The sequence below is a fragment of the Botrytis porri genome, assembly GCF_014898465.1.
Source record: "Botrytis porri strain MUCL 3234 chromosome Unknown BPOR_011, whole genome shotgun sequence".
Lineage (NCBI taxonomy): Eukaryota > Fungi > Ascomycota > Leotiomycetes > Helotiales > Sclerotiniaceae > Botrytis > Botrytis porri.
The window spans coordinates 1,413,620-1,474,567 of record NW_024066085.1 but is presented as its reverse complement, the minus strand read 5'-3'; the positions used below and the strand labels follow the sequence as shown (position 1 = coordinate 1,474,567).

At 39.9% G+C, this 60,948-nt stretch overlaps 11 protein-coding genes across 11 annotated transcripts; 5 read left to right on the top strand and 6 right to left on the bottom strand.

The window, feature by feature from the left end:
• Nucleotides 1-1,370: 1,370 nt before the first annotated feature.
• EAF01_008475 (uncharacterized protein) lies at nt 1,371-2,801 on the bottom strand (the record flags this gene model as incomplete). Its single annotated transcript, XM_038916731.1, has 1 exon — nt 1,371-2,801. The coding sequence occupies one exon, from the start codon at nt 2,799-2,801 to the stop codon at nt 1,371-1,373; it is 1,431 nt and encodes a 476-aa protein (XP_038768093.1).
• A 6,982-nt stretch (nt 2,802-9,783) lies between these two features.
• On the bottom strand, nt 9,784-11,005 carry EAF01_008474 (uncharacterized protein; the record flags this gene model as incomplete). Its single annotated transcript, XM_038916730.1, has 4 exons — nt 9,784-10,115; nt 10,189-10,401; nt 10,461-10,530; nt 10,589-11,005. The coding sequence occupies 4 exons, from the start codon at nt 11,003-11,005 to the stop codon at nt 9,784-9,786; spliced, it is 1,032 nt and encodes a 343-aa protein (XP_038768092.1).
• A 2,292-nt stretch (nt 11,006-13,297) lies between these two features.
• EAF01_008473 (uncharacterized protein) lies at nt 13,298-14,094 on the top strand (the record flags this gene model as incomplete). The annotated part of the gene is made up of 4 exons (XM_038916729.1): nt 13,298-13,512; nt 13,632-13,677; nt 13,770-13,887; nt 13,976-14,094. 4 exons carry the CDS (start codon nt 13,298-13,300, stop codon nt 14,092-14,094), a joined length of 498 nt encoding a protein of 165 aa, XP_038768091.1.
• Nucleotides 14,095-14,307: 213 nt separating this feature from the next.
• On the top strand, nt 14,308-14,562 carry EAF01_008472 (uncharacterized protein; the record flags this gene model as incomplete). The annotated part of the gene is made up of 1 exon (XM_038916728.1): nt 14,308-14,562. The coding sequence occupies one exon, from the start codon at nt 14,308-14,310 to the stop codon at nt 14,560-14,562; it is 255 nt and encodes an 84-aa protein (XP_038768090.1).
• Nucleotides 14,563-15,713: 1,151 nt separating this feature from the next.
• On the top strand, nt 15,714-21,106 carry EAF01_008471 (uncharacterized protein; the record flags this gene model as incomplete). The annotated part of the gene is made up of 8 exons (XM_038916727.1): nt 15,714-16,331; nt 16,484-16,596; nt 16,664-16,738; nt 16,800-16,841; nt 16,905-16,956; nt 17,008-17,245; nt 17,405-18,287; nt 18,340-21,106. The coding sequence occupies 8 exons, from the start codon at nt 15,714-15,716 to the stop codon at nt 21,104-21,106; spliced, it is 4,788 nt and encodes a 1,595-aa protein (XP_038768089.1).
• Nucleotides 21,107-22,135: 1,029 nt separating this feature from the next.
• On the bottom strand, nt 22,136-26,346 carry EAF01_008470 (uncharacterized protein; the record flags this gene model as incomplete). The annotated part of the gene is made up of 4 exons (XM_038916726.1): nt 22,136-23,059; nt 23,113-24,871; nt 24,964-26,015; nt 26,083-26,346. The coding sequence occupies 4 exons, from the start codon at nt 26,344-26,346 to the stop codon at nt 22,136-22,138; spliced, it is 3,999 nt and encodes a 1,332-aa protein (XP_038768088.1).
• Nucleotides 26,347-29,142: 2,796 nt separating this feature from the next.
• EAF01_008469 (uncharacterized protein) lies at nt 29,143-30,741 on the bottom strand (the record flags this gene model as incomplete). Its single annotated transcript, XM_038916725.1, has 1 exon — nt 29,143-30,741. The coding sequence occupies one exon, from the start codon at nt 30,739-30,741 to the stop codon at nt 29,143-29,145; it is 1,599 nt and encodes a 532-aa protein (XP_038768087.1).
• A 12,226-nt stretch (nt 30,742-42,967) lies between these two features.
• EAF01_008468 (uncharacterized protein) lies at nt 42,968-44,258 on the bottom strand (the record flags this gene model as incomplete). The annotated part of the gene is made up of 7 exons (XM_038916724.1): nt 42,968-43,020; nt 43,098-43,235; nt 43,299-43,383; nt 43,433-43,755; nt 43,814-43,889; nt 43,944-43,970; nt 44,028-44,258. 7 exons carry the CDS (start codon nt 44,256-44,258, stop codon nt 42,968-42,970), a joined length of 933 nt encoding a protein of 310 aa, XP_038768086.1.
• Nucleotides 44,259-45,393: 1,135 nt separating this feature from the next.
• EAF01_008467 (uncharacterized protein) lies at nt 45,394-48,216 on the bottom strand (the record flags this gene model as incomplete). Its single annotated transcript, XM_038916723.1, has 6 exons — nt 45,394-45,903; nt 45,963-45,991; nt 46,048-46,371; nt 46,432-46,911; nt 47,092-48,052; nt 48,103-48,216. The coding sequence occupies 6 exons, from the start codon at nt 48,214-48,216 to the stop codon at nt 45,394-45,396; spliced, it is 2,418 nt and encodes an 805-aa protein (XP_038768085.1).
• A 1,368-nt stretch (nt 48,217-49,584) lies between these two features.
• EAF01_008466 (uncharacterized protein) lies at nt 49,585-51,252 on the top strand (the record flags this gene model as incomplete). Its single annotated transcript, XM_038916722.1, has 7 exons — nt 49,585-49,695; nt 49,867-49,986; nt 50,034-50,490; nt 50,544-50,583; nt 50,648-50,810; nt 50,889-51,090; nt 51,155-51,252. 7 exons carry the CDS (start codon nt 49,585-49,587, stop codon nt 51,250-51,252), a joined length of 1,191 nt encoding a protein of 396 aa, XP_038768084.1.
• Nucleotides 51,253-59,087: 7,835 nt separating this feature from the next.
• EAF01_008465 (uncharacterized protein) lies at nt 59,088-60,433 on the top strand (the record flags this gene model as incomplete). The annotated part of the gene is made up of 2 exons (XM_038916721.1): nt 59,088-59,306; nt 59,489-60,433. The coding sequence occupies exons 1-2, from the start codon at nt 59,163-59,165 to the stop codon at nt 60,431-60,433; spliced, it is 1,089 nt and encodes a 362-aa protein (XP_038768083.1). The 5' UTR covers nt 59,088-59,162.
• Between the last annotated feature and the right edge of the window lie 515 nt (nt 60,434-60,948).

The following is a 60,948-nucleotide window of genomic DNA, read 5'->3' as shown; positions in this document are numbered from 1 at the left end:
TGGAGAGATGAAGATGGAAGACGGAAGATGGGAGCTGGAGGACGAGTTAGGATTAGAATGCGATGAAAGGAGATGACAAGAGCTCCAACACCAAATACCGAATGGTTGGTTGGGTAAGGAGGCGTGGTTTTGAAGTACCTACATAGTACACACACACACAGCATGCACAGCATGCATAGAAGTATGTAACACTCGAATTCTGAGACACATGATGCAAAAGCGTTGAAGGGGGGTCGTACTACCTACGCACCCACATGGTTCTGAAAGAAAACTATAAAAAAACCCGTGTTGTGCCATCTTATACATATAATCACAGGAATGCATAGAGGAATATCTTCACCGTAGAAGAGAATTGCATGACATGGCATGGCATGATGTTGTATCGGTACATACATGCCAGCCAGCATATGTATAATGTACATAAATCCACAGACACAAAAGCAACACAACACGAGAACCAAATTCTCCGAGGATTTCGAGGAAAATCGGGTTGAATGTGCAGTTGCGGTTGCAGTTGCGGTTGCAGTATGCCTTGAGAGCGTGGGGTTGTGTTCGCCTTGGTGTGACTTTTGTTCCATGTTCCTCGAGCTGACCGATCGGATGTCCGAAGTTGCGGTCCGTATCTCCTTGGGTGATGATGGCGTCGTGATATTTTAAGCATGGATTATTGTAAATCTGTACCACGTAGACCGGAAGATCTCGTGGGATTTTCTCACATGCAAATGGATTAGGTCAAAGGAACGGTGATGATGGGTATTAAAAAAAAAACTTGCTCGATTCGATGATTGAATGGCAGTTGTAAATTTCATACTACTCCTTTGCTGTGCTGTGCTATGCTATGCTAATCCCATATCATCTCATCTCATCTCATCTCATCTCATATGTCTCTCTCCTTCCTTCCTTCCCAAAGTCTCTTGGACTCTATCCAACTCGAGTAAAAATTACACATTTCCATCTAGGATTTTGCCTCCCCAACACCAGAATCCATCCAAAAAAGATCAATCGATCAACTGTAATAAAATAAACAGTATGTAAACATATGCAATGCGCGCTGGCAGAGATAGTAAAGTAGTAAGAAGCAAAGGTATTTCCTTCCCAAAATCCCAACCTCAAAACGCCTTGCGGAAAACAAATAAAAAACAAATAGCAAGATAGTTAGATAGCCTCCGTAGCGGTCATTGTGTTGTACCGGCAATCCCATCCTAAAAACTCCTGTTGCCAAAAAAAGAGATCGTCCAACTTGGTGTTATGGACGAACGAGAGTACGAATGTGAAGATCGTATCGTAGAGTAGAGCGTGTCGTGGTGTCGAAAGGACAAATCAAATAATAACAAATAAAAAAAAGCTGTAGATTTGAGAAATCTGAGTGTCTATTTCTTAAGACTCTTTCTTCTGTTTCCCATCCCCATGCCCATCCAACCCTTTAAGCCCGGGCTACTTGTACCTTGTGCAGTAATTGGAGTCTTGGGCGGGGCCTCGCGGATGACATTCTTCATGATATCTTCATATCTGACAGGTGCCCTCTCATCGATTGCCGACTGTGTTCCCTGCGACTTCTTTGTCTTTTCCCTTTCTTCGTGCACATATAAAGGTGCTGTGGAGGATCTTTTCATACTTCCGAATTTGGTATCTTTGGGTGTTCGCTCTTCAACTGTGAGCAAGCTAGTTTTAGACGCATTGCTGTGGGTTAAGGATGATTTGGAGGTATTGCTGTGAGTGGGTGGCACGGAACTAGTAGTGTATGATAAGTTTAGTTTTGGCATACTGGGACGCTTCTTGGTAAAGGAGCGAGTGAGCCCTTGAAGCCCTTCCATGAGACTATTGGGTGTTTTGGGTCGTTCGTGATGCATTGATTTGGGGCGACGAGATTGGAAGCTTTGTTCTGGCTCGGGGAGGACTGGAAGAGTTTCGGTTCGTGGAGAGGGCCCGGGCGAGGGGAATGGATCGGAGGAGAGAAAGGCGTGCTGTGGAGAGGCATTCGAGGCATTCGAGGCAGCAGAGGTAGGTTGCAGGAAGGTTGAGCTGGAATTGAGTTTAGAGGGTTGTTGCGAAAGGGTTACGCTGGAGGCATTGGGATGATTTGTGTTGAGCTTGGAGAGGGAACCAAGCGAGGAGATGGATAAGCGACGGGCGGAGTTTCGTAGCGGTGAGTTCTGTCTAGAGCTTCGGCGTGGTGGGTGTGGTGAAGGGAGTGGTGCCAATGATGCGATATCTGCGACTGAATGACGAATTTGATAGTCTGCCACAGGGGAAACGTTACGAGACGTAGGATTCGAGTGAAAGCTTGCAGGACGGGGGATTTCGATAACTCGTGGCCTTGACACAAGAGTAAAGGAGACTACTCTCGCAGTAACTTGAGCAGACGCACGGGAGGAGCTTCGAGAACCATCATAATCAGATGGAGGAGTAGCTTCGAAATCGAGTAGCGAGTCTGTGTCCGAAAGTGAAGCATCTTCTTCGCTCGAAAGGTATAATTCGTGAGGATCTGATACTTCGGATTCTTTTTCTTCTACCACTTCTTGGGTAGCTTTAAACCCATCCAGACACTTCAATTCCGACATAACATTGTTCATGATCTTGGAAGTTCTTTTGCTGTTTCTCTGGGGTATAGTAGGTACTTTAGGCATGCTAGGCTTCTTCTTGGGCCTTGGCCTATTCATCACTGTAGCTTCCATCTCGCTTTCAAGATTGGAATCGTCGTCGTATTCGAAGTTTGCGAAATTTGAGGTTTTGGAAGCTCTCGAAGTTGGTCTTTCGATTTCCAATTCCCTAGATGGGAACAAGTTCTTCATAAGAGGCATGATGACTTTGGGAAAATAAAGGGATTAAATTATTAAAACGAATCAAACGTCGTTATTATTCGGCACGAAATATCCTCATCCGTCCAGGATATAAAGTGCTTCTGTGGGTCCTCGTCCCTGGTACTTTTGAATAGACGAGGTAGGGTAGATAGCTAGGTCGATGCGTTGAGGAGATATGAAAGGATAGGGATGGTTCAATGGTTCGTGACCTTCGAATACTTTAATACCATGCAAGCTTGATATAATAAAATTGGCAGGAGAGTCAAGTAAATTTAAGTAATTGGGATGTGTGAGTGTATGTATGTGTATACGTGTGAAACGTGTTGTAATATCGGAACAAAAGATATGCAAGTCTATCTATCTGGGGAATATGTCAAGCTATATATAAAAGTCCAGTTAGGCAAATGCTTCTCTTATCATTAAAATTGTGTTAGGAGGGAAGACCGGTGGTTATACCTGGTCTTGGGTGGTAGTTGAGAACGTACATCGTTTCAAGTTTATGTCCTTTCGCAAAAAGCGAAACCTCGATATGTAATTGGCGGCCAACGCGGGGGAGACCAAGAAAAAGAAGAAAAAAAAAAGGATAACTGGAAATTCTTTTTTGAAAATAAATGGGGCGGTAATGTCGAGGACCCGGAAAAAGTCTTTGGGTGAACTTCGATAATATAGTTCTATGGCGAGTATTTCATATTGTACGAAGTACTCTAATGAGGTTTGTCGAACGATGATGTATGTAGGTAGTATTTTTTAGGAGAGGCGTATGCTAGGTGTATAAAGAGGTGTATATATAGAGTATGCTTGAGTAGTTGAGCAGCATGGATTTTGCAATTGGAATATCTAACTAAGGTAGTACCGTAAAAAGAAGAGGAGGATAAGATAGATATAACTTCAAGAGCACAAAAAAAGGATTTTCTAAATTAAAATTTGTTCTCAAAGATGGGGTAATTGGATCTTTATAAAATTGGAGTCGATAGAGACGGAGAGCCGTGACAATGAGAATGTTGTGATAATGATAGGCAATGCAAGTAGCAACTAGGCTCTACTTAACATGCATGAAATACGTCTAACCCTAAGCAAGTCTTGAATTGATCTGCTGAGGTTATAATGAGGTGATATTTTGACTTCCTGCTTAGCTGCTGAAAAGTATTTGCACATCATATATATATAGACGCGGATGAGTGTTTAGATCTGTACCGTCCGTAATTTATCGCAGAACTGGATGATGAATGTTGGCAACCTGTAAGTCAAGGAAGAAGACCAATCTGGCTAGAAAAGAGGCAAGGAAAAAGCAAAAATAATAATATATTTCAAGTTTTTTTTAGATTGTATGTTGCGTGGTTGTTGTTCATGCAAGATGATAAAAGTAGATACCAAATCCAAATGTCAAATATGCCTGTCCTGTAGTCTGGGGGGGGGGGCAGGAACGGGGCGTTTGGTATTGCCAGTTGCGTGTGTTGTGTGCATGCTCATACTCGCGCTCATAGTCATCATAGTCATCATAGTCATCCTCATCCTCACCCTCATACTTTATCTACTACACAGAGTAGGCGGACATACTTTGCAAGGGGGTTTCTTGGATATCTACCTATACTCGCCTAGCTACCTTTCTTTCTGTCTCCTTTCTTTCTCCTGTCATCAAAGTTTTCCCATTTCATACTCCGTACACGCATATCAGCCAATCGAAATATCAATAATATCGAGAATTCCGATGATATCGACAATATCAAGAGAATAATTATTAATCCATTTGAATCAAAAGTCAAAGAATCCTCACTCGAGCGTTTGTAGGCTGTGAGCTGTGGGCTTATACTTCGCACACACAGACGTTTGCGGCACATCCATCCCACTATAATTTTATGCTTTAGATTTTAGATTTTGGAATCTACATTTTAGAATTTAGAATTTAGAATTTAGAATTTAGAATTTAGAACGAACTGCGAGTATTCCATCCATTCAGCCATCCAGCCATTCAGTCATCCAACCATCTAACCAACCGCCAGCCACCAAACCACAAAAAAAGAATCACAACTGGATATCACATACCTCCACATACACCCACATAACATCCCGCTCCACAGCATCTTACTCGATCCATCTCCCGCCTCCCTCCTTCCTGGTTCGACGATTCATGGAGTGTGATATCAATATTCGATTTCCTCTTTATGACTATTTATGAGATTTTGCAAGTATACTGACTATGAAGTATAACAAATAATACTCGAGCATATTTCTAGTTCCAAGTTGTGTCGGTATGTCGTATCCTCCCATATCACCAAGGGGTTCCAGCTTCCTTCAGGAAGCATCTTAGCCCCTTCCTCAAACTACCTCCTCACTACTCACCAGGTACTCAAGAGACTATGCTTGAATAAGCTTTGATTGGTGCATCTCAGATTTGGTGAATCTTCAGGCTGAGACCGGCGCTTTTTTGGACCACACCATTTTCTTCAATACTAGAGCAGCTTAGGAGTAGTTCTCTACATCTCACCATGCATTCAATAGTTTATATCCCACACCGCTTGAAGATAAGGCTAAACAGGCCGAACGGTTTTTGTTTTGCCATGTTCATTCGTCTGACTGTTTCGTGTTGATTCAAATTCACATTTGCATAGATATGCTCTCCACGATTTAGATCTCTACGTACCTCATACCCAGGTGTCTATACATGCAGAGTCAGTCTTGGTGTCTTGGTAGGTAGGATCCATTGATCATGATACTTCAATTTCTAGAGTAGTACAGACCAACTCCTGCTTCCTTGAGGAATCCACACATACAACCTCATCGTCATAAGTGATTAAATAACGCCGATCACCGTTTTCTCTGCTCTTTGCTTCATCAAATTGCACCGCACCTTTTAACGCACTTTTAACGCACTTTCAACGCACGTACATGCAGCACGCACACAATCGTGCTGTACTGGTGCATACAATACCAAACGAAACAAAACAAAACAGCAGGAGCAACAAGCTGACAGCAAATGCCTTTAGAGAAGTAAACGCCAATACCGATACGGGTTCTATTCCTAAACTTTCGCTACGAGAATTGTTTCTCTTTTTCGAATTGGGCCTCTGTAAAACTTCCACTCCCGTATCAAAGAATCCCATCATGAGACGTTCCAATGATTCCTCTCAGAGTCTCACACGCCCCAAAGTCTGTGGTCCTTGAGCCTTTCCGTTGCATTCAATCTGTGCACCCTTATCATTCAGATATCGCCATATGTACGTTTTGATGCTTGAGCGAACCTCAAAATCACGCTGACAGCTTTCTTTCCAACGCTTGGAAAAAGAAAAGAAGAAAAAGGTTACGGTTCTGACCATACGGAGCCACGAGACCCTACATAGATAGTATACTTCGTGGCACTAGGTGAATTTTGTTACGAGGCTAACTCTAGTAGTGCTTGACCCCTGGATCATAGCATAGACCTTGGGGGGGAGGGCTAAGCTTTATCCATGATAATCCATCCTTTCCTTCTCCTCCATCTTCTTCATCTTTTCACTCACACTCACACTCACTGGCTCCTTGACAAACAAATACGAACTCACGACTCACGAGTCACGGGATTATAGGAGAACAGACTCGATAGACTTGATGGTTTGTCATGAGATGGTGAGAAATCACTTTGAATTGTCTGTGTGCTATTAAATGATGCCGATGGATATCTATATATTCTCCACAGTCGATATTAAATGGTGATCGTCTTTTATAATTGCGATATTCGATTTGCTCCTCACTAGTACCTGACTAGACACCTCTTAGAGAGTTTAGTATTACATACTAAAGGCAATAGAGTCAATTTTATCATTTTTCTTTCTTAATGCTACGCAAACCGACTTCTCACACTCTGCCCACGAATATCTACTTCGCACCACAGCCAGAGTCCAACGTGTTGTGTCCACGTTGGAGGCTTGGAGCACCCATCTTGAAAATATATCCCGATACCATACCGGTACTCTATGCATTTACGACTTATCGCCTTGGCTTCGGCAATGCACTGTACCTACTCAGGGCCTGCCTCAACACACTCACCAATCACATTATGGAGCGTTGGGACGTGGAAGCAGAGTTTAAATCCAACATAATAATCCATGCAAGATGACGGGCGAGTTGCTTGATTGCTTGACTTTGATGAACCTGAGCCTGAATGATTTCTGTACAGAGTATGTAGTATCATTGGATATCATCACCTGTGGATTTCATGGATACAACGATTGAATTCCCTGGAATTTTCTTGCGCATGTGGTATCACATATTTATCACCTTAACCAGCCCACCTTGATGGGGAGGCACAAATTTACGAACAACAGGCTGAAAATCGGGGGATTTATGTAACTATACATAGATCTCGCATCTGAGACTTTCCAACAGTTTGAGGAAAATATGAAAGACATTGACGTGAACAGCTTCAGTCTGACGTCAACGTGTCTGAGAATACATATGGGGGGTAATTGGGATCCAACGCTCATCACAATTCAACAGAGACATTGTTGCTTCGTTTGTCACTCGTCGTTGTCATCATCTCCATGGACTCCAGTTTTTTCTTATCAGCGTTGTGAATATCTGACGAGGGGGAGGAACAGTTTGTTCTCTTCTGATCGTCGTATCCCCATGTATATCACTGCCTCCATGTCTTTCCTTACCATCACCAACCCCGACCTTGTCGTCCAACGTAACATAATATAACATCTAATTTCACATGACGATCTTTCTATCTTTAACATCACCAACCCAACATCTCAGAGTCTCTTTCCTTCCTTCGGACTCTTTATGTGAGTTGCTACCCCATCCCACCGACCTGAGCTGAACACACAAATCCTCTTCCGAGAATTACCTCTCCACACTCGATATGTCATTCATAATCACACCCTAGAACCAGAAGCTAAATCAGGATCTGAATGGCATCAGCCTCATTGTTATTGTTATTGTTATTCTTATTCTTATTCTTATCCTAAGTAAGCACACCTCGCCTATACCGCCACCATCTCTCCGCCATAAGCGGAGTTTAAACAAGACTCGAGACTCAAAGGTAAGATGGCAACATGATCTCCGTAGATGTAAAACATAAGCCGCCATTTCTCGAGCATAAGTTTACACACATACATGTACCTGAGCCACGGTACTGGGATGATAGATTGGGACTTGGACTTGGATCTTTATGTAAGATGTGCTTACTTGATGAGACACTGCGGAGGAAGTTGTTGGTAGCTTGAGTGAGATTTGGTAGGTTACACTCCTTTGGGATATATATCTTCTGTAGAGGACATGGTATCGAAGATGTTTGTGTAGGTAGAGTTTGTTATGTATGTATAAATATATGTAGGGCTTACAAGAGATGTTTCATATTCCATTCAGCATGGAACATTACATGTTGTCACTGACTCACTAAAATCCAAGCCTCGAATCCCAAATCTCAAACCCTAATTCCAACTCTTCCCCTTCCCGCTTTCACCCTCCCCCATACTACACACCCACACATTCATAGTTCATCAAACCAGCCGCTCAACCACTGCATATCATAACAACAACAACAACAACAACAACCAACATCCCGTAAAGTGCTTTGTCCTAACCCCTCTATCCTCCAATGCGAATCCCATCCAACCCAATCCCAAAACTTCCACATTCCATCAAGTTATTGCCCCTCTGAGGATACATCCGTAGATATTCTCCATGATCCCCTCTCCCACCCACTTTCCAATACTTTCCCAACCCCAAAGTCCATCTCCAGACAGTGTCTCCGGGCGAGATTTCGTGTTCTCTATCCTCTATCCTCTATCCTCCCTCCTTAGTTACATTCCAATTTCCAATTCCCAGATATCTACCTACCTATCTACCCATTCATACCAACATCCCCTCCAGCACACATTTATTTCCTAGATAGCCTATCGGGAGTCGCAACCTGCAATATCTGATCACCATGTCTGTCTTTCTGTCCATGAAATCTGGATGTATCTTATTTGAAGATTCGATTTTCCCAAATTCTCAGATATTCATTGGATTTTGATTGGTCGTCTCATCTCAATCATCAACCCTCAATTTGCCATGGCATCAAGATATCCAAATATTCAAATCCATCTCATTCACCCCCGCCCCTCCCCCCTTTTCTCACATCCAAAATACCACTCATCCCCATCTGTGTACATTGTACAAGTCCCATACGGCGCCCACTGACCAGCGAAAATTTTCACTCAAGCCATTCAAACCTTCTCAATCACTTCCATCCATAATCCATCACCATCTATATATCAAGTAAAGTGATATTAGAAACACCTAGTCAAGTGAGAATCCATTTCATCATACCGAGACAATAGATATAAAACCTACAGTTAGCTCTACAACTTTCCCACACCATGTACACAACACATACTGACCTCCTCCAAGTCAACCACCTTGAATCTCCTCCCCGTGTTCCAACACTCATCCATCAGCTTCAATGACCATCAAAAAATTCAAACTCACAAAATACAAATCATAAGCACACGCATACACAAGTAAATTGTTCATGAAATTTTCGTCTGTCTATTATGCTATCGTTCACTTCATGTTCCTAAATCACCACACCCACACGCCGATATCTTGACTCGTTGAATGACAACCAACAACCATATTGCCCTACAACATACAAGAAACGAATATTAAGGAAGTACTAAGTTTCAAAATAGGGTTGTTGAAATCTGAATTGTTCTTTTTCTAGGTCCGCCCAAGCCACCCATCCTTTCATTTGTTTGGCAATGGCATTCATTACTTATGTGTATTTCTGTCCATAACACGGATAAAAAGTTGTGGAAACGATGCCACGTCTCACTCTGTGTCGTGCCACTCCAAAAAAAAAAAAACCATTATACAAGGAGAATTCTTATTTCTCAAGAAGTTTGTGTACTCGCTTCGAAAGAGGCTGCGAGTTGACTATCCATTATCATTTATCGCATAATCGGATCGACTGTCGCGGTCGTACCGATTGTGTAGAGTCGTATCCCGAGGTGCAGATTTATGCCTTGCGGGAGCGGGTCGCTGGTCGAGCTGGGCTTACACCTGTTGCACGAGCATTTACAGGGCTTGCATTGATCTTTCCATGTGTAAGTGTGGCGACATCCGGAACTTTGGCATCGACCAAGGAACGAGCAGCCTTGCGACCCGTGGGACGCTTTCCATCCTTCTTGTAGGTTGCGAAGTAGAAGGAGATGAAGAGCAAAAGGTAAGAGCTGAGAATACCCATACCAGCGAAAGCTGCAAATTCTTCACCAGCACAGTGACCTGCGCTTGGCATGTTGGGGAAGTAAGTTGACGTAAAGTAGGTGTAGGATGCAAAGTAAACGAAGCCTGTAAAGTGAAGAGTCTGTTAGCAAGCTGAAAAATATAATATGTGGCTGATTGGGGATTTGTGCAGCCTTACCAAGATCAATGACAAACTGAATAATCTGGAGTCTGGTGATCCATTCCTTCCACCAAATGCGAATTCCACGCGCGCTCTGGAAATAGTACCAGTACATAACAACGTGGACCATGAGGTTGAGGGTAATTGGGACCCATGACACGGAAGTCAATCCAATAAGTTGAGTGTAACACAAGAGAGCAGTGGCACCGTGGTGGTAGCAATGAAGGAAAGCTGTGCATAAAATATTAGCATATATACCAGGAATGGATCGCAACGCTGCGGCTACGTACTCAATGGCTTTTTCTTCAAGACGAGGAAGACGGTATCAATCAATTCGAGGTATTTTGTAAGGTAATTGAGCTAATCCGTGTTAGCCGCACAATCATATTGATCCCATCTCATCCCTAGTAGAACTTACATAGTAGAGAATAACCAAGGGAGAAGTCCAACCACCTCTGACATCGCAGATGGCGTAGAAAAGACCATGGTTGTAAACTGTGGGTACCAATTGCTCAACGAAGAGTGCCAAAAGGATGGCGCTGATAGCTGTAAGGTAAAAGTTGTGAATCATGAAAGGACCATTGAGTTTGAAGGCTGGTCGATTTCGCATCAACTCCCTTCCACCGAATATTATTACATAGTATGCCAGAATTGTGAAGCCGCTCTCCTTCAATGTTGACATGGGCGTAACTCGTGGTTGGAAATCGAAGTCTTGAGGGTGGTAGCCTTTCACCGCGGTGAATACTTTATCGAAGATTGGCCATAATTCCACACCGAATGGCTTGTCAATTGATGGAAAGGGGAATGCCCTCATATCTAATCCACTTGACGACATAACGACAAAACTGCGATTGTGATGGATGGATTGTTGACCTTAATATTGAATGTGCGACAATGCTCTTGAGATGTCGCGTGTTCTTTTCGAAGAAGTGGAAATTCGCTAGGGCGAGAAGTTATTTACAACGCGAAAATGCAACTTATAAACAACAATCTCTTCTGCAATAAGATGACGACAACGAAAGATCGAGTCTGAGTCTCTCGGTATGAATTCAAGACATAAAAGTATTGAAAAACCCAATGGATGAATGAATGAATGACGAGTGAAGGGAATGGAAGTGAATAGATTAATATCCTTTAGGACAACCCCCCGGTAGTCTAATGAGAAGAATAACGATGCACAAGAATTTTGGGGGAAAAGGTTAAAAGGATCTGGAGAAACAATTCTAGAAAAGTCGCTTCTTGATGAGAAATGTGAACTGTCTTAAGATTGAAGAGAAGGGAAGTGAAGTGAAGGGAAGGGAAGGGGAGGGAAAAAAAAATTTCCTTTTTGATGTGTTCCTACCAAAACAGATGAAGAACTGTCAACTAGTTCACTTTTTTCCTTAAAGGGGTCGGGAACGGGGAGACATTACCGAGATTGGATTCTGGAAGAATTTCACATGCTACATGCTTTTTCCTACGTATCATCCCATCACCGACTTTTCCAAGCATTTGGCTGTAACCAATGGTTCTTGGAGCATTGTCAAAAGCTACATAGGTGGGAATATATAACCAATTGTGACTGGTTGATGAATTCCCATTCATGTTAGCAACGGCGTTTTGGTAATTTCATACTTGGATTTTGAAACTTTGACAGTTGACCTCAATTCTCCAGGAATAGGGGTGGACCCTTGGTTTACTCTGTAGAGAGACTCCGTCTGTCATAAGGCATTTTGATGATGTTGCGTGCTTGAGTGAGGAGGATACATGGTTGCAGCTACTGGATAGACCAACAGTGACATTATGCTGATATTAGTTGGCTGGCTAGAGAGTCGATATACATAGCGAGTAGCTAGAGCAACATTCTGGAGTAGACAGTTCAAAAATGCAATCATCTGGGTTACCCTGTGTTCACAACCACCAAAGCAAAGAAATCTAATAGATTCTTTCCTGTCTACTTATATGTAATCTTGTAAACATCGTGCATATCTGGCGGTTGATGAGGCTCAAGCAAACCTTAATATCCCCAACCCTTTTTCTAGCGAGTCAACTGGCTCCTAGAAACCCTGATAGAGTTGGGCTAATAACATGCAACATTGAAATTTGAAATTAGCAGAAAGCCATCGCGAGTATTTGTTCTAACCTGTTAGTCTCTGTCACCTGGGAAGGACGTGGGCTGAGAAACTTCATAGAATCTACTTCAGATAGCCTAAGAGCTCAGTCACTACCTACCACACACTTCAATTATTCACCGATATAGACTCCATGCTAATCGGTCAAGCCGCCTTGCTGTCCGTCGCGTGGATGCTCGGAGTGCTATGGAGCTTGAGCTCGGAAGCGATATTCGCACTCTTGGCATCTAAAAAAGCTGTACAGAATGTGTCGCTATGCTGTATGCTGAGATGATGACCTCGGTTCGTCCTGAAGTTCATCTACTGTTGATCATAATGGCCGGTTGAAAGCATTAACATTTTGTCAATGGAGGAGATTAAGTAGTCGGGATTGAAAGATCACATGTTTATATTGTTCTAGATGGGAGACGCTGCGGGAAACGCGGGGAATAGTCTCGACATTTGAGAATATGTTTTACAAATGCCATTGAAGGAAGTGCTGGGTACTGGTTTGAGAAACGAAAAGAGCCGTACTGTGACATGACTAAAAAGAAGACGACGACCTTTATTCTGACTGGCAATCCAGCCATGAACCCCAGGATATCAAGATACCTAGTCAATCTGTCAAATCTGTCAAGATGGATAACCATAAGTTAGTCGGATCTGTCACGCATGCGATGACATCCTAAAAAGTGCTTCCAAGTCATGTATCAAACGAATGATGGTTTTTATGAATCCGAATTAACAACTTTGAAAATCAAATTGCCATGTAAGATGGATCTGGATCTGAGAAAGAGCAACATGGTAGACATACGAAGTACAGGTAAGCAGAGGTGGGATACTCGAAAGATGAAATGACCTGACATCAATATTATTCAAGGCCTCGGGTGCTGAGGCTATGACTAAGCGATGTTTATAACCAATCATAGCACATGGATTGACTTGGTCTGGAAATTGTCGAAACTGTGCAATTTTGACTTCCAACCCGTCGAAAGTTCACGAAATACCCAATAACCTCACCACAACAGCTTTTCCTAATGTCGTCAACCAGATTTCTGCGTATTGCTACGCGCGCGCAGCCATCGGCTATTTTCAGATCCAATGGACTCCGAAGCTTCACTCCCCGTGCTGCCCCAACAATGAGCGCAACTTCTGTTAGCTCTTTCAGCACCACCAGCCGCAGTTTGTCTGCCGATAAGGACGGGCAAGAAGCTGGTCACCACGAGGAGAGTTTCGAGGAATTCACAGCTAGGTATGTCGGTCTTCAATTGGAGGGGCATATTGCTCGCATTTGAGCATGTTTCCCACACAACCGAAACGAGCCGAAGGGAGATCAACATGCGGTACCAAGGTTGGCTAACGACCGGATAGATATGAGAAGGAATTCGAGCAAGTTCAAGATGTTTTCGAGCTTCAGGTATGTGTAGTCCTCATTACTTTCTTTCTTCCCCACGTTCTCTACATGTGTATCTACACAGTGCTAATTATCGTATAATCTTCCTTGTATAGAGAAACCTCAACAACGCTTTTGCCTACGATCTCGTACCTTCCCCATCCGTCGTCGTTGCCGCATTGAAAGCCGCAAGAAGAGTCAACGATTACCCTACAGCCGTACGAATCTTCGAGGGTATGTAGTGTTTGTTTTGCATTTCGCAAGTGGGGTGGATACTAGGCATAGTTGAGGAGGGGTATAGGGCTGACATCATCATACATAGGTATCAAAGCAAAGGTCGAGAACCGTGGCCAATATGACCAATATTTGGAGGAACTTAAGCCTCTCCGTGAGGAATTAGGTGTGAGCTTGAAGGAGGACCTCTACCCAGAGTCCAAATAGATGATGACGACGGTGAACGAGGGAAGAGCTTTTGTAGATGAAGGAGAAATGATACTGAGGATAGATGGACAGAGTGCTTCATGGCTCTGAATTGCGACTTTTCTTATCTGTACAGCTGTATTAAGAATCACAATCCACAACCCACCAGTTTGGAAAAGACCTGTCAATTGCCATCGTATTCAGTGATAAGGAGGATTTTAATATTTGTTACTAATGCCAGCCTACAGTCCTACAGAAACAAGTCTCGATTGGATGGAAAATATGGCGACTGAGAATTGGAGGAGAGGATTAGGGAGCTTCGATGTCAGGGCTGTCAAAAAACTGACAAGTCATATATCATTGTGCAGAACCAGTTTCGGCTCGGGTCAGGTTAAGACAGCCTTAAACTTATGGAAGGCTGGACCTCAAGCTCAAGATGGTCTCAAACTCCTCGAAGCTGAAATATGTTCAGGTTATATTTCTATTTGAAGTAGTTAAATTTCAAAGATGTTCTACGGACGTTCACGGGGAACTTGATTTAGGGTTGGCGTGGAGACATTGTTAGACAGGTCAAGCACGAGGATATAAAGGCTTGATACATGAATATTCTTATGTATCATGACTTATTGCATAGTTCTTATATTTAAGCTCGAGGATCCGATCCAAATCCGCTATTATTGGTTAGTGGCTATATATCGAGACCAACCAGTTCTTGCTTGCTGACTTGGATGCTCTCAACACACATTCCGTGAGATTGTATTGACCTATGGTGTGTTGTTTCTGATCTTTTCCCTTCCGGGCAATGTGTGTATGATATAAGAAATGCAATTAGATTTGAACCCAGTTACAGTACTGCAAAATTCCTCAGTAGATTGTGTAGCTTGGTGATTTCTACTGATTACCGGGAACTGTGTTTGGCTGCTCTACTGTAGACTCTGTGTAAACAGACAAAGTATCTTTTTAAAGTGAAAATCAGATTGAAGCTAAGAAGTGCTCGATTACGTTTCCATCTTCCCATCTAGACTGTTTACTCGAAAAGCGGTCCGTGGTTGGTCGAGGGACAGCAAGTATTCACTGTGAATATTCCATTACCCGAAGGGTTTGCTGCCATTCTTAATTGCCTGATCTTCAAATTCACAAACTTCAGAAATATTGTGGTCTGCGACGACCCAAAATTTCCAGCTGTTTTCCCTCTCAAGTACCTTTTGACGGTGCCGGAAAACTACGCATCCGCAAGCTATCTGGTTTCTAGAATAGAAAATATTCTCAAGAAACTGGCCGTAAGTTCTTCATTTCAACTTTCTGTCTATCTCGGGAGGGTCGGGTCTTTTGCGACAGAGTGTGTTGTTCTCACCTTCCTTACAACCTTTCACTTCAAAGGATTGCAAGAACAAAAACTGCACTTTCCAGCCCAAAAGTCCCTAGAAAGACAAGTCACTGGAGAGAACATCATTGTCAAGTCAAGACCTTGAGTGACATTCAATTCTATTTTTGCAATATATGCAAAAGGAAAAGGTGCATCTCCTTCGAACATCAAAGAGCATGGGCTAACCGCTAACCAATTTCCTTCAGGGAGAACAACTTGTCCCAGGAATTCAAGAGAAAACCAACAAATAGGAAGTGAATGGCCATTGAGCAATATGGATTCTATTCTCACGCCGCTGATCTGGAGGAAATTCCAAGATGGTAACGGATCAAGAAGTTCTGAAGAATCAAACAACAGCACCATCTCAACTCCAAACTCAAATACGGATGTGATAGATGGCATTCTTCAACAGTACGAAGCGCGGCTGTCCAAGAATAAGGCGTTAAATCTTGTGGTCATGGATAATTCGGAATCTGATGACGCCGAAGTAACTTCAGAAGCAACCACTCAGAAGCGAGCCTTGATTATTGCCAGAACCTCATTAATTTATGAGGATGTTCAACCTCTCGAAACAAACTCAAAAGTCTTCACTACCAATAACCACCACCACCAGACAAGTCAGCAACGGTGTATCTATGAAAGGCGCAACAGCGAAGGAGCCCAGATATCACTTCCTAGACCATTATTCATCGATGCTATTGAATCTATCAGCTCGAAATCCACGGGTTCAAAAATCCATCACCCCCGAATGAATCTTCAACATGTTTCCGAGACAGATGGACACTATGAAGTTAGGATAGACAAAGGGTTTCAGCGAAAAGGTGTCGAGCCAAAATTGGTGTCAGATACATCCATCTCCCATATAGAAGACTTGGAAGAGCCAGAGACAAGTGTAAGTTTTCTTCTTTCTCATGTCGTCTTCTTTTTGCTGTAATCTTATCGCATTTCGGCCACAAGGCTATGTGTGCTATCTGACTATCATTGAAATCTCTCGGCTAGCCCCACTGCTTTGAGCTAACATTTGATGCGCGCGCCCGCCTGCAGAACATCCACTTCCAAAAAGTTTCCAAACTTGCGTACATCGACATATGTAATGCAAATAACGAGAAGCCAATAATTCAAAACATAAATGATTTCGATGGCCTAGATGATCACAGGTATGCTCACTCTGAAAAATTCACAAGCCACACACTTTTTGGTTTGGCGCATAACTAATCCTTGAAGTCCAATAACTTTGGTGGATGATGCGCCAAAGGAAGGGGATACGGACTCAAGCAAGATTGTGCAGCCGGTCGAGTGGTATGATGAGTTTGGCAGACGAATGTACTTCGAATTGAGTATGTACTAACCAAATATATAGGATGTTTGCACATCGCTACTGGAAAAATACCAGCACCCGAATGTAGAATACTCCCTCTGCAGTCCGTCTAGTGTTCGTTCTTGTACTAACGGAGCAATTCTGCAGTTCTCCAACGGCGCAATCTTCCAAAGCATTCAAAGAGACCGGTGCAAAGATGGTACGTCCTGGCACACTGTCAATACAATGCCCTCTAGCTGACATTTAAAAGACCAGACCTGCTTTACATGGAGGCAAAAAACCTGTGAACCGGCTGAGAAATGCACAAAATACTCCTTCATATTCGCACACCCGGTCATTCGAGCCCTTCAATCTTCAAGCTGAACGACCCAACAAGAAGCAAAAAACAGAGCAAGCACTTTTAAGCAATGGAACAGGCAGCGGGCCAAATCATTTTGAGCATGAAGCAAATCAGGGTCAGGGACCTATGAGCCAGATGCCTATACAGAGTCAGTACAATAGCTCGCCTCACCAAGAAAATGGCATTCGCTCAAAAGTCAAGTCTTTTGAAGCGTACACCGTAGCTGAATACCAAGCGGTCAATGACTTAGTGAAGCCGCGAAAGGACAAGCGTAAGAGGCATAAAGTTAACTCTGACCACTATTCAGAAAGCCAGGGTCACACTCACGGAAATGCTGGTTTTAAGGCACAACAGACCGCCAACGCTAAGAGACTTACAAATGGTTCACAACTGGAGGATATTAGAGACCCTATATCCAATGAAGAAGATGAGCTGCAGGCTCCACACTCTGCCTCGAAATCCGTTCCTCGCGTTGTAATTCCGTTTGGTAGCAACTTACACCTAGCAGCTGCACACCAAGCTCCACGTTCGAGAGCAAGCGAAATCCAGAAATCGTCGCGCGTCTCAAATTCGCAACTCGAAAGGCGCATTTCATTCAATTCTGTACAAAAGAGACGTGTATTGGGAGAGTTGCGACTAGAGGACGGCAGTGAGGATGAGTTATCGCAGGGAAACCCACCCGAGGTATTGCATGTAAAGCGGGCCAATAAATCACGACAGAACCCAGAAGCCAACTACAACGACGGCGAGGATGATATTGATATAGAATCGAGCCTTGATAGAAGGGGTGACATGACGAAATGGGGCAGCGATAGATCTCACGACCAAAAATTACAAGAACGGGACTACAGGAAATCTTTCAGGGTTGAAAGCCTCTTTTCACCAACTTTTTATTGGCATCGACCAGGTACAATGCAGAAGCAGTGCGTGGTTCTGGACAAGTCCGGGACATTGGGACTTATGGGTGATGATAAGAAAATCATTGGAGGGTTCTTTATCAACGCAAATGCCATCCTTAAAATGACGGTTGGACGTGACTCCTGTAAACTGACTATCCGAAAGTCTCAAGGGATTGGTCCCATGAAGGATCATGACATGCTCATGGAATTTTCCGGGTTGTTCGAGATTGAAAATTTCCTCAAGTCGATCAAGCCATTCCTGAAAGATGCTGAAGTTAAATGGGTGGAATCGTTCGTAATCTTGATCCTTATTTTTGATTCCCCAAGCTGATAAACAATTTAGTTCTGAAATCGATCAAAGGTTTCATCATACCCGCGAAGAACTCGACAAGAGAGCTGACCAAGCAGCCAAGAAACGAAGCAGAGCCGAAAGCCAGCCTGAAGACGTTCAACTCTTGACGTTAAATCAAGACAGACGAACGGCGCAGCGAACCCAATTGCTTGGGCATGACGGTCAGCAAGCACAACATTACAATCTCTCAAGAGCAAAGAGGCAAAAAATTCATGAAAAGATGCAGATGCCGCTCTCTCAACAAAACAAGAATGATAATTCCGATCCAATCGAACCCGCCGAGTTTTACACATCATCCAGCAAAACCAATGGAACTCGTGCTTCATTACGAAGCGCTGAGAGACCCAAGTCGTTCAAACCGACCTCCGAGGCAAGAAGTCCCAGCCCGGAACGTTGGTCTGAGGTCAATAGGGACTGGGAAAAGAATTGGGAGAAATCTGTGGTATATCCTAAGAGCGGTAAGAAGACCGCTACCGTTGATAAGCAAGATATCTACAGGCTTGATAATGGAGAGTTTCTGAACGACAATCTTATTATGTTCTATCTCCTCTGGCTCGAGCAGCAGCATCCCGAGCTGGCTAATCGCGTTTATGTTCATAACACGTTTTTTTACGCAAGCTTAACCAAGGCTGCGAAGGGCAAGAAAGGGATCAACTATGAGGCTGTTGAGAGATGGACAGCGAAAGTTGATCTTCTGTCTTATGATTATATTATTGTTCCCGTCAATGAGAATACTCATTGGTATGTGGCAATCATATGCAATGCGCCCAAGCTTCTCAACCTAGAGATCAAACAGTCGTCACAACCTATCGAGAATGGTGCGCAATCTGAACAGAATAGAGAAATAGAGTCTTGCAGCGCAAGCAAGCTCACCACACCCTCTAAATCACCACCGTCTGGTCCCGTGAGATCTGTAAATGATAAAGACGAGACTGGTGTCAACAATAGCTTTGGAGAGTTGTCATTGGCACATGGCGAGGAAAGCGGAGCTCCAATAGATCTCGAGCTTGCAAAGAGTTTCCCTCCCAGTCACCACGGATTGCTATCTACTTCATTGGAAATGGATCCGGACGATACCGGGGTAGACAAGTCTGCAACAAATGTGATTGATCTAGCACAATCGAGCTCGCCACCGACAAAGTCAAACTCCACGGCAAAGGGCAAAAGAATTCCGCCAATTCGCACCTATGACCCAAAGCAGCCTAGAATCATCACTTTTGATTCACTTGCTTTGAAACACTCCAATACTTGTAGCAATCTCAAAGATTACATGGTCGCCGAAATTAAAGCGAAGAAAAACATGTCAATCACACCCCCTAAACCCATTGGTATGGCGGCAAAAACACAGGACAAAGATAGTGCCACAGGAAGATATTTAGGTAAAGGTCTCCCTGTACAAGGCAATTATTGCGACTGTGGCGTGTACCTGCTAAGCTACATTGAGGAATTCTTTGAACGCCCTGATAGTTTCATAGAAGATATCATGGAGAACAAGTACGAAGTTGATGGCGATCGGAATGATACACCTGCATTTCGTACTAAGATCCGCAATATTCTTCTCAAGCTTCAGAAGGAGCAAGTTCAAGAAGCATATGCAGCCAAAATGGCCAAAATGGCGAAAAAGGCTAAAAGGGGGAAAGATGTTCCTTTCATGACTGCTAACCAGACTGACTTGGCAAAGTCGCAAACAGCGTCTGGCCCCGGGTCAAACATTGCCCAACAAAAGTCTGTTGCTAACACCTTCACTCTCAATGAACGTCGTAATTACGATGATACCTCGACAGAGTCGACAGAGGCGAGGAATTCTCTAAAATCGATGCCAAAATCCAAGGAAGTTATCAATATCAGTGATAGCCAGGACAATCTTCAAGAACAATCCCAAGAAGGCCCTACATCAACTTCCGTTAATGTTATAGACGATAAGCCAGTTGAAGAGCAACCAAAATCAAGAGTTCATGATAGGGACGCTCGCCAAAGTGCGCATACTGTGGCCAATACTTCCAAGCCTCCTATACACCTTGAGATTCGTGATTCCCAAGAAGATGAAGAAACAACACAGGAAGGTGCGGATCAACAATTGTTAGCCCAAAACCGACGGAGGGAGCCCTCTGTCATTGATCTCGAGAATGACGAGCCTCACAAAGGCGAGGAAACAACTGAACAAGAATCTCGAGGTGGTAAAAGTTTGATCGGCAATGCTGTTGGTGTTTTCTGCAATATGTTCGGCAAATCGACAGGCCAGGCAACCTTACTAGGCGAAGTTTCAGGACTTTTACCTGCACACGAATGCCAGGGAGAGGATCATACCCAAGGTTTAGAAAGTCCATCGCGTTCTGGTATGAATTCACCTCGACAACTGGAAAGTGATATAAAACTGAGAAGGAACGGAACAGTTTTACGTTCCCCGTCGCCAGAGCAGCGTGGCTCGAATTTGGCAAAATGGACAGGGTCAAAATTCAACGAGGACGCGGTGGATCTGACTAGCGATGACCCAATGCTTTTGGATGAGCCTGATGATAGTTTCTCAAAGCTTCAACAATTTCCGCCTTCCCCTCCGGTAGCTAGTTCGCGAAAGCATGATCGTCCAGAAATCAAAACACCTGCTGTGACACGATTCGCGCGGCAAGATACTAGCTCAAGAACAAAGGCTCCTGCAGAACGCTTCCGTGATCATGCCATGGAAGGGTTTGTAAACAAAAAACCGTTGTCTGGGCGAGATTCTGCGGAGGCCAAGATGATTGCTCAGTGTAAGCCGTGAAATATTATCGATTCCACCGACACTAACAAAACATTTCTTTTCTCGGGAACCAACGGCGTTCTAGATTATTTTTTTATGGCATACCCAAAGAGTCTTTTTTGCATGTTAACTTTCGGCTCATCTCATACTACAATTGCTTAGGGTTGTATTGCTCCATCACTTTATGTTTTGATAGATAGGCGTTTCTTTTGGCGCTGTGGGTCAAGGATAGCATTGTGCTGGTCGGAGTTGGCACAGCGGATACATAGGGAGCGAGATGGACATTTTCGAAAGAGAGTTAATCGGGACTGGGATAATTTGCTGGATGGTAAGTTCTTCGTTACAGGATTAGAGGAGAGTATCATTTCTCTGCAGCTTGCTGGGGGCGAACGAGCGTGGCTAGATAGACATTCGGGGCAAATAATAAGCATTTGCGATGGTAGATAGAAAGAATAAATAATGTATACGGAGTTTGTTCTAGTCTCAAGAACGTGCCATGTAAACTGGGGTGGGAGCTCGCACATGCTGAAATTTTCCACGGCACCAGCATATATTTCTCCTCTTTGAAAATTTAAGTCGAGTATATAATAAGTAAGTAACTTATTGTGATTATGAAAGGTACTCATTATATCCAGTCCTCCCAACTATCTTATTGACTAGCCAACCCCAACGATGAAGTATTGGCATACGTCTCTAGCTACCGATACACGCAACGCAAACGCAAATGCGAAAAGAATATTTCCTCCCGCTCCATCGAAAAACCGCAAGCAAATTCGAAACACGAAATGAAATAGAATCACATATCCGGAAAAACGCAGAAGACGCCATGTGTAAATATCCTTTAAACATGCTCCCTCCAGCCCATTTGTATTTTCAGATCGAAATTCAGAGTTCATCGCCGCGCTGCAAATTATCCACCCATCCTAGTATTCTCCATGTGCAGAAATTTGATTGAGTACCTAGTATATCTTAATCATCAACCGTAAACCTCATCCTCGAAATACAAAAGTAGACTCTAAGACCTATTCTCGATCAAATCATCCATCCACCTTATTGCAAATGTGCGCCAAATCTTCTCCCCGTATCACCGCCCTGAAACAGATCACCAGCAAAAATACCCGGCGCTGGGCTATTTCCCCTGCTCGCTGTATTGCTCCCCGGTGCCATGCTGCCTATCACTCTCGGTCTCGGACTCATATTATTCATTCTCGGACTTCTTGGGACACTCGTACCACGCGTTGTTCTGCGTCCGTTCTGGTATGATTCCAACTGTCTACTGACGCTTTCTAGCATTCGTTCTCGTTCGGCAAGTTCTCTCTTGAGCTCGTTGATAGAATCAAGTTGTTGCTGTATGACTCCGTCGTGATTGACCTTTTGGATCTCGACACGGGCAGCAGAGGCCTCGCTTTGAAGGCCCTTGCGTTCGGATTGGAGGGCTTCAAGTTTATTGCGCATTTCGTGGGTTTGTTGAGAGTGCTCTTGATAGAGAGACGCTGCATAATCAGCTCGTTTTTCTGCACTCGCGTGATTCTTCTTGAGACGTTCGATTTCAGCCTGTGCATCGCGAAGTTCGTCTTTTGTTTTCTGAAATTCAGCTATGGAGGGAACAGCAGAGGTGGCAAGAGATTTTTGAGCAGCGGCAAGCTCAATTTTCAACGCAGCGTTCTCTTCACGAAATTTTGCGGCTACACTGGCTTGTATTTCCAATTTCCTCTCGTACTCGGATAGACGTTTCACGGCTTGGGCGTTTTCGTGCTCGAATCGGGCTCTCTCGTCTAGGGCTCGCTGGAATTTTGGTTGAATTCGCTTGATACTTCCTTCGTAATCTTCGCATCGACTACGCAGCATTTTTAGTTCCTTGTTGAGCTCCACCAAGTTCCCGTTCGTCGTGTTCAAATCAAGCTCTCTACCCTGTCTTGTGGGTGTAAGTCGCTGGCGCTTAAACGCAGTATCTTCGTCTACAGCATCAAAATCCTAAAAGAGTCATTGTCATGCTATGAGATGAAGCAAAGCAAGAATGTACTTACAGACGGCCGCTTGAAACCGGTTTGCATTCTTGGTTCAGTTGGAGAAAACAAAGATTGAGTCAGTGAATCCGATCGACAGTTGAAAGCTCCATAGCCAGGCAAGGGAATGTCGATATCTGGCATAGGCACTATGGGCCAGGCAACTTCCATCGGGTCCTCAAGAATGTACTCCGCAGCTGCTCTGGCGGCCTGCTGTGGCTCAGGATAGATAGTCGTATCTAAACGACCGACAACCTTTCGAGTTTGAGTGATGTATTGGACTAATTTATCTTTGCGTCTTGATGATACTCTGGTGGGAATGCATAGTTCAATATGTTCAACAGAGTTTGTGGTGATAAGCCATATTAAAGGTACGCGCTTTTCTGGGCTTTTAGGGTCGAGAGGCAGAATCTGATGATATTCATCTCTTACTTCAGAGGTCGGGAATGACGAATCAAATGCCAAAACCACTGAAGCGGGAGCGACAAGGCAATCACGAACATCTATCCACGTAGGAAGTAGCGTGATCTGCATTGAATCCTTTGTAGACTTTTCCGGTGTACCGGATATATCGGGGCGACTGTAATTGTACTCCCTATATCTGAAGAGTGCTTCAAGAATAGGTAGGATCATCTCTCGTGCTAATATCACCACGTGAACCTTAGTTGATCGAAGCGAGTCCAGAAACTGCTGAACAAACAAGAACTTGGTGCTGATAGTTACAGCGTATCTAGCTTGGGTACTGTCATCCAGGCTCTGAGTCGAAGACTCTTCCACAATCAAATCTTGATGATCACATATCAATTTCAATTCCTCGATCATCAAATCCATGCTTTCTGAATCTGCTGCTGTTGGCGACCCCCCTAGGAAAGATAGAATGTCATTTTTCCTATCTCTGATGGTAGTATCGTATACTTCACGGACTTGGTTCATCATTGGCAGCGGAATGATAAATTCATTTCGTCCCAGTTTGCGGACAGTCAAAACGTTGGGACTTGTGCTTGGAGATTCGATTGAAGCTCTTGGCATGGACGTTGCTCTATTGCGCGGCTTCGATACATCAGCAATGTTATCCCGCATGGGCAATGGAAGATTGGTTGAGGATGCTGGCGGTGCAGTTGCTACTCTTGGAGGCAAGGTCGATGGAGATCTAGACTTTGTTGACCTCGCTCTCCTCTCACCAACGGCAAGGTGAGAAGCAGCTGACATCTTAGTGGGAGACGAAGCTATTGCCGCTAAGTCACCACTGCTAGGCCAAGCTAAGTCTGCCGATTCTTGCGAGAATAGCGGTTCTTGAGACTGTAATTGGGCGTTGTGGAGACCCGCCTCGAACTCGATACTCTCTATTACTTGTGCTCCTGCGGAAGGCTCGGAGCCTGAGGGTTGCGTTTCAGGATCTTCAAAGCGGGCAACGCAGTTACTGTTATCGGGCTGATCTTCTGATACAGAGTTTGATTTTGAAAGATCGTGGTGGTTAAGTTCCGGACTTGTGGGTGCAAGATTCGAGACTTGGGAATTGTCAACCTGCACGTGGTCTTTAGAGCCTTGTGACTGGGAATTCCCACCAAAAAGGTCTTGAGATAAAGTTCTAGGAACTTGAGTAACGATTTGTGCAGCTTGCCAAGTCTCTTCTGAGCTTGAGTTATTGATTGTGGCCGAGGGAAGTGATTGAGAACGTTGAGAATCGGAAAGTACAATTTCGGGTTGAGATTGACCAGTGGGCAAAGAAGAAGCACGGTCTTGACTACTGATGTGCGCGTCCACGCCTTGGGTTTGAGAACTAAAAATGATGTTGTAAGTTTTGATCGCATAAAAGTGTCATGAAGAATAATGTGAAACAAAATTCTACAAAACAAGGAATGATAAACTAACCTTTTGGTAGGTGTATCGCTCACAAGAAACGAATCAGGTATCTCCAACGACAATTGTGATTGCTTCTGAGTCTCGGCTTGGTCTGTTTCGCGCTCCTCTTCTTCTTCTTCTCTTTCCTCTCCTTTCCCCTCCTCCTCTTCTTCTAATGATTGATCAAGAGTGTTTGGAGAGTTACGAATTGAAGAATTTACCGCTGGAGAGAGATCCGTGACGGGGGGCTGTTGAGATGGTTCCTCACTGGCTGCAGGATCTAAGGGGGGTTGCGGTCTTGGATGTTGATGTGGTGTCAAGGATACCGGTGGGGCGGAAATCTGATCAATTGATGAAGATAAATTGTCAATGAGAAAACTGTCCGGGATTGAAGATTTTAAAGACGACTCGTTTTGATTTAAATTATTACTAGAACCTTTTTGCTGCTCCTTAACGTTATGTTGTGTGATTCCAAGAATACTACGGCTAATACCTTTCCGGGTTCGGTCCGAAATCTCGGGTCGTACCGATTGAAGGTCTTCACTGTCACTTACGCTCCTCGGAATGGACCGATGGTATGGGGTAGAACAAGATAATAAATATTGAGAGTCTGCTTCAATATCCTCGTCCCATATAAACGCCGGAGCTGATCTTCTACGTGGCAATACTTTTTGAGAATCTGGTGAATCTTGACTTTGCAAAGGAGAGGATGCTTGCAATTGTCCCGGAGAGTTTGAGTAATCTGATAGCTGAGATGACCTGATGACAGTATATTCGTTTGGATTTATATCTTTATTGAGAGCTATCACAATTGAAAGACCATTTCCAGGGCCCGAATCTTGGTCCTCGTAAGTATCCTTGATCTCCTGGATCTTGTTCTTCGTTCCGACCCTCTTTCCAACAGCTCTATTGAAATGATGTCCCTGTCTCTTCTGTGGTAAGACGGAAGCTTCGGTGTTGTTCGTTCTTCGTTTCGCCGGCCGTATAGGTTCGCTATCTTGTGGTTGAGAACTGTGACTTTGGACGACTGGCCGATTTTCCCATTCATAAATTGCGGTTTCTGTAACATGGGCATAAGGTTCCTAAAATTATTCGCTGGTCAGTTTCGAACGCTTTGATATATGTTGGTATAAGTTTCATCAATCATACCCAAGTCGGTTCGTAGGATTCCCCCGTTTCTAGATTGTCTTTCCAGTCTATCAGAAACTCCGTAATATTGCCAGATTTTCGTTCATCCAATATGCCATTTATATCATATAAGGGGGGAGTATCCTCTTTCTTCTTCGGTCGTTTTTGAGAAGGCTTCGATGATCGTACTGGAGATTCTGCGAGGTTCTTACGCTTTAAGCGTCTTTGTCGTGATATCTTTGGAGTTTTCGATTCACCGGCACGATCAGTGTTTGATAGATCCATTAGTACGCAGAGTGGCTCTTGAATTTTGCAGTTCCATTGTCAAGTAAGATTAGAAGTGAAAACATGCAAAGAGAGGGGGGTCTTGTTTCCGAAAAGAATGACAAGAAGAGACAGGAACGAATGACTTTGCTTGCTCTGCTCTGCTCTGCAGTAGAACATAAGTTATCTAAAATGTGAATCTTGGAGAAGTCAGCCTTGCAGGTGGACAGTTTTGATATTTGTTATCTATTGGTTGACATGCGTTTGCTCAATTCCCATATGGATCGGGTAATCTAGGCTCCGAGGTATGATAAGAAGGATCGATGGTGCAGCCTCGCGGATTAGTAAGATCTCACAAGCATCTTTCTACAATATCCGGACCTCGTTCAATATTCAATGCAAAAAAATGGCAGGTAGCTAGCTATATATGTCCTCAAGCAAGAGCAATTCCTACGGGGCCTTTACTTCTCTCTCAAAGAGTTTAGATTTTGCTAATACGTTTTCCATTTACACACGAGCATCGAAGGATAGATGGGATTCATGAAGCTCCGAGCCCAATATAATGAAATCGGAGACTTCAAGATAGAGTGGGTGGAGGAACCCCAATTTTGATATATTTTATGTGAAGCATTCTTGAGTAGGCTGCTCTTTGTTTCTTCTATTCGTATCTTTTGATTTACTATATTCAAGTCGTGCTATCTTCTGGTTCGAAGTATAGGAAAACATTCGATGTCTTCCAAGAAACTTGATGATCGGAAGTTCCTAGATATCCCTGGAAGATTTTGATACAATGAAATACCCTCACGCTTACAGCTTTCTGTGTGGGTTTATACTTGATATACACATCGTCAAAGATATCAGGAATATCAGTATGGCTTTCATCATGGCTTTAATCATGAGCAACGCCGTTCCTCCTATCTTTATCTTTCATCACATGAAGCTTTCCTCTTCCATAAAAGGACCCTAACACTTTTCTATTTGTGAGTCAATCTCGAACATCCAAGTCCTTGAGTCGCAGATTATCTAAATGTAAAGTTTGGGGTTGTTCATAAGGAGGTTTCCTCGGCTCGACGACGCTCTTCCGTGTTGAGCGATCATTGGACTAGGTATGTATCGTAAGTATGATCATTGCTAGGCCAATTTGGAGGTATTCATTTTCGTGCATCTCCTTATATCTGTGAGGGTTTTCAGCGGGCGTGATCCGATTGAAGATGGGAAAGTGAAGTAAAATTGAAGTGAAAGTGCTCTAATTTCGAAGAATGACATTTTTGAGGAAAGTCTTCAGTACTATTCTATTTATTCACCTTATCTACCTGCGCAACTTAAATAAGAACTCTTAATTTCGTTGCAGTAGTTGCAGTAGAGCTTTTGAAAGAGTGTCTAGTGATCCTAAATCTATAGGGAGAAACAATATTTTTCGTTGAATAAAGCGAGCTTTAGTGAAGCGAACTTACCAAAGTGAAGTTCGAAATAACTACAAAACATTATTTTCCATATACTGGAAAAAAATAAAAGAGGAAAGACAAGATTGGAATTCTTATTCTCTTCATCAAGTTCAAATTCAAATTCAAAATATGAAGCTTTTCATTTTGGTGTGAGAGGTTATTTTCAAGAGGTATCGTGAGATCTATATTTTGTAGATATGCAACAAAAGTTTTGATATCTGGAAGACGCGATTTGATTGGGAAACTAGGGAGCATAAGAGGAAGCGAGTTTGAAGTGAATATAGAGTGAAGCGAAGTTGGGATGGAGTGAAGCTAGACTGAAGTCGCTAAAGTGAAACATTGCACAGAAGGAAACTTCAGCTATATCATTCGATTGAAAGCGCGTGTAGGTTTGATGCATTCTATCTATGTATCCTGTGGTAGTTCCAAGGTGTCAATTGTGAGAGAGGGGAAGAGTAGAAGATTAGATGAGAGGTGATGCAATAGTGAATATAGGAGATAGGTATCAGATTCGTTTGGTGCAACCAGATAAAAAAGTTGCTGCTAAATACGTAGATGAAGTTGACTGACCGTCCTGGAGAGTCTTAAAATGGGAAAGGGGCGGATTGAGAATGTATGTTGATCAGGGAAGCTTGTACAAGATAATTGAAGAGGATGGATCTGATCAGGTCAAGGTATTGTAACACAGATGTTTGCAAATTGCAGCTGCCCACCTAAATATTCAAGTAGGAAGTTATGAGCACGCTTAGAGTGACGAGCCTCCTTCCTTTCACTTCAGCCATTGTAGTCATGTACCCTCCTTCTTCAAAAACTTCTTGAAAAGACTTTCCTTCTCTATACTCCACCACCACCATCGAAATTTCTTCTTGGGTTGCAAAACGTGTAATTTCACGCTATGATACAAAGCTACACCCACCGTTAGGAGAATCTGATTACTTTAATGCGATACTCATCATTAGACGATTTCCAGCCACCCAAATTCCACACTGGTAACACGCACACACACTAGTTTAACTCCAAAGCCATTATTCAGGGAGTTCAGCTCAACCCACAGAAATGAATATTGCAAGTCTTCTGAACCCCTAACAGGAGAAAAACATCGAGACCCCATTACAAGCTAGTCAAGGGTCAAGTACTCCAATGAACTCAGCCTCTACTCAAATCAATCAATGGGCCAGCAACACGAACTCATCTGTCCTCAAATCTGCCAACAAATCTGATGCAGTTTTGGAAAGAATTGAATCCATAAATAAACTGTTTGCTCAATCCTCATCGAATAAGTCAACTACCCCCCCACTTTCCGACCACCCCCTGTTTCCGACCACCTAAAAAATTCATATTATCTACACTTAAAACTTTAATAACTCAATAACTATTGAACTTCAATGAAATCGCCTGTAGAATCACTTTCTATAGCACTAGAGCTATCATCTACCTCATCTTCACGATCTCCAGCTTCAATTTGTGTACGCCTTATAGCTCTAATCCCTGCGAACTTCGAATTTGGAGATACCACAACCTTTCGCCTTTTTCTAGGTAATGCTTCATCTAATTGATATTCTAGCTTTCTAATCTTATTCTCTGCCTCTAAGAGTTCATAATCCTTAGCATCGAATCCTTTTATAATCTTGCGAAATAGTAATCTTCGTGTTGGCAAATCGATCTCCTTCTCTTGAATCATTATATCTCTATATTTTCTGATATCGGCTCCTTTTTGAGGGGTTTTCCATTGAATAAACGATGAATATATATTCCATTGAAGAATAGGATCATCATCAGATTCAGGATTAAGTGATAAAACCTCTCTATTGCTATTTTCAAGCAAAAGTCGACTCATAAGAGGTTTAGCCATATTTTTGGGCCAAAGACCACTAGCTTGCCACCCAGACTTGATATTTTGAATAGTTAAACCTTCTATTCTAGCCTTCTGATAGCAAGAAAGGAAATTGCGCTTTCCAATTGGTGAGGAATCGGATAATAGACTTAATTTATTAAGTTCGATTCGATATGCACTTTTTAGGGGTGAGAACACAGATAAATCGAGTGGTTGTAGTACGTGTGACGTATGTGGTGGGAGAAGTAAGAGATATATGTTGTTATTAAAGCATTCTAACATAAATGCTGTAGTTTCATGGCTTCCGTGTCCGTCCAAAATGAGGAGTCTTGAATTTTCCGGCTGAATAGGGGTAGTTTGAGGGATATAGATCTTTTTCAGCCATTCTAAAGCTGTAGCATCTGTAGTCCATCCATTTTCTGTAGCGGTAAAGTTCCAACCCTTGAATAGAGTCAAATCTGTTGGAAACCATTGTTGTTGAACTGATTTTCCCTTATATATTACAAGGGGAGTAATGCTTTTTCCATTGGCTGAAATGCATTCTATAAAAGAGGTCCAAATTCGAGATCCAGGTTGCTTTTTTTGAATAAATCTTCGATCAGTGCTTCCTACTACTAGTCCATTAAGACCCTGACCCTCCATTATACCTGCTTCATCCATATTCCATCTGTTGGCCGGCTTAATAGCCTTGATTTCAGGGATTGCGAGGTTCCGGAACCACTTCTTAATAATATCAGATGTAGCACCTGAAACTCGTGCAGAATCGATTTGATGTTGCTTCTTAGTTCCAATATTAGGATGCCTTCGAAAAAAGCTATGTATCCATTTCTTTCCAAGTGAGGGATCCTCCCCTCGTACAATAAGGAGGTGCTCTGCCATCTCTCTGATTTGACGATGTGTAGGGCTAGTACCAAGAGCTTCCTGTACTAATATCCATTCTGCTAGTCGATTCTCCTGAATTGGAGATAACTTTTGAAGTATTTGGGCGCCTTTTTGATGCGAAACTCCACCATATATTCGATCGTGAAGTGTGGTACGTGGAACACCATAATCCAAGCTAGCTCTTCGTATGCTTGCTCCATTTGTAATCGCTCTAAGAGCCTCTGCGATATCTTCTTCAGTATATCTATTCTTCATATCACAATTATAATAATATCAAAATTTCAAATCAATTGATTAAAGCATTGTTGAGTTATTCAAAGTATAAATTTTATAATTACTCAAAGCGGTGTGGTTTTTGAGGTGGTCGAAAAGAGGGGGTGGTCGGAAAGTGGGGTAGTTGACTTAGTATATACAACAAGTATTCAAGTATTGTAATAATATATTGTTTATAAGTCTTATAAAAGTAGCTAGTATATTAGTTAGTCCAAACGATATAACTTAGTACTTGTATAGTCTATATCTTGTTTTGAAAGTGGTTTTCTATTCCTTGTCTTTTTTTATTCTAATCAAATAGTACTTGTTATATAGATTTATTTTGGTGAATATTGTAGTTCCGCCTAATTGATCTTTTAATTCCATAGCTAATGAAAATGAATATTGATCCTTTTTAATAAGCGTATTAAGCTTTCTATAATCTATAACTAGTCTTTTAGTATTATCCTTCTTGGGTACTCATATAGTTGAACTTACTACTTAGAATATGGATTCTCTAATCCATCCCTTAGCCAAATTATTATCGATATATTCCCTAAGCGTTTTCAGCTCATTGGCTGATATTGAATAAATTGGAATATGCATAGGCATCTTGCCTTCCTTCAATATTATCTTATAATCTTATAGCTTGTGTTCTAGCAAAGCCTCATGAATCTCTAATTCCTTAAACACATATTCGTATTTTTTATACTGTTCTAGTATTATAGGCTCTTCTGCCTTGATTACGATTTCCTGTTGTATCGTTAGCTTTTATATTTGTAAAGGAAGTGTATTAGCCTTTACTCTTAATAAAGGATTCTAGACTAGATATTCTATATTACTAGTATTGTTCATATTCAATTCTTCTTAACGCATGTTATGTTTCACAAATACCTTGAATATATTGTCGTAATTGTTCTTGTATTAATCAAATATTATTGTTTCTTATGATTAATTTATTCTAGAATTGTATACTTTCAATTATGGTATCCCTAAGATGATCTATTATTGACTTAATAGTATAATGTCAAACTATATAATCTTTGAGTATTAGGTTATATTCATTTATATTAATTATATTTTTTGTAAAATGTTTCTATTAGATTTTACTAGTTGTTTATCAACTTACTACAATTGGTAGGGTTTTTGTTTCTTTTGAAATAAAACTTTCAAGTATTTTATAGTTTTTAATATAATAAAGTTTCTTATAGTTTTTGAATCTATTATAACTTGTTATATTTGTTCATTTATTTTGATCTTACAATATATTTATTCTGTTTATCCTATAACATTCAATTATTGAATAACTTATCTTTTATTTGTTTTATTGAATTATTGATTCCTTATCTTTCTTTTCTTAAAGAACCATTTGGTTACCTTTTTATCTAATCAATGGATTTCATAGAATTCCTTATAACAAATAGTCCAGTTTATCATTATATAATCTACTGATATCTTTTTCTTATAACATTCTTCTATTACCAAAGGTAATAAGGTTTAGTAATACTTTTGTTTCTATAAGTCTACTATATTCATACCCTCTTGGTTTTGTAATAGCTTATCTAATAATTTCCGGAATTCTTTATCAATAAAGGTTTTAATTTTTTTTAATTTCAATTGGATATTCCTGGAATACAAAGGTAATATTAAATTGGCTTTAACTATACTTAGGTTTAAAGTTGCTCTTTCTTCCCCCTGCCTTCTTACTTCAACAATCCGCTACCCAATACCCTGCTTTTCCATATTCAAAGTATAAATTGTTTTCCCATCTTCGTTTCTTTTCTGGATTATCATTCCCTTTTTTATAGTATATAACATCTAGTTTTATAAGATCCTTATAACTCTGTGTACTATAACGTGGTCTGTTCTTATTCTTATGGTAGCGCTCTTGCCTATAATTTGTTTAAGGTTTGTATGATCGTTAGGTTTGTTTGTACCTGTATAGGCGATTATTAGCATTGATGAAGCTTTTGATTAGTCCGTTCAAGTCATTGTTCTCCTCTTCCTTATCAAATTCTAAACATACTTCTGATTTGAGTCCTTTATAATAATGACTTATAATAACAACCTCATTCCATTTAATTGTCTCTACATATCTTTAGAACTCTATAGCATACCTCAATACCAATCCTATCTGTTTGAGATTGAAGATCTTTTCTTCTGCTACTTCTAACTCATTAGAGTTTCCGAGGATCCTATGGATTTCTGTCTTGAATCCTTCGAAACTGTCGAAAATGATTCTTGTGGGTTGTATACATTCCCTATCGTTATACTCGAAATAGTCGTGTAGGTATGGCTGAATTCATTTACCTGTCTTACCTCTAAGGTATGATACAGCCCAAATACTCTTAGATTCCTTTTCAATGAACTTATCTTAATTGAATCTAAAATAGATTTCGAATTGTAATAGGAAGGTATCGAGTTCCTATCGACTTCCTTGATATTTGTTTGGTAAAGTAATCTTGAGTGTTTCATTAATAGTAATCTTTTTGGGAGTATTAGTTATTTCGACATTATCGAAATTACTTGTTAAGGTCTGTTGGCTTTTGAAAGAATTATTGGTTGTTATATTAATGGTTGATATTGAATTAATATTTGAAACAGAAAGGGTATTCAAAGTGTTATAGGAACTACTTTTAAGGTCATATGGAAATAGTTAGAGATCTCTTGAAATGGTTTAAACTAGACTTCAAGTAGGAATTCAATAAGGTTATAATTGGTTGTAATTCTTATAATTATAATAATGAAACTAATAATTGTTCTTGAGCATAAAGCTTTATATGTAAAGAAACCCTTTCCTTTATATAGACCTTTACACTCTGTTGTCTTATTGATCCTATTTATTGAGAGTAGTAGGAATAATGGGATCCTATTGATCTTATTGATAATAATCGGTAGGACTGATGGAATGGTTCATCACGTGATACTAGTCCTGTGAGTCTTATCGTTCTATCTTATTTCCTGTCCTAGGGCTAATCCCTTGGGAGCTTACTAATCCTAGCAAGACCTCTCTTACTTACTGTGCTCTGTATTGCTTATTCTTTCTAGGACTCTATTGTCCTAGGAACTATGTCCTATAATTCAGTGTATTCTATGACTAATACTATATACATGCCTGAGGCGTCCTTAGGTGCTTAGTGTCCCCCGGTATACTGCAGTTGAATCACCGAGGCCTATAATACCATTATAGCCTATAAGTTGGTGATTCTACAGCCTGTTACTTGATCCATCGTAACATTTATATACCCTAATTAGATAATGAAATCGCCTAATTAGATATATAGAGCACACAAATGATTGAGTACTTTAGAGGAGTACTAGGATTAGTTCTATAGGGTTATACTATACGGTGAATTTCGTAACAAATAGCTTATAACTTTATAAATAAAATATTTAAAAATAAACTAGCTTTTTTTATGTATAATTAAATTAATTTTAAATCGATTTTAAATTATTTTAATTATTTTATATAAAGTTTTAATAAAGAAACAGGGATCTTAAAAGCTGAAAAATCAATGATTTTAGCGGGGAAATCGAAATCTGTACGGTGAGGAGGTGTTACGGAGGTACCCGCACCGCAACATGGATTATGAGATAAACCTAAGGCCTTGGTGTTGGGACCTACGAAAACAGCACTGTAGGGACAGTTGAATTAAAGGGTAACTAAAGATAGCGGTAACCGAATAAATAAGCAGTGATTAAAAGATAGGTACCTATCTTTTATTGGCACCTACCCCACAGTAGGCACAGGTTGCACAAAGGTTACAGATTAGCTAGTAAGCACAGGTTAAATAAGCGGTAGCCTTACCAGGTCACGAGGACAAGTGTCACGTGAAGGAAAGTCGATTCGACTTGTCGACTCGAGTAGTCGAGTAGACTTGACGATTCGATCAAAGTACGAAGGTCTATATAAGGGAATGGGTTTCATTACAATGTAGAGCTTCGTGCTCAAGAACAATCATTAGTTTCATTACTATAGTTACGAGAATTGCAACCAGTTACAACCTTATTGAATTCCTACTTGAAGTCTAGTCTAAACCACCTCGAGAGAACTCTAGACACTTCCACGTGACCCTAGAGGCAGCTCCCGTAACACTTTGAGCACCCTTTCTGCTTTAAGTACCGATTCAATACCAACCGCCAGTATGGCAGCCAACAGTTCTTCCAGAAGCCAACAGGCCCCAGCAAGCAACTTCGATGATGTCGAAATGACTGATGCTCCCAAGGAGATCACCATCAACGAAACACTCAAGATTGCCTTACCAGACAAGTACCAAGGAAGTCGACAGGAACTCGACACCTTCCTATTACAACTTGAAATCTATTTTAGATTCAACCAAGACAAGTTCACCGAAAAGGAATCTAAGAGTATTTGGGCCGTGTCATACCTCAGAGGCGAGGCAGGCAAATGGATTCAGCCATACCTGCGCGACTATTTCGAGCATGACGACAGGGAACGCATGCAACCCACAAGAACCATCTTCGACAGTTTCGAAGGATTCAAGACAGAAATCCGTAGGATCTTCGGAAACTCCAATGAGTTAGAGGTAGCGGAAGAGAAGATCTTCAACCTCAAACAGACAGGATCGGCATTGAAGTATGCTACGGAGTTCCGAAGATATGCGGGGACAACTAAATGGGATAAGGTCGCCATCATGAGTCATTACCGTAAAGGACTCAAACCAGAAGTACGTTTGGAACTTGATAGGGAAGGGGAGGACGATGACTTGAACGGACTAATCAAAAGCTCCATCGATGCCGATGACCGCCTATACAGGTACAAACAAACCCAACGATCATACAAGCCTCAGACAAATCATAGGCAAGGGCGCTACCGCAAGAATGAGGGTAGACCACGTTACAGTACACAGAGTTACGGGGACCCCATGGAACTAGACGCCACGCACCACAGGAACGGGAATGATGATCCAGAGAAAAGACGAAGGCGAGAAAACAACTTATGCTTTGAATGTGGAAAAGCAGGGCACCGGGCAGCGGATTGCCGAAGTAAGAAGACAGGAGGAAAGAAAGGCAACTTCAAACCCAAGTTCGGCAAAGGCCAACTTAACGCTACCTTTGTATCCCAGGAACATCCAGCTAAGACCGAAGAAACTGAGACCTTCACCAGTGAAGAATTCCGGAAATTATTGGATGAGTTACCGCGAAACCAAGAGGGTATGAATGCAGTAGACTTGTGGGAACAGGAGTACTACCGAACCCCATCACCGTCGGTAACGGAAGAATGTATTAAGGAAGAGATACCAGCAGATCACGCGATGATGAGCTGGACTGCTTGCTATGATGAATTCTGCGGAATCCATCGATCAGATAAAGAAGCAACCGGATGGTTCCCCAAGAAAAGAAAGACAAGAAACCAACAATCCAACGAAACAGACAAAAAACAAGTTACCCAGCAATTGAATGCTACAGGACAAGCAGGACAGATATACTGCAAGGTCAAAATAAACGGACAAATACAGCAAGCCATGATAGATTCAGGGGCTACAGGAAACTTTATTGCACCAGAAGCTGCAAAGTACTTGGGAGTTCCACTCCAGAAGAAACAAAAACCCTACCAATTGCAGTTAGTTGACGGACAACTAGCAGGATCTGACGGGAACGTTTCACAGGAGACACGACCAGTACAAATGAACATAACCCAACATTCAGAGGTTATACAGCTTGACGTTGTGCCATTGGGCCAACAACAGATCATCTTAGGGATGCCATGGTTGAAGGCACACAATCCTAAGATAGATTGGTCACAAGAGACAGTGACATTCGATCAGTGCAAGAACGGTCACAAGGACACGTTCAAGGCGTCCGCGAGACGGAACACGCGCCAAGGGGAGTTGAACGCGAACAATCCCGGCGACGTAGGACACCCAGTCCAGGGTCCTCCATTAAGAGCGAAGGCCAGTACACCTCCTCTACAAATGCAGAAGCCAACGACACGGCAGGAAATCGCAATCAAGGCAGAAGAGCCTATGATACCAGAACAGTACAAGAAATACGAACATGTGTTCAAGGAACCAGAGAACCATGAGGCTTTACCAGAACACAAGCCATGGGATCACGAGATAATATTGGAGGAAGGCAAGATGCCTGTGCACACCCCAATTTACTCAATGTCAGCCGATGAGCTAAAGACGCTCAGGGAATATATCGATGACAATTTGGCCAAGGGATGGATCAGGGAATCCACGTCCCAAGTGGCAAGTCCAACTATGTGGGTACCCAAGAAGGATGGTACTAAGAGACTAGTTGTGGACTACAGAAAGCTCAACACGCTTACCAAGAAGGATCGATATCCACTTCCATTAGCTACGGAATTAAGAGATCGATTAGGCGGAGCTACCATATTCACCAAGATGGACCTGCGCAACGGGTACCATTTGATCAGAATGAAGGAAGGCGAGGAATGGAAAACCGCTTTTAAGACAAGATACGGGCTATACGAATATCAAGTTATGCCCTTCGGGCTAACTAACGCACCAGCTACTTTCATGAGACTTATGAACAATGTACTGTCGCAATATTTGGACACCTGTTGTATATGCTACTTGGACGACATCCTAGTATATTCAAACAACGAGGTCCAACACATCAAAGATGTCAGCAACATTCTTGAAAGTTTAGCCAAAGCCGATTTGCTATGTAAACCAAGCAAATGTGAATTCCACGTTACGGAAACAGAGTTCCTAGGATTCACCGTATCAAGCCAAGGGCTCAAGATGAGCAAGGATAAGGTCAAGGCAGTACTTGAGTGGAAGCAGCCAAATACAATTAAAGAATTACAGTCCTTTCTAGGATTTGTCAACTTTTACCGAAGGTTTATTAGAGGATATTCAGGGATTACAACATCCTTAACCAACCTAACCAAGAAGGATCAAGGAAGTTTCGAATGGACCACCAAGGCACAGGAGTCATTCGATACACTCAAACAAGCAGTAGCAAAAGAACCAATACTGTTAACATTCGATCCTGAGAAGCCAATCATAGTGGAAACGGATTCCTCAGATTTCGCTATAGGCGCAGTTTTGAGCCAACCAGGCCAGAATGAGAAATGACAACCAATCGCATTCTACTCTCGAAAACTGTCACCAGCCGAATTAAATTATGAAATATACGACAAAGAATTACTGGCAATAGTCGATGCATTTAGAGAATGGCGAGTTTATTTGGAAGGATCAAAATACCCAGTACAAGTGTACACAGATCATAAGAACTTGGTTTACTTCACCACAACGAAGCAGTTAAACAGACGACAGGTCAGATGGTCGGAGACCATGGCCAATTACAATTTCAAGATTTCATATGTTAAAGGATCAGAAAATGCTAGAGCCGACGCTCTTAGCCGAAAACCAGAATACCAAGAAAATAAGTCGTACGAATCATACGCAATATTCAAGAAAGAAGGCGAATCACTGGTTTACAATGCACCACAGCTTGCAGCTACTCATATATTGGAAGACAACCATCTAAAAAACCAAATACAATCACATTACGACAAGGATGCTACAGCTATACGCATACGCAAGGCAATAGAACCAGGATTCACAATAGAAAACGAAACCATATACTTTCATGGGAAAGTATACATTCCGAGTCAAATGACCAAGGAATTTGTGACGGAACAACATGGGTTACCGGCACACGGACATCAAGGAATTGCAAGGACGTTTGCAAGAATCCGGGAAATCAGTTATTTCCCACGAATGAGAACAATAGTTGAAGAAGTTGTTGGAAGTTGCGACACCTGCATACGAAACAAGTCATCACGACATGCTCCGTATGGTCAGCTCCAGACCCCAGACATGCCTTCTCAGCCATGGAAGTCCATTACATGGGACTTTGTGGTTAAACTACCACTCTCAAAAGATCCTACTACAGGCATTGAGTACGACGCAATACTCAATATAGTAGACAGGCTAACGAAATTTGCATATATGATACCATTCAAGGAAACATGGGATGTTGAGCAACTAGCATATGTGTTCCTTAGGATCATAGTAAGCATACACGGAGTACCAGATGAGATAATCTCGGACAGAGACAAGCTCTTTACCTCGAAATTCTGGGCTACCTTATTAGCACTCATGGGTATTAAGAGAAAGCTATCAACAGCCTTCCACCCACAGACAGATGGTCAGACAGAAAGGACCAATCAGACAATGGAAGCATATCTTAGATGCTATGTAAATTATCGACAAGACAATTGGGTAGAACTATTACCTATGGCTCAGTTCGCATATAACACATCGGAAACGGAAACCACAAAGATAACACCAGCACGCGCTAACTTTGGATTCAATCCTAAAGCATACCAAACACCGATACCACAAGAAGTTAATGCCGAATCAGCAATAATACAAGTCGAACAACTAAAAGATTTACAAGAGCAGTTCGCTCTTGATCTAAGATTCATATCATCCAGAACGGCAGCGTACTACAATACGAAACGTAGTATGGAACCTACGCTTAAAGAGGGGGATAAAGTTTATTTGCTACGACGAAACATCAAAACCAAAAGACCAAGCAATAAACTCGACCACAGGAAACTAGGACCATTCAAGATTGATAAGGTAATAGGAACAGTTAATTATCAATTGAAATTACCAGACACGATGAATATTCACCCAGTATTCCACATATCCTTGCTCGAACCAGCACCACCAGGAGCGCCTAATGCGCCATTTACGGAAATCGAACCAGTTAACCCAGAAGCCATATACGACGTTGAAACAATACTAGATTGCAAATATGTCAGAAGCAAGGTCAAGTATTTGATCAAATGGTTGGATTACCCACACTCAGAAAACACATGGGAACTTAAGAAGGATCTCAGCTGCCCTGAGAAACTACAGGCATTCCACCTGAAGTACCCACATCTGCCAACAAAGCCTCGAGCTCAGCGTCAGACAACGGAGGCAACGAAGGGTCGAAGAAGTCGAAGGAAGAAGAACCACTAGGAACAGGCGCGCCTGCCTTTTCCTTTTCCAGTTTTTCATTTTCGACTTTCTCTTTCTCCAACCTTTCATTCTCCTCAGCCAGGTCAAGTTCCTCCAGCGTACGAAGATCGCGGCGAATCATTTCTTTTTCACGCTTGCGAAGGAATTCCTGTTGACGACGTAAACGAAGAATGCGAGCCGTCAATTCTTGAGATTTAGCAGACAGAACTTGCGACTCAGCAAAAGCCTTCTCCTCCTCCAGGCGAAGTTGCTCTTGCTGTCGCTCCAGAGCATCATATTGAGAGGGCATTGCGGGCCCAGGATGACAACGACCTTTCTTGAAACGAATACACGCGGAACAACGTTTCGACAGATCCTCGTCCACGAAACAATCACGACCAGTTTGAAGGCACAAAGCACAAGGTTCACGTTTGCTACCAGAACGGGCGACACGATTAGATAAAAAAGCGGGATCATGAATAGAGGTTGTTCGTGTAGGAGGCATAATGAAGAAAGAATAACACTCATTTAAAATGTATAGTTAGGTGGGGAGACCCCGCTATATAGACGCTTGGGACAAGCGCTAGTCTAGGAAGGGGATAGTGTTACGGAGGTACCCGCACCGCAACATGGATTATGAGATAAACCTAAGGCCTTGGTGTTGGGACCTACGAAAACAGCACTGTAGGGACAGTTGAATTAAAGGGTAACTAAAGATAGCGGTAACCGAATAAATAAGCAGTGATTAAAAGATAGGTACCTATCTTTTATTGGCACCTACCCCACAGTAGGCACAGGTTGCACAAAGGTTACAGATTAGCTAGTAAGCACAGGTTAAATAAGCGGTAGCCTTACCAGGTCACGAGGACAAGTGTCACGTGAAGGAAAGTCGATTCGACTTGTCGACTCGAGTAGTCGAGTAGACTTGACGATTCGATCAAAGTACGAAGGTCTATATAAGGGAATGGGTTTCATTACAATGTAGAGCTTCGTGCTCAAGAACAATCATTAGTTTCATTACTATAGTTACGAGAATTGCAACCAGTTACAACCTTATTGAATTCCTACTTGAAGTCTAGTCTAAACCACCTCGAGAGAACTCTAGACACTTCCACGTGACCCTAGAGGCAGCTCCCGTAACAGGAGGTTCTAGAACTCTTACTTTTGTAATATTATTTATCTATACAAGAATTAAATAAAACTAATCCGTTGTATATCTCTCATTCTAAAGTTTGAATTATATATTAATATATAATATTGAAACTCTCCACTTGATATTATATCAGCTTAATATTAGTATATAAACTATATATTATAGCCTTAGGTATATAATATTACCAGTTAAGCTTTCCTTATAAATTAGATATAACAAAAGTATAAATAAGCCTTTTATAAATTAAGATATAAAGTTCCTCAAATTATATTAGAAAATTCAAATACAAATTATAGATTATAATAGCTTATATCTAAGTACAACAATTTAAGTATTTAAAATAATAACTTTGAATGTAGTTTTATATAGATATAATTACTAATTAAATAGCTTATATTACAAAAAGCTATATTACAAAATAATCTATATCAAATCAATTATATAGAAATTATTACAACTAATAAATTAATAATCAATTCGCATACAAACTGTTAAGGTATAGGTAAAGACTTACATTATATCATAAGAATAGAAGGACTATAGGAGGGTGAGGCCCCACTTATAGAAAGTAGGGCATGCTAGTGGTCAATGCCTGAGGCACGAAGGCAACTACAGATCATGTAGTTGGCGCCGTGACAAACAGATTTACATAATTTAATATAATATATTAGAATATTACAATAAAATATAAATAAGTTCGAAGTCGTTCTATTATTATACTCGATTATATATATATATAAAACTTCCTATAGAATCATAATTTTATAATTATAAATTCTAAGAATGAATTAAACCCTATTAATTCAGTTTTTTAAGACATTTCGATTACAAGCTGTCATCTAGATTATATACAAGTGCTTTCGAAATAACTAATAATTAGATATTAAAGTATTTATAAAGAGCTGTTATAAAAGAATTCAATTCTACCTTAAAATCTAAAGCTGAAAGGAAAGAAAGAAATAGAAAGAGAAATGTAGAAGCTCTGACTATATACATAAAGATATGATCAAGTGATATACTCCTTTAACATGTCTTGATGAAGAGATGAAAAAAGAGAATTCGAAAAGGGATCGAATCGCTAAACAATTGAGCTACAGTCAAGCCACCAGAAGTGAGTCATTCTGTTGAATACCTAGGTATTCATAATTCAAAAACTTTCTGACCATCACAAAGCCAGTCTTCGTGGAGATTAACTGAAGTAAAAGCAGGCACGTAATACTTCTCATATGTATATATATAGTTTGAGGCTCTCTCCTTCTCCCCATTCTTTACCTTTTCTCTCTATTATCCCTGTCTTCTTAGCTTTAGATTCTAAGGGTGCGTTCGAATCGATTTATTTCGGCTTATTTCAATTATTAGACCTTATTTATTTATCAAATAATACTTACTAAACATAAATAAAAGGTTTATCGAATGTTTAAGATTATGAAATAAATTAAAATGATAAATGCTTTCAAGATTACTATACATTGACTATAAAGCAGCTTTTTAAAGCTTTATAAGTAATTCTTCAACAAATCTTCATTATTATCTACCCCTGTCATTTTTCAACATTATTCAATATTATTCAATATTACTTCAAATATATTAGCCTCAATACTCTTATCATTTTAACAATATTATAAATTTCTCTAAATAAATAAGAAAACGAACCGAATACATTCTAAGTCAAATATTAAATCCTTCTACGACCATCACTCAGATCATTCTGCCCATACAAATTAATCCTCGACATTAAAAGCGGCGGGACAAAAATAAGGGCATGCACCTCTGTAGGCTTTTTTGCCAGCCGAGCTGAAAAATAGGGTTTCATAATCAAAGGCTGGCCCTAATTCATAGGGTAGGAAACGAACTGAAGTGTTCTTGTAGGTGGATAGTAATTACCAATCCATGTCCTTAATTCTATAACTTTCCTACAATTATGCTTCTCGGCCTTATCTTTGCACAAAGTTCATTACTTCAATAATTCTTTTGACCAACTTCTCCATATGACTAAGATCCCCATAGGTCATGTTATACTACAACTAAACAGTACCATCGAAAAACGGCCTACATCTCATCCACTGGATCCTTTTCACCTAGTGACCGGTACAGAATATTCTTCATCCATAAAATCAAGTACCTATCACTCCTCATTATCGGGATTTTCGACATTTTGTGGATTTTCTTCACAGCAGACTATTTGCGATACAAAATTAGTACATGTTCATTTCATGGAAAGTGTATGACGAATCAGACCCTTCGACTTAACGTACCTATGTCACCAAGCTCCATCCATCTTTCAAGAATTTGCTCATTGTCTAACGTGGCTATGATTTCAATAATGGTCGTCTCTTCCTCATTAATAAGGTCTTCGATAGCAAGCAGGTCACTATTGATAGCTTCCCATCTGCCTGAGATCACATCAACGTTGTTTTACTAGACTACTACCTCTAATATGGATCAAGAAAGCTTACCAAGTTCTTCCTGCATCTCAGTGATTGCAGGTGCTATATCATTGATTGCATCTTGAACTCTACTTGTGGTCAAAGATGCTAAGGGCTTAGAAATGTTAGCATTTTACAATGAAATCCAAAGGAAAATGACTCACCTCAAAACCCAGCTTTGACAGAACATATTTTTCGGCGAAACCTGTGATATTCATCTTATCAACCTGCCTTTGCTCCTCAGGAGTAAACACGACAAATATTTTCAAGTCGGCAACGCTCTGGTTGATATTCTTAATACATGCTTTGAGTACCGAATTGACCCTCAGTAGATCCGTGATAATTCCAGAAGCATTATCTTTCATCCGAAAACTTAGATCTGTCCGGGGTTCGACAATAACACGAAGATTCTGACAATCTGCGAATTTTGACGGCGGATTTCCCAAGATGTCCGCCATAATTATATCCAAAAGGCTTAGGACCTCGGCTATAGAGCATCAGTATCTATTAATCCTGGTATAGTCTTGTGGTTTTGAATAGCGTACTGTAATGTCCATGTGCCTCAGTCGCGTAACTATGAAAACGCTCTCTTAGTCGCCCATACGCTGGGAGAACACTTTTCTTTAGACAGATAGTTAGTATATAGACAGCGCTGGTTTACATAGTGAGTGCTACATCAATTTTCTCGCCCATGTCTTGTAACTAATCGGCCAAATTAGTCGAAAAAACCATACAGCTTGGAGTAAGGTATGATCTCACTGCTTTATAGTTTGCAAAGAGGACTTTGGCAGCAGCTGGAACATTGTAAGAACGATAGCCCGAAGGAAAGTATTTTGATCCGCCCATCATGTAAAGATAGTTCTGGAAGTCAGGCGGGATAGCTCTACTGAGATCTTTGAATCTCTCCATGGAACTTGTGGAAATCTTCTGTCCCCAGTAACGCTTTTCGGCGTCTACAAGGCCTACTGGCTGCAAAGTGATTTGACTCATAATTGGATTTGAAAAATAATGTGATGAGAAAATGTGTTGGAGAATGTAGTCTGTCTAGACCCTTTTATCTATTTGTTGATTGTGCTTTATAGGCTGAACTTGCAGACTACAATCCAAGCTATTCGCAGATTAATGAGATAATATAGAGTTTTGGCAAATTATTTTCAGCTGAAGAAAGTTACATTTGACTTGTTTTGCGTGAAGAATGACGTTTTTCATGTTTGAATGCAGTTGACATCAGAGAAAATTGCCAATAAACGATGGGTTTCCGTAGTTCAGTGGAGATATAGTTACGGATGAGACACGATCTCACCCGACAGTGGTAGATCTTCTATCCTCGGCTAAAGGCTAGAAGCATCTAGTCAAGAGTAGTTGATCTCCTTTCCTTGACTATTACTGATTTGGTCGAGAGCACATAATCTCCTCTTCTTGGCCGAAAGTTTCACCTCAGACCCCCCCCCCTCCCCCCTCACTCTCCTCACATTTCTCATGCTGGTAGCTCCATTTGTACAATTAGTCCCCCTACACAATTGATAACTCACCGATATGAATAATTGATGTTGAAAACTTTATCTCTATGATTCATAGGTAATAACAGAATGCTACATTCCCCTCTCTTTCACACTCCCTCCACGTTCCCATCACACTCCTCAATTAATACTATCTCTCTCAGCTTCGGATAATTAAGTCCGGATGCTCTGTTTGTGTGATAAATAGATAACAAGTTAAACGTCAGTACACTAACTAAGGCGTCATATGTCATGTATAGTAATAGCTTTTGCAGAGATCTCCATGGATTATTACATTCCGAAAGGGGCTGCATGATTAGCTTTCTTCCGTTCTTCATATATAACGAATGTTGTTATGCAAGAAAAATAATCATATGTTTAGTGTAAATGTTTTTTGATGAAATTGAATATGTTGTAATGCCTATTCAAGCTAACTAAACCACAGGCAACTCGATTGGAGATATCAAATTTGTAATGATTGTGGTATGCCGTTTTCTTGTCGCACTTCGTGATCAATAAAAACATAACGAAAAGCCAAGTAAAGCCATGCTGCGGATAATACAGGGAGGAGACAACAAGAAGTGGGGAAATTCCTTGCCACTATTCATCATTTATGAATATCTTCTCTAATTAAAATGAGCACTGCCTTCCCAATACAGTTTCAAACCTGTCAAGCCGGTCAAGTCGAAGTCTTGAGGATTGACGATTTTCACTGTCCATTGCGCGAATGCCGTAGGATCAACATAATCCTGACTTCTGATAATTGAGTCCTTGATAGGAGGTATGTCGACGGTACCATCAGGTGCCATTAAATATTCGAAAGGTCGACTCAAAGGCTTGATTATGAAACCATACACTTTACCATCCTGCACATCTGCGTATACCCCAGAGGTAGAGATTCTTAGTCTCACCAGAGCCTTATTATTGGTGCCAAAGGATTTGGGTCTGGCGCCGAGAAGAAACGCACGCATACCGAAGACGCGAAATCGTGACCCATCAGTAAAGGGCCCTGTAATAGGTGGTAGGTCATGTGCATTGGGATTACTATTCGCGATGTTTGGCGAGAGCGTTATCGTAACAGAATTTGTTGATGACTGGAGAGATGTCACAACGCTATTATGATAGTCTAGTGGTAGCTGTAATATACATCAGCCTGCAAAAATCTATCACAGCCGGTCTTTTTGGGTTCACTCACCTCATTCGTCTCGATAGAAGGGACAAAAGCTAGCAGAACATAAGAGTAAGTTTGAAGCTTTTAATAATTGGGGATTTTTACTCACGTGTAAAATCACTCGAATATCTTTCTTTACATGTTGTTACTTCTTGTATAATTATTTGCGAGTCTTGTTGATATTCCTGGATGGACTTCAGGGGATTCAAGACAATCGAGCTGTCACTTAGTGTATAGTATTTATATGCCCATACAGCATCTCTCATGTAAATCATGATACTAGTGCGAAGCATTGACATCCTGTTATAGAAGTAGTTCTGTGCTTCAATCGCAGCATCTTCCTCGCCTTGATACGTATTAAGGAGCTCTTGTAGCCGAGAGGCATTGGCCTGCATCGCGTGAAGATGTAGCCGTAGTTGAAGATATTCTTGGCCTGTATAAACAGATAAAGTCAACAATGGTACCATGAGATGTCAATTGAATAGATGCCTACCGATCTTAACAGCTTGAGCTCGAGCTTGGACAAGAAGCTTCCCATCTATTGCATGTCGACGTAACTCAAGCTGGTAAGCTCCTGCACCCCTGATTGAACGTGCCACAGCGAAAGAAAGCTGCGAATCCGTCTGTAATGTCCAATCGTCCCATGCTGCAAGACTGACAATGGATGTAAGATCCGAACTAACTTGATCGTCACCTGAGACATCCCCACCCACTGGGTTTAAATTTATGTTCGGCAAAGAGCTGTTGAGAGTCTGAGCTCGAACATCAGTGACCGTAGTATTGGTGCTTGTCCATAGCTTGAAGATCGCCTCAGTCCCACTCTTGAGAGCCTTAATTGTCTCAGGCTTGACAAATGAGTTTGCTACATTTGCAGCCTCGGAGATGACTTTCACAGCAGACGCAGCGGCGGTCGGTGCAGAAGCTGCACCTGCGGGATTGCCAATTGCTATCTCACCAATGGCGAGTGCAAATCCTAGCACGCAGAAAAGATCGTCAGTAAATTTCTGCACAAATTTTCGATGTAAAAAGAATTCATCTCTGCCATTTTCATATGTGGATTGATGACGAAAGGGGGGGGGGGGGGGGGGGATTCCGTTTATGGATACAAAGATAAACAACCCCTAACGGAACAAGAGATATGTGACAAACCTACCAATGACGGCTTGGAATACATTAACAATTGTGTTGATAACCTGCTCCCTTTGCCATATCTCGACTCCTAGCCTGAAGTCACTCTCTTTGTCCCTGAGAACAAGCTGATGAGCCCTCAATGTGTCTTCTGCGCTGTTCAAGATGTCCGTGGCGCTATCCCATCTGGCTAAGGCATTGTTGACGAGAGTTTGTTGGAGATTTACAGCATCATTGGCTTGATTAAGCATGGCGCTCCACGCAGCTTTTTGATCCGCAATGGTAGCCTGGCGATCTGAGAACCGATTGTATTGGGCTTCAAATGCAGATGTTGTTGATATAGCCCCATCGAGAACCATTTTGTATGTATTGAGAGTCAAAACTGGTGCATAGTTCATGTTTGGCCCAGTCAAAGCTGATGCTGAAATCTGCTGTCCCAAAGCATTTGCTTGAAGGTTTAGAAGAGCCCCACTGCTAGATGAGGCAGTTGCTCTAGCTACATGGGAAGCTAAAGAGAGTGCAAGCTCTGGCTTGATCCAGAATAGAATCGACGCAATACGCAGTTGGGTGACCAAGGATTTTCCAAACTCCGAGTCGGACATTGAAATGTCAACATATCTGCGCAAGTAGGTCGTAGTGGCCGATCCATCCTTGAGTAATACCTGTGCTCCAAAGTTGCCTGAAGTTGGGGAAAGATCGAGCTGGACAGGGGGACCCGTACCGATTTTATAAGAAACTGGTTGGTCGAAGGTTGATCCGTAAATGAGAAAGGCGGCTTGATCGCCAGTTGTTGGATTGAGTGTGAGGGTAAGAGGTCCAGATGCTGATAAAACTCGACAGACAAGCTTGATGACACCAAATCTTGGAACCGTGATGGTGAAGCTGGGAGATGGAAAGGCAAGTACGTCTGCGTAGAGATTAATGGTTCTGGAAGCATTAGATTCAATAGCTGTTTGTGCATTAACATATATGTCTCGCTGAAGATACTATGATTTATTAGAAAAGTATGCAACTGAGAGTTGTCCATGAAACCTACTTTGTTGCTTCCTGCTACCAGCTTTGACTTCTGAGGTAAGTCTGGTAGAGAGTACGATTCAGAATATTGTTTCCACCCATCGGGGGTTTTCGGGATATAATTTCTGGAACTCATTTTTAATGATTTGATAAGTAAAAACCCGTTTCCTGGATGACACAAAGAGTGAGTACGCTTTTATTTGAAGTCTTAGGGTCTATGGTTACTCGAGAAAAATAGCTTTCTTACAAAAGTTGGATATGTGCAATACAACTGCTGTACTCGTATCGTACGTTTTGCATCACATCATAGCTTGCAATGTAATGAATTATAGATGGTAGAAGTCTTCTTGGCTCAATAATAGAGCTTCCAACCTTTTAGCAAATAACTTTCTTAAATTGTAATATGTATGCATTAGCTCCATGCTGCTGTATGATTTACCTATTTCATTTAATCCTGCCGTTTGGTGTATGCCATTCACAAGTGACATAGCGTCATGACTCATGTCTGGTGTATGCCATGCACAAGTGACATAGCGTCATGACTCATGTCTGTAGAATGAGAGAATGATGGAGGCTTTCTCTTGATCTACTCAAGGTTATTTTATTATGTTCGGATCATCTCGTTCCGCTGTTACACTTCAAGCATTTTCTGCATATGCAGTGACGTTTCGTTAAGGTTAAAGTTACTGCAGTTCCCCGCTAGCCTCCACAAAACCTTAGCACTAACCCCCACTAACCCCCAACTAACCTAACGGTTAAATTTCCTTCTCAACTTGTATTTTTCCTCAAGCTCCGTATCCTTTCACGCTCTTAGGCTCCTCCATATATACTACCCTTTAGCTTCTATCTTTTTTGCCACTCAAGTCAAAAACAGTCTTGTTGCATTCAATACTAGCTGATCATGAGCAGATTTTTTGAAGATAAGCTCTATCTAGAATTTCTATTGGCTCCGAAAAAGGCTATTAAGAATATGCACTTCGTAAATATCTGTATCCAACTGCCTTATTCTAACTTCCCCTCACCTTGGAGCATAAATTTGATGGGATGAATATGTATTCGTCTTCTTTAAGTTATATTCGCATGCGTATTCATGTACCTTAGTCCGTGATTGTTCTTCCTCGCATATTCAAGTGTTCTTGTGACGTTCTCATGGGGTAAAATGATAACGACATTCATCTTCCCCTTGCAATTGTCGTATTTTCTCTTCCCCGGCGTGGTTGGGATTTCGTCAGTGGCATCCTTTTTGTCTTATTTTCCACGATGCAAGGTGCAAGATTTGGAACAACCGGTCGGAGATCCGTATCTGGGTGGTCTTGCAAATTCGAATGAATTTAGAAGTAAGAGCACATGTTTGAAGTATAAGGTTACTTGACCAAAACATATATCTTTGAGACATATCCTTCTTTCTTGCTCGACAATTTAACTCCAAGAATACGAAAACATCATCACCTCATTCAAAAACGACGGTCTAAAGGTCCTAATAACCCCTCAAAACTTAAACACCATGCCTGCTACAGCGAAAAATCCGACTATCCTTCAACCAAAAGGTCTGATCGACGATAAAGGCAACTATGCCTTGAGTCAGGGAGATATCTCGAACCTTCTCAAGTATATCGTAAGCCCATCCTACTTCAATTCAATGTATTTAGCCTCGGGTTTGGTCACATAGGTAATGGTTGAGAAATTTGAAATGCATGCACTCCTTTTCAACAGGGCTTCTAAATTTGCTTGGAATTCGTTATTTCTATCGTATACCCTCAGGAAAATGCTGATGATGAATTCATAGTGGACTGGTGCCCTGCTTTCCACGTCGAAAGAAGAGTATCTTCTCCACACAGGTATCAATGCAGACGAGTATGACCATCTCAGAGAATATATCGACCCCCTTTTAGTGGTTTACACTGCTGTAAGTATAACCAACTCTCCAAGCCTATAGGTACTGATTGTTTGAAGTGCAAAGGGCATTGCGTGACCTTCAAGGATGTCACATACCGAAAGGTTGTAGATTTGTCCAATGCTGTGTATAGCTATGCCGGGAAAGCAGGCGGCAGATTTGCGGGTTCATACTATGCGAACATCATTTCCAATACAATAATCGTTTTTAATGAGTTGGAAAAAGATTACGATGACCAAGACCAAACACTCATCAAAAACTCAAAGAGTATAGTCGATTCTTTGGTTAAGGCGCAACTTAAATCCATTACCAAGCTACAAGACGACGCCAACAAGGTGGTGCAAGATCTTCGAGACTTTGAGACCCTGGCAAAAGCCGATCAGCTGGCTCTTACAGCTAGAAATAAGATAATCACTGACAAATTGACCGGCGAAGGTGGGGATATACAGAGGCTTCAGGATGACATTAAGACCAAGACCAAGGATATCTCCGATGATCAGGACGAATACGAGCAAGGTATGCGTTCCTTTCAAATAACGAACAGGGAAAAGAAAGACTGACACCTCCAGATATCGTTATTGCTGCAACTTCAGCCACATACGCTTGGGCGTGAGTTCTTTCGCAGACTTGTTCGGCTGTTTTTGGATATTCTATCTGACTCAAAATCCTACAGGATTCCAGTTGGGCCTATCATAGCAGCTGTCATTATCGGCGTTTATACCGATAGGGCCATCAAAATGAAAGCAAAAATAGATGCTCTCAGGGACCTTCTTACGGACGACCAGGATCAATTAAAGGCAGACAGGCAGCTAGTGGCAGATTTGACCTTAATACAGGTAATCTTGAACTTCCACCAGCCATCTATAAAATAAATTTCTTTGCTTCTGAGATCACTAACTCTCTTATTTCTGCAGACCGACTTGCAAAACGTAATAAATCAGATTGGCCCGGCTATCACCACCATTCAGAAAATGATAGGAACTTGGGGCGCCATCGCTACCGATCTCGAAGATATCAATACAGCCGTGAAGGAAGACTCCCCGGAGGTCATGCCAGATTTACAAACCATCACACAGGAGTCCATCCTCTCTCAGTGGAATGATCTAAAGGCGACAGGTATGTCGTCAACACCTTTCATCCATTTTTTGGTTCTATGTAACTAACCACTGACTCGATATAGTGGACGTATACCGTAAATCCGCTTATATTAGTAGCGCCCCCGAGCAAATGACACTCGAAGAGTACTCCAGCATGCTTCAAGCTGCAATTGACAATTGAAAGATTTTGGTGGGATGTTTGTTTTCTGGGTTGCCATTACATTTGATGCGCGCATCTCTCTAGCTTATTCATGCCCATTTATGTCAGTTTGTTCATTTCCATTACTGAATATGATTGGAGGACGTTTATAAAGATGGTACATCGAATTCATTGATTATGTTGCGGAATTATAGCCGCCGAGGTTAAGCCTCGCGCGTACCGAGGCCGATTTAGTCGATATGACCAAAACCCTAAAAATAGATTTCTGCCTAATGAAAAAGTGTATTTAGTATTCAGGAATATGTAAATAAAAATCAATATCACTTGTCACTATATTACTTTTATAATTCAATACTCTTTCTTCCTTTTAGACTTTATAAATATTAAACTTTCTTTAAATTTTTCTTATTTATTTTATATAATTTCATTTATATAATTATAATAATTTAATCTTAGATTTTATTAACTTAATATAAAGAATCAATTTATAAATAATATAATAAATAATATAATATTTAATATATTAAATAATTTTTTTTTAAATTCAATATTGAAATTAAAATTATGGAAATATTAATAAATAATATAATATTTAGTATAATATTTAATATGATATTTAATATAACGTAACGTATGGGGAACTCGGACATATGGGGAACTCGGACACTTTTAGCCCATCACCAACTTGAAACCGCAATAACTTTTATTATGCATACCCAATCACCTTCTACATCTGCTCAAATTGAAGAGAAGCTTCAAAAGGCTATAATTTCACTTCAATTGAAAGAATTTAAATCAATTAGAAAGGCTGCAGAGCATTTTGAAGTCCCTAAGTCTACCCTAGCTGATAGGCTGGCTGGGAAGAAAACACGTTCCCAAACCCACGAAATGGCTCAAATTCTTTCAAACGCAGAAGAAAATACTCTTGTACGATGGATTTCACGACTTACCATCACTGGATTCCCTGCTACACCTATGTTGGTGAAGGAAATGGCCGACGAAATTCGTCTTCGACGCGTTCGGGTCGCGTCATCTCGAAATCCTACCTCGACAGAAATTCCACCTATAGGCCACGAATGGATCTATAGATTCCAAAAACGACATCCAGAACTTAAAACATGCTATTCACGTCAATTAGAGTCTAATCGGGCTAAAGAAGCAACTCCGGAGAATATTCAGGCTTGGTTTGACGCGTTTCGCACGCGTCTCATTGAGCGAAAGTATGAATTAGATGATATGTATAATATGGATGAAACCGGATTTGGAGTTGGAAGTACTCAAAGTACGCGCATTATAGTCGATTCTACTCAGAAATCGAATTGGAAAGTTACAGCTGGCAAGCAAGAATGGATAACTGCATTTGAATGTGTCAATGCAGCTGGAAATGCTCTATCACCTATGGTCATTTTCAAGGCTCAGAATACGAATTCTGCATGGATTCCAAAGGACACACCTCAAAGCTGGCAGTTCTCTACTAGTACAAATGGATGGACCTCAAATAGCCATGGATTAGAATGGTTAAAAAGGGTTTTCGAACCAGAATCCAAGAAAGTGTCAGGTGACCGACCTCGACTTTTGATCATGGATGGCCATTCAAGCCATATTACAGGTAGCTTTATTGCTTTCTGTATAGATAATGATATTGATTTACTTATATTACCTCCTCATTGCTCTCACTTGCTTCAGCCACTTGATATTGCGGTGTATGGGCCAATGAAACGATATCATGCTTTAGAGGTCGATCGATATTCTCGAGCTGGTGTAAAGCGAATCCAAAGAGCTGAATGGGTAGAACTCTTTCAAAATATTAGAAAAAAAGCATTGAATTCTTCTAATATTAAAGCTGGCTGGAGAGGAGCTGGTTTAGTACCTTTTGCCCCACGAAAAGTACTCGATTCATTACCATTTAACTCCTCCCAGCAACCTTCTACTCCACAAATGAGAACCCCCAATCAAGACCTAGACTTGTCTATACTCAGGAGTTCTCCTCCAGATGGAACAGAACTAAGGCAAGCAAATCAGATCTTTAATACAGCTCTAGCAAGCAGTGGTTCTCCTGCATCGCCAACTCGTCGATATGCCAAGAGAATGACTAGGCTTGTAGAATCTCAAAATGCTGAGATAGCCCTACTTCGGAAACAGCTCTCTGATGCTCAGGAGGTAATTGAGACTCGAAAGAAAAGAACTAAAGGCAAAAGAGTCAAATTACAAGGTCAATTTGTCTTTAGTACTAAGGAAGTATTGAAAATGGTACGTGAGGCGGAGGAAAAACCGAAGGAGGAAAAGCCACGAGGACGGCCACGCAAACGCCCAATTGAAGAATCAGAAGAAGAGATTGAAGAAGAAGAGCTAGAGAATAGTTCAAGTGATTCGGAATTGGAATTGGAGGATTGTGTGGCTCGTAGAACAAGATCGCGTGTAGAATAATTGAAAAAGTGTCCGAGTTCCCCATATGTCCGAGTTCCCCATACGTTACGTTATCAAATAATTGAATTAAATAATTTGAATATAATAGTAAACTTAAATATATAATATTGTTCTTTTTATAGTATACTTGAAAAACTATTGATTTGTAACTTTTATACCCATTTAGTATTAATATTCGATATTTGCTCTTTTTTTCGATTTTTAATATACTTATTAAAGTATTTCAATTATTCTAAATCTGTTTTATTGTTTATTTATTCATTAGATATAGATTTAATAACTTATTTTATAGAAAGATTAGTTTTAGTATATTAATTAAAGAGATGAATCTATTCCTAAATCATTAGAAATAAGAAAATAATTTCATCCTCTTTATTTCTATATATTATTATTATAGTCTATTTTTAATTGTTTAATTATATTGATTTACTTCTATTATATCTTTTAGTATTAATTATAATCATTCTGGGGTATATTATATCTATTATAAAGTTTGTTTCATTAAAGTTATAGAAATCGCTATCCAAAATGCTGAATTTCATTTGTATATTTATAATTAATTGAAATCAATATTTAATAAACTTAAAACCTTTATAAAAAGCTTTTTAAAAGTTATAAATATCATTAAAATATATTTTTAATTTGATTTAATGTTTTACACATCAATATATTTAAAGCTTTTTAATATGTTTTGTATTTTTCGATTTAAGAATATAATTTATTATATTTTCTACTCCCTTAAATTTAAATGAAAAACCTTTTGAATTTATATTAAGAATATATTAAATAATGATTTCCTTTTTAATTCTATAAGTTTATATCGATTTACTTGAATTTCAGGATATAAAATTAAACTATTCATTTTATAGATAAGGGTTATACAAGGGATATTATATAGTTAAAAGGTCTTTCGAAAACTTAATTTTTTATCGTTTTCGATAGTTTTAATAGTTAAAAGTAAATGTACTTCTTTATTATTAAATTATATAATAAATGATTGATAAATCGCATATTAAAATTAGTTATATTTATTAAGGTGAAAGTGGTTCATTTAATGATATAATCTATTCGATGATAAATCACGTTAAGTATAATTTAATATTTATATTTCATTTATATATAAATAATTTCAATAGAGTTTTTATAAATTATTATAAGTTTAATAATTAATTAAAGTTTTATTAAAAAAAGAATTTAAATATATAAAAAGTATAAGTGTTGTTATACTTTTTTTTGTTTAATCTATTATATAATATTAATATTATAATTTTAAGATAAGTAATATTATATATAATTTTAATTATTTTATAATTAATAACTATTATAAACTTGCTTTTAGTTTTATATTATCTTTAAGTTTTAATGAGAGATTAATAGGCTTTGAGATATATAGTCTTTTTATAAGAATAATATTCGAATATAAGTAAATTATAGATTGGAATAATAAGTTATAATTAAGTATAATTATTAATAAGTAGATATTTCTTTTTAAATAAAAAACAAAATTATTTTAAAATATAATTTCAAAAACGATTTTTCTTCTTTCCAAATATAAAAGTATTTTGTTTAATAGATTTCATAAAAATATTAAAAGTTCAAACTTTATATTTTATAAAAGAAACTATATAAAATTACTATAAGAAAGTATAAAATAAACTAACAATACTTTAAACGTTATTAACCTATATTTATAATCAAACAATTTATTTTTATAAAAATTAAAATATTTATACTTACTTTATAAACAAATATACTTATATCTTTATTATATTAATATTATATTAAGATTAATAAACAATTCCTCTTTTCTTATTCTTTCTCTTCCTATTAATATTAATATTAAAACTCAAGATAATATAATTATTACTTTTATAAGATTATTCTTATTCTTATTAAGAGAATTAATCAATTAGAGACTAATATACTCTAAAAGTCAATATAAATAAATTAACATTAAGATTAATATATATAAACATAATAATAGTATTTATAATTCTGTTACGGAGGTACCCGCACCGCAACATGGATTATAAGATAAACCTAAGGCCTTGGTGTTGGGACCTACGAAAACAGCACTGTAGGGACAGTTGAATTAAAGGGTAACTAAAGATAGCGGTAACCGAATAAATAAGCAGTGATTAAAAGATAGGTACCTATCTTTTATTGGCACCTACCCCACAGTAGGCACAGGTTGCACAACGGTTACAGATTAGCTAGTAAGCACAGGTTAAATAAGCGGTAGCCTTACCAGGTCACGAGGACAAGTGTCACGTGAAGGAAAGTCGATTCGACTTGTCGACTCGAGTAGTCGAGTAGACTTGACGATTCGATCAAAGTACGAAGGTCTATATAAGGGAATGGGTTTCATTACAATGTAGAGCTTCGTGCTCAAGAACAATCATTAGTTTCATTACTATAGTTACGAGAATTGCAACCAGTTACAACCTTATTGAATTCCTACTTGAAGTCTAGTCTAAACCACCTCGAGAGATCTCTAGACACTTCCACGTGACCCTAGAGGCAGCTCCCGTAACAAATTCAAACATTTAAAAGAATATATCTTTATTAAGAGTTGCTCAGAATAAATCTTTTTTTTATAAATAATATTGAACTAATACAATTCACTTAGAAAGATATTAAATTATAAGGTATTATTTAATTGATTACTAAATAGTTATACAATTATATAATAAATTATAAAAAAATATAACACTTTATTATAAAAGAACTATAAGAATAAGATACAATTTATCCTTAGAATCTACAACTATAAAATCAAGAGTAAAGTGCTTATAAAGTATATCTATATATTAGCTATATATATATAATTATAGTTACATATACATACATACGTATATTAGTAATCGTAGTTACGATTGAGACCGATTCGTAAAAATATTAATTAAATCGAATGAAGAACTAAAAAAGTAGTATTTATATAGAATAGGTTAAGGGCTTTTAAATGATATAATTATTATGATTCTGACTTCAAGTATAAGTCTTATATAAAGAATTAAAGTTTTTATATAGTGTTTTTAAAGCGAATTAAAGATTTTCTTAATATTATTAATAGTACGTATATAGTATATACTATATATAAATACGTACTTGTGTAAATACATCTATATCTTAATATTAATCAACTTTATTAAATTAGGATATTATTATTATTATTATTATTATTATTATTATTATTATTATCATTAAAAGAATTAAAAGAATTAAAAGAATTAAATATTACGGAGAATAGCTACGCCACTTGATTACTTTGAGTATAGGGAATGATAAGAATAAGTTATAATAAACTAGAATTACTTGAGCTTTGATTATAAAGATTACACCTAATATTTATACCCTGAATAAGCTCCTTCGTCGCTTATTTAGATCAAGTATAGATTAATAATATACTAACGTAAGAGTTTAATAATTAGTATACGCTGCACGGAGTTTTCCGTGACATTGAAAGAATTAAAAGGAGGTGAATCAACTTCGCCTACAAGGTCTTAATATAACTACTACTCAAAATTATATTTAAAATTTTATAATAATAAAAATTATTAAATAATACTTTCTCAAAAAGCAAGGGGTTCGAGGGCTCGCAGACCTCTCTTATATTTGTAATATAATAATAAAGCTTATATTAAAGAATAAATCGAGAGTAATATGTTTTAAAAAAGGTGTATTTCATTTTAAATTTTCGATTAGTTTTATTCACTTTTTAATTTCTATACTTAATTTCTTCTCTTCTTTTTTCTTTCTTTTTAATCTATATATATATATATTGGGTTTTTATTTCTTTTTCTCATCTACTTCACGCATGGTCTTAGCATAGCTAGTTAGACCGAATCGATTATGAATTTACTACTACTATATATATATTCTTCTATCTATCTTTTCTTTGACTTTAATATTAAAAGATTTTAAAATCTTTAAGGTTCTTTAAAGCCCTTCATTTTCTTTTTTCCTATAAAATTTTAATAATAAATTTTTTTATTTTAAATTGTTGAAACACATAACTAGAAGTATAATATTATATATTACACTTTACCTTATATATATATTCTGTATATAAGTGAGGATAGATATTCATATATATTAGTAATTCCCTTTTTATATAAAAAGATTAACAGAAATAAATAATCCTTTTTATTCATATATATTATATATATATACTTTACTAAGTCTGTTTAATATAAACTAATTCTATTTATTACTAATAAAGTAAATACTTTATTTATAATGAAAAGAATATTAATATTATGATATATATCTTAAAAATTTATGTGAGGATTCATATTAAATTTCTTTTCGTTAATAATATTAACATTACTATTATAGGGCATTATACTATGTATAAAACAAGAATATTAAGTCATAAATATTAAAAACAAATCCTATAATACGAAACAGAATCAAAGAGAGAGAAGAAGAGGTGAGAAAGGGAAGAAGAACTTTTTTTTTGTTTTTCACAAAGATGAAAGAAGTATTCATTCACATATATTGAACTTTACATTGTATGCCCCGAAGTCAGATGGGTCTAGGGATTCCACACAGTCTAAACTTCTGGGTTTGTCGGCCCCTTTCACCTTTTCAAACGCCAAAGAGTATTTCTCTTACCCACATGAGCGAGATCTCTAACGACTTGTCTAAATCAATAAATATAATGTCCTAATAGGAATGAGACATTCTGAAGGGTGGAGTTCAATCTACATCACAATAGCAAGGTATGAGGAGGAATCAAAGGATTCGTTTAAGATATTAGAATATCGTCGGAGAGCATGTTTGTCATCACATATTCTATGAAAATCATGATAGAATCATATGTTTTCTATTATCTGTTACGCTGCTGTTAGTGTTCCCCTAAAACTTGAAGATGTTTATTCAACATCTACTCTTTTGTTGGTTATCACGTGACTAAACGGTACACAGACTGGGATTCATCGGATCTCCTGCACCCCGCATATGCATTGTGCTGCATATGCACCCTTACTGCCATTTAGTTCTTATGGACAGGCATTGGACAAGGACAGCTCCGGCTTACCTCGCATAGCATCCATATAAGGAGAAGTTTCAGATTCAGATCTTTACTTGCACTCATACCTAGAACAATATCTCTTAGTGAATTAGTAGTGATTGAATCATTAACGGCATAGTTTCAAAGAATTTCAAAGATTCCTGCGGGTAGATGGTTAGAATCTAATCTGGTTTGTAATGCTAATACGGCAGGCTCGAAAAGGTTATGCACTAGTCTGTGAGGAAGCGAGCCTGCCTACAATTCTTAAAGCTGGGAATTTGCTGGAAACACAAGCACAAACACAAACAAACACACACGCACATGTACAGACACTACCAAACTTATTCATCATCGAACACTACAATAAACTCACCTTCTATGTCTCCATCACAAATAGCTATCAAAGTTCTCACAATTAATTCAAGAACTTCATGGTTCATTGTAGCCAAAACCATCTACGCCCATCTTTGACTGGCCATCCTATTCGAAAATGCATCGTTTCTGCAATTTCGTCTCTCGGTCAAAGTTGTCAAAATGGAGTATTGAGAAACTTCGCCAACCATCCCACCCAGGGTCTTCTCTTTCGTCTATGAGGTTCTTCACTATCGATGTGGATAGTGAGACACCAACCAAGGTACACCTCACTCTATTCTCAGTCTTTCCCTGTTTCATCTTCATATATCACTACTCTACATTCCACTCTTTCAATATCACCGCTCTCATCAATTCAAGCTACTACTTGCACATTGTTGTTTATTTTCTTCCATGCCATTCAAATACGATCATGAGCTGATCCTATACTAACAATCATTTCAGAACAACTTTGAACAAGATTGCCTCCTCAAATATCAAGGTCGGATCCATCTTCCATCCAAAAAGTTCGAGAGAGTCCCAGCAGGGCAAGGTTTACTCTGTGAAATATTCCCGGATACCCCCAAAATAATCTCCAGGAAACTATCAACGGAAGAATGGGATAAACACATTGATATGTACTCGGGTGAATCATTTATCACAAACAATTCGGAGCCTTTCGATCGCCAAAGCCAAATGCTGCTCGGCCTACACACAAGAATAAGCAAAGCCGCTCAGGCACTCGAGGAAACGAAAACAACATGGGAGAAAGAAAGACGGGAAATCAATATAGGAGAGTTCATCAAGGCCAAACAATTCCTTTCTAGACTATCGTGTAGAGGAATTGCGAAGTTTCGGATGAAATTATCAGCACAAGAGGAGACACTTGCAGAGGAGCGAAACAGGAATGCTCACAGGCTTGATTTGTTGATATCAATTAAAGAAGTCGCCAAGTACGAGCACTTGAATTTTGGTCTGGTTTTCCAGGCCCTCTATGGAATTTCTCGGGAGGAAGTCAAGCATCTGTTAAAGATGGACAAACGCTGCAATGGAATATTTCAAGTGGAGAGTATTGTGGAATGCCATGGAACGCTCTATGCTCGACAGATACCCAGCAGATTTCTCCAACCATTCAAACAATGGTTAGAAGGAGTTCGAAAGGTGAAATCTCAAATCGATAATACAGTAGGACTGGCCGCCTGTCAAGGACATACTGTAACAACATGTTCAGCATTGATTTCTAGGGTCGATGACAAACTTCTCCAAGAAGTCAAAAGATTGAGTCAGGTTTGCAAAGAGATGTATGAGAGTGACAACAGCCACCCAGCCAAGAGAACCAATGCCCACAATGAAGCAATCATAGGGGATCTAAGAGAAAGAGAGCTTTTGTTAAAGTTTAGGGCACTCTAGACAAGGATTAAGTAGGACAAGTTGAAACAGGATAGTGCGAGTGTGGATGTAGATGCGGAAACACATTTGAAGTAGGAGAAAGTAGTACCAACGAGTTTGTGTTTGGAACTGTAGTTGATGGAGTAGGAAATAAGAGAGGAGCAAGAGAGGTGAGGTTGAAGCATTTGTTGGTATTGTGGCTTAGGGTGTTCTGAGTGGTGCGATTTCATGGATCCAGAGAGCGATTCCATAGATCATGAAGAGAAGCAGTATTTGCTAACTAAAGGGCCTTTTTACACACAAACCCAACTCTTCTAATAGATCATTATGACAAAAGCAATTATTGAATTTTCAGAATCTATAGTGATAGAATATACCCAAGTACTGGTGACAGAGAGAACGGCTTGTATTTCATGAATAGATTGCACAAGTATTGTATATTCCCACAGGCAATCTACAAATAATCTACTCTACAAATAACCGATCAAGAACGTTGCTCTAAAAATACCCACAGGATTCATTACCTGCTCTGCAAA